The sequence below is a fragment of the Lytechinus pictus genome, chromosome 12, assembly GCF_037042905.1.
Source record: "Lytechinus pictus isolate F3 Inbred chromosome 12, Lp3.0, whole genome shotgun sequence".
In the NCBI taxonomy this organism is placed as follows: domain Eukaryota; kingdom Metazoa; phylum Echinodermata; class Echinoidea; order Temnopleuroida; family Toxopneustidae; genus Lytechinus; species Lytechinus pictus.
Genome location: NC_087256.1, coordinates 23,761,065 through 23,833,153, shown reverse-complemented (window position 1 = coordinate 23,833,153; position 72,089 = coordinate 23,761,065). Strand labels below are relative to the sequence as shown.

Sequence of the window (72,089 nt, the reverse complement as noted above, 5' to 3'; positions counted from 1 at the left end):
TGATGATGAAGATGAAAATATTTGAAGATGATGATGTTGATGATGATAATAATGACAATAAATCAAATAATTACAAAATTAATTTGTTACTTGCTTAATTCTCAAAACCGACGAGAATAATCTCAGCTTTAGAGTCATTTAAGTTAACTTCTCTCAGACCTTCAGTTAAATTATGTTGTATGTTCCTTATGTTTAAACAATTATCAATGATGTATTTCTTTTTATATGAAAAACAAAAATGTTTTGTTGATGTACTATATATGTTTTCTTTTATTTTGGAGAGAAATAAAACATTACTTAAAAAGAAATTGCTACTGGATGATTCAAACCCACTAGAAAGACAAAATGTTCATTACCATACAATGTTCACTACCGTACCACCATACCACACTACCATACAATGAATACAAACTTTTAGAAACTTAAGGGATTAAAGTTTGCCTGTCTGCTGCAGTGCTTTGACCCTCCATTGTGAAAAGCTGACAATTAGAAGATTAGGACTCTTATAGAACAATAAAACTTTCATGTAAGGGGTCACTAAATGAGTAACAATGATGTACCACTTTTAGCACATCCTGGTAATAGATACCAAGAAGTGTCAATGCAACAACCTGAATTGGGGAAGATTAAAGTGTGAGAAAAGTTGAGGTCCTCTAGAAGAAGTACTAATTACAATATAATCCCGCCAAAACTTACACGCACGCAAGTGTAAAAATAAAGAAAAAAGAAAACTTTACGATTGATCACATAGTGGGCTGACAAGTATATTCTTTCAGTAAATACAAAGATCCAGAAATTGACCATTGTGGACAGATCGAGCCACTGTTGTTAAACTGAAAGTTAGTCACTTCATATAAAGTCTCTGTAATTTGCGACGCATTTGGGCTCGGGGGGGGGGGGTGGGGGGGAGATGACGCCACAGATTTTAACCTGTTAACTCTTGAATCTCTCACCCAAGGCCATTTTGAGAGACAAAAGTTACCCATGAGATGGCCTGAAAAAATTTTATGATGCCCTTAAAAGCCCTAAATCAAAAAGTTGGGTCAGTCAGTATACAAATGATGCATGGGTTAGAGTGGGTCAGTAGGAACTGTGTGCACAAGGTAACTTTGGCATGGTTTAGACCATAATGCCAAAGTTACCGCGTGCAAACAGTTCCACTGACCCACGAAAAAAACCCATGCATCATCTGTTTTATAGAATGGAAAAAATTTATTGAATACACCACAAAAATTAATGATTTACCGGATGCATGATAATTTCATGCGTCCGGTAAATTCAATTTACCGGACGCATGAAAATATTTACCGGACGCATGATTTTTTTTACTGGACGCATGATATTTTACCGGATGCATGAAACTTCCAAAATGTAATGCAGACCCTTTGGCTTTGATAACCCTGGACAACATAAATATGTATGCCTAACTTGATAATATGCTGGCACAAAGGCATTATTATATAATGCCAGATACAGCTTTGCATTGACTAGATCTATGAGGCAGCCTCAGACCTCCAATAGCTGTGTGTGTATGCCCGGGCCGCACCGGGGGCCAGTGCCTACGGCTGCCTGGGCCTGCAGTGGAGATTTGGCTGTGCACAGCCAGCCCAGGCCCAGGGCAGTAGATCTATAAAAGTTACATGTAGATCGTATGTCTGGACTTCTCAACTAATGAGTATGCAGGCAGTTTTAATCCCTATTACAATTACGGTACCGTATTTGTACTTACAGATCATTTTGCATCCTTTATTTGATTCATTCGGCCTTGATCGAAAATTCAAAATTTTGACGTAAACAAGCGTAACAGTACATGCGCGATGACATCACAATGACCTTTTCGGACGATAGCTTGTTTAAAGTGGATATCGTTTTGATTATCGGGATATCGTTCATGCAGCCCAGTAAAAATTCTTGCATAGCTCTCAACCAATCAGATTGCAGGGATTTTCCCATCCATTCTATAATATGTTTATTTTTTTCAATATCCAGGAATATCCTGCATGGAATGATACCTGGGATTCATACAAAAGTATAACATGTTAAGGTCCTTTTTAAAGCCATTGAAAACAAATTTGAGCAAATTCTTAGCCAAAATCTGACACTTTCTCACAAGAATATTGCATTTCTATAGTTGGGTCTGCTAAAAAATATATCAATAGCAACCCTGTGGGGGGGGGGGAAGGGGGGGGTTACGGACGGTCGGTAGGATGAGGGAAATTAAACTATTTTTTGTTTAGAGGCAAGGGATTTCTTACAAACCTAGACATATTTTTAAGGTATCACTTGGAAAACAAATTTATCCAACAGAGAATTTTGCCTTAAAAGTGTTTCTCGTTAAATGTGGACAAATTATTAGAAATCACTAAGCTATCTATCCTATATGAAACAATGAAAGCACCCCCCCCCCCCTTCCTCCCTCCCTGCCAGAGGGCACCAGGTACCTTGCACTTGTCAGCAATCATGTAAACAATTTCATCTGTGATGAGACGAGGGCAATCGCTGAAGTCCAAGTGCTGAAGCAGACCACCATTGATGAGCAAATGAAGAGAGGATCGGGTGAGTTTCCGCCGGCGGATCAATTCATCGGCTAAATCTTGGATTAGCATAGAACCTCGGATCAAAAAAAAAAGAAAGAACTGTAATTAACAAAAATAGCATTGACTAAATGAGCTCAAGAGGTGGTTTTTTGCAAAAATGCACCACAGTATACAATTTGGCTATATTGTGTTTCTGCATGGTACTTTCTGTCAGCATTATATTGAATTCTTTGATTTTTACTCTGTGAATCAAAAGGTTTATTCAATTAACTGTCAGAAATTGTAAGGTGAAAAGGAGGGTTTTCAATCACTTCTTAACAATATTATAGCCTATTTCTCAATGATTAGATGACTGGTATTTATAGTTGTTATTACATCTTGTGTCATGTTGGATGATGTCTAAAACAGGCTGTATTAAGGGCTTTTCTGAAGAATGATAGTACAGTTTTGAGTCCTTGCTACAGGTATATACATGCCACATATTTTTGATCCCTCACATAAATTGCCTTTGTACACATAAATGTTGCCTGGCTTTATCAAACCATTTCTTAACAAGACTTATACGTGTAATTACACATGAGAGCTTTGTTGAGCATATTTTTCTTCACTAGTTTAAAACTACTTTACACCTCTCATTCAAACCCTTGATGACAGATCATAGGAATGAGAGACAGAACCATGGTGTATCATCATACGTGTAGTTGAAAAACAAATAAAAACCTTCAGTGCTTTATATAAGGAATGGATGTCAAAAAATGAGAAGACATGAAAATAACCAGCCTAATCCAAAGGCAGATCCAGGATTTTGAAACAAAGTGGGCACATATATTTTTTGGAATAGAGGGGGGCGCAGATGACAACTGTTTTAGATTTAGCTGAATTAATATTTAAGGACAAGTCCACCCCAACGAAAAGTTCTAATGCATAAAAAGAGAAAAATCCAACGAGCATAACACTGAAATTTCATCAAAATCGGATGTAAAATAAGAAAGTAATGACATTTTAAATTTTTGCTTAAAATCACAAAACAGTTATGCACATCCTGGTCAGTATGCAAATGAGCAGGCTGATGACGTCATCCACTATTTCTTTTGCATTTTGTTATATGAAATATAAAATATTCTCATTTTCTCCTCATTGTTGAGTGAAACAAAGATTAATTCCGCCCTGAACATGTGGACTTAGCATTACTATATGGTTCAGTCTAGTTGGTCCTTATTGTCAAATATGTAAAACTTTAATATTGTACAATTCAAACAATATAAAACAAAAGAAAAGTGAGTAATGGATATCATCGACTGTCTTATTTGCATGTCATTGAGTAACTGTTTGGTAAAACTTTAAAATGTCATAACTTTCTTATTTTACATCTGATTTTGATGAAATTGTCAGCATTATGCTAGTTTGATTTTTCTCTATTTATTCAAATCAACATTTTTCTGGCCACTGCAAACATTAAAGCAGGGGGTCCTAACATTGAGAGATTCTGAAAGAATTCCAACTCACTGGGTATTTCATCAAAGGGTCCTAGCAGATGACGGAACCTGCCCTTGTCGAGTAGCTTGTCTTCATAATCCTGAGTCCAGTAGCGCACGTTGGTTGTGATATTGCTGATACAGAGGTGCTGAAGGGTTACCGCAGCCTTGCACCGAGGCATGGTGATGAAGAATAGGCTGAAAAGCTGGTCACTGAATAAACAGAATGAAAAATTCAGGAATATTTATTATTTTTACTGTAAATATAACGGGATTCTACTACAAGTACATCTTGAATAAGTCAGAGGTCATTCTCAGAATATCTTTGTTCTCTTTGCCAGAAAATTTGTCTACCAGAGCAGAGGAGCTTTTTCCCAGATTCAATAAGACTTTAGAACTCCCTCCCCCGGCCAAAGCACTGTTAATTGTACCTCTCTCCACAACTTTAAATACAAGAGGTGTAAGACCGAGCTCTGGTGATAATGATGGTTCTTTTAACTTGCAATTGCACCCTGTAACAATCTTTTATTGGACAATGTACATATAGATCTACACTTGCACACTGCACTCCACAAGTACGACTATACAGTGCGTATAAAAAAAACGGGACATATTTGAAAAGTCTATAAAATTTTTGTTTCGAATTATGATCTCTATATTTTGGTGTCAATAGGTGCTCTAAAGTCTTATCCTTCAAATGCCATTAAAATAGTTTAGTTTTGTTCATGCTTGAGCGAACACGGAATGTTTTTGTATGAGGTTAAAAAGGAGGCTTGCGCCAAAATGGCATAAAATTATAAATATGATGGTCAGACTTCTTGCTAATCGGCAGACTTCTTCTAATTCCTTTTCATTATCTTTGCCATAATTTTCTAATTATGCGGTTAAAATTTATTTCCAAATCTACTTATTTGCTTGAATTGATCTGTTGTTGTTCCTTTTTAATATGTTCTCTTTTAGCTTTGAATATTCCCTCTTTAGGCAAGAACATTTGTTTTCAACCGAAGTACATGTACATGTTGTACATGTATGGGAGAGCCTGTTTTTTCTTCAAATCCTTTCATTGTGTGCTACAAAGGTTATGGTGCCTTTGAATATTGGCATACTGATGGGTGGGGGCTCGGTGTGCTCCTCCCCCCCCCCCCCCCCACCAATAAAAAAAAATAATGACCAAGAAAAAAAAGTGGAAAGGAAAATAACAGAAAACATAGAAAGTAAAACATGATATTATTTTAATAAAAAAAGTGTAAATATTTGCTTGCTCGCTTCACAATTTTTTAATACATTTTACCAGATCTGCCATATCTTGCTCCTTCAAAATTGACTCAATACACTATTGCCATTGAAAGACATGAATCCTTTCCTGTTTTTCCTGTCAAGCACATAATTTAACTAGGTGAAGGATTTGACAATAACCCCTTGAAAATAGGATTCATGTCTTATATAGGTATCATAACATAATTTGTTTCACATAATAAAAGGATTTGAATAATTACAAAATCTCCCAATTAATAATGCAAATCTTCGTACAGGTGTACTTGGGTTGACAAAAAGTCTCCTTTTATTACTTACGTATGAAGGAAATTCCAAGGTAAAATAAGTTAAAAAAACAAAATAATTCAGGTAAATAAATAAAGTTTTTTAAATGAAATTGACAGCATAACTTGAACATTATGGCAAAGATAATGAAAAGATTAAGAGGAAATCTGCTGATTAGCCAAAAGTCTAATCATCATATTTCTCATTTCTGCCATTTTGGCGCAATCCTCTTTTGGAACCCCCGACAAAAACGTCCTGTGTTCGCTCAAGCATGAACAGAATATATTATTTCAATGGCATTTCAAAGATAAGATCTCAGAGCATCTATTAACATCAAAATATAGATATGATTTGAAATAAATTTTTAATAGACTTTTCAAAACTGTCCCGTTTTTTTATACGCACTGTAGCCTATACAACAGAGTGACGGTGACCTGTACTGTAACCAGAAGAAGAAGTATTTAATAGCTCCACTAGTGACTAGTCGCTAGTTTATACACGATGTTAAACCATTAATGCGAGGTTAAATAAATGAACTTTTTGGCATTATCGTGAAATAGGGAACCACCGTACCGTGGCACGCACTTCCGTTACTAGTTCACTGGATAAAGTTAAAGCAGATACAAACCAATAAATAGCGTCATCTCGAGTCTCAACTACATGCACACATATCTTGCCAGTTTCTTCCTGACCCATAATTTATGGGTCAGGATAAATAAATGCTAGTGAATAGACCCACTTGAATGATAAAATGCTAATTCACTCAGTAGCAAAACAATTACTTTTCCTCGCAAAACATTTTAGTTTTACAAATACAATAATATATCACTTTATTCTCTGTAGTATAGATAGGTAACCCAGGGAGCTCCCGCCCGCACAGCGGGCGGGAGCCCAGGGGCTTACCGTGTATTTTACCATACTCACGGGACTAGGGTGAATTATGGTCTAAATATTTCTCCAAATGAATTGTAAAAACAGAAATTATGCACTTACCACGATTATATGGATGAAGGTCTAACGAGTGGCAGTTTCCTGACATCCGGGCACAGACTGGAACCTCAAAAAACGAAAAGTTCTCTCTTTCTACCCCCGTCTCGATTGGCCATTTTTGTTATGAATTGTAACAAAATGGCCGATCGAGACTGGGGTAGAAGGAGAGAACTTTTCGTTTTTTTGAGGTTCCAGTTTGTGCCCAGATGTCAGGATACTGCCAGTCGTTAGACCTTCATCCATATAATCGTGGTAAGTGTATAATTTCTGTTTTCACAATTCATTTGGAGAAATATTCAGACCACAATTCACCCTACTCCCTAGTCCCGTGAGTATGGTAAAATACACGGTAAGCCCCTGGGTTCCCGCCCGCGCAGCGGGCTATGGCTCCCTGGGTTATAGTATAGGTAGATATCTGAAAGACGTCTTTATAACACACAGACACAGTTCAGTCCCCCTTTAATAAACGTCTAGGCCCCTATCATGACTTTTTAATACATAAAAATAAAAATTTCTTTAAATCAAAATATTATATAGCTAGACCTATAAACATGCCTATATCATGTGAGTTCAATACACTATCAGCGTCAGAAACATCAATACATAACTTATTCTTTAATGTGCACTAATAACTAGTAAAAGTATAAAAAAAATCAGCGATAGCGCGGTGAGCTGAGGGAAATGCCAGCGCCTGCGCTAGCCGCTAAGCTAACGACGGGAAGCGGCCGGGGAGCGGACAAGCTGAGGCTGCACTGCATGCAGCGCAGAGGGCACAGAGTCAGAGCTGAAGCTGCGATGGCATTTGAGCCGAATACTTACAAATGTTTCAATATTTATGTCATTGACTCCAGAGCAACTAGCTTGATGTTTCAAGCGGAATCTGTACCCTTTTTTATCCCGATTTCTATCACAGTAACTAGATGTCGAGTATTGCGGGGATGTTACGCAATTCACCCAGTCCCAGGGCCACTGTTTACAATTTACGATCAGCTGTTCAGCGCCATGTTGTTTATATATTTATACATTTTCCTACAACTTTTGCACCGTATCCTTCCGCAACATCATTCAATCTTATATTATTACGTATAATGTATAAAATAAAATAAGAAAACGTTTTTTTACATATCAAATAAAGGATTTTATACCATTTGAATACTAACTTGAAGGAAATAAAATTAATCGGTATAACTATTTTCAAAGGATTGTATGAACATTCTCAAGTACATGAGTGACACGTATTGCTAGCGAAGAAGGACCAAAACGTGAAAGATAAAGTTCTGTGGAATTGGAAATAGTGAGTCTAACGTTAGATCTGGTTGGCTGCAGACTTATTCAGCTTTACCACCTTGTTCACGAGCACAATAAGGTAAAGAAACAAAATATTGTAAGTTCGGTCCTAGACCTTGCACTCATTCATAATAATAGTATTAAACAAGTGTACGGTACACTGAGACACACAGTGTTGACAAATGAAATGAAATGCAAAGACTATCTAGAGCACACTGTCAGTCACTGCAGCAATTGCACGAATTAGAGTCGGCCGTCGGACTATTCATGCACGGATGGGGGCTTTCCACGGATGGCATTGGGCATTTGGGGAAGTCCACACCATACCATCGATCCTTGGCTTTGAGAAAAGGAGAGAATTAAATGGAATAAGTTTGAAATTTTACAGAAACAAATGAAATCCCACTTAAATTTATAGGCATTGCCAAATATTGACATCATGAACTGAAATTGGATTTCTGTATTCATGCAGAATATGACAGAGAACAGATTCAAATTTCAACAAGGAATCAAGCTGAGTTTACTTTGAGGGGGGAGGGGGGGGAGACAGCTCTTTGTGTCTGTTATGATATTTTTATCATATTTCTTTGTCGTTTATCATGGAGCCAGCCAAGACACGGGCCCAAATATAGACCTGTGTGAGGCCCGTGTGTCAAATGTGGTAAACAATGATGGATTTCCCTTGAAAATGCACATTTTAGACATCTAACATTTATGCCATACACTGTACACATTTATTATTTTAAAACAGAATCTATCCTTTATTTCAACTCAAGCCTTTATAAACTTAATGCATTATACTACTATATTTAAAGGCTTTAAACAAGGCTCCACATTAACTTTTTTTGGTGGTGGCCCATTCGGGCCACCAAAACCTTCAAATATTTTTTCTTTGGTGGCCCGATAAGGCGATATTAAAGTTTGGTGGCCCGAAAAATATAAAGAAAAACATTAATTAAAAATTAATAAAACAAACTTCTGAAATATTAATTCTGCAGCCACTATGGTAGTGGATCGTATTACCGAACACTTTTCATAAATTCAATCATATAAAACACGTTATTCTCATAAAATTCACCAAACTTTTAACATAAATACACAATTACCTACAAAATATAAATGTGTGAAAATTTTGCCAAAATCGTTTTTCCTTTTTACGATATTAGCTTCTAATCGGACCCCTCTTCGCACGTGAAATATTTTGGTCACTTAAAAAGGTATCGTATTACCGAACGTGTGTTTTCTATGAGAAAAGTTGACAAAACAACAAAAACACTTATGAGCTATTTTGACCATATTTTATTATAGTTAGAATATTAAGACTTTGAAAATGTGTTTTTGACAATTTTTCATCAATATCTATTCAAGTTCTCTTTGGAAGGATGTTGCAAAATTTTGAGCGTATGAATTTATTTTCTGATGCGTACGATGTGCGCGTTCGGTAATACAAGGCCGGTCGGTAATACAATCACTCACTATACCACTAAGTTACTTTCACTTTGCACATCTTGTATGTAAATCTTGTTTGCTGTTATTTTACTTTGCTAATTGATTTGTGGTAATATATAAATTGTTCTATCATTGTAAATATGAATAGATTGAAAGAGAATAAAACTTAAAAGAATTGTATTGTTCCCAGGTTGTGTGGACTTTTTTTTTAATCTCCGTATAGACACATGCGCACTCATAATAGTAAAGTAAATAAATAGTGCATAGCAAACTCAGATAGATGTACAAAACTTCTTTTTTGAATCCTAAAACCTACATGTAGATTATGCAGGCCCAAAATCCAGTTTATTTTCTCTTTTCCAGCATATTATAGCAGGAGAAAATCACAGAAAAATATGCTGCAAAATTAGATCAATGCATAAAAGGGGGAAACAAACAAAAATAATTTTTAGAATATTAAAAAAAGAAAACAAAAATAATAAAATAGATAAGTGAAATAAAACAAAAGAAAGGAAATGGAGAAAGAAAGAACAGGGGGAAAAAAGAAAAGAAAACATTTAGAGAAAAACAAAAGAAAATGAAAGAAAAATTAATAAAACAAAATTAATAAAAATGGGGAAAATTATTATTAGTACTATTATTTTTATAGTACAAATATATTCTTTAATCAGGTATATTCAATGGGAAGGGGTATAAATGGTTGAACCACTATTAAAAAAAAGTGAAAGAAAAAAATAAGAAAACAGCAAAAGTTACCGGTATATCTGGAAAAAACAGTGTGAGAAAAGTCCTTCCCTATATTTGCCAAAATGCTGGAAAAATTCACATTTCATATCAATGAAATGCATTCCCAAAGTATTTACTTCCTCAAGAGTGGTTTAAGAAGTCATTTATAAACAAGAAAGAAAGAAACTGTCTGTTTATTTTTGGCTAGAAAAGACAGCTTCGAAAGAAACCACGTATCAACATACATACAAATGCACACGTGGGACTGTGATGTACTCACCTATGTGTTTTATGTGTATTATTTACTATTAATGCATTTGGAAATCGGTCTTTTTGAGTGAAAAGAGAGGTCATAATTCTTCTTTTGAGTCAAAAGAGAGGTCATAATTCTTTTTAATGCTTGCAAATAAACAAGTTACACCAGATTTTAGTAATATGGACTGTAGAAGGGCATTTCATTGGTGTAAAATGTGACTTTGACGTAGATTTTCAAAGTTCTGTGGATGATTTCTTAGCAGCAACATTTCGTATCGCAGCTCCCCAAGTCTGAATAGTCTGCTACTGCTAACGCACAGCTAGCTGCAGTGGTTTCTGCATGCATGCAAAGCTCACGCCAGACGGCCAGCAAGGCCGGCTGGATAATAGTTACTGTATGCTATAGCGGTAGGCGGCGTAGGCCTACATACTGTCATGACTATGCAATCTTTGTGTGTAGATTAACAAAAAGGGCGCGTGACGAATTGGCTTGCAATTTGAACTGTAGAAAGTTGATAAATGCGTGCAAAATCGGGAGAAAAATTGCGCTACTTTGAAAATTATTGGTTGCCCGATTCGGGCCACCAAAACTTAACATTTTTTCAATAATGGTTGCCCAAGGTGAATTTCTGGTGGCCCCGGGCCACTGGGCCACCGCTAATGTCGAGCCTTGCTTTAAAAAAAAGAAGAATACAGATCGCTTGCTTCAACAAAATGTTCCCATGCTGTATAACACAATGATGACCTTTGACTCGCGTCACGATGACGTTCTTCCAAAGAACTAGGCTATGAAGCACTGTTTGTAACAATTAAATGTACACAAATTATTTTAACAAGTGATAATCATTTGCATACAATTGACATTTTTGTTATATTTTTGTTATTTTGACATTTTTGTTATAACAGACATTTACCCCACCTTTGAATCTAACTACTCTAATTTTTTGTTTAACATTGTGTCCATTTTAGGAAGTAAAACAGTTATGTCTGTAGATTTAGCAGTAGCATCTGATCCTCAGAACAAAGCAAAGGATGATAACCCCTATGCAGATTACATGTGGATGGGAGAGGAGGAGCAAGAATTTGAACAGGATGTAAGTATGATTTCATCATATTGGCCCTATGATGATGATAATGATGATGATGATGATGATGGTGATGATGATGGTGGTGGTGGTGGTGGTGGTGGTGATTAATGGTGGTGATGATGATTACGATGATACTAATATACATACATGTAGGATTTATAGTGTCTTTTCCATATTTATTAAATGCTCAATGTGCTTAGAATATCAGCAAAAACAAAAAAAATGATCATTAGTACAAGAAAAAGCACATTAAAATAGTGGAAAATGTCTGTCTTCAAACCTAGTACATGTACCTGCTGGTGAACAAATGCAATTTTAGGTTGCCCTTTAAAGATGTTGCAGAGCTTGATTTCTTTATCTCTTGTGGTAGTGAACTCCATAGGGCTGGTCTGGCATGAGTAAAGGCTCAAACGCCTCAGGGTTTTCTGGATAGAGGAATGTGTACAGTGTAAAAGACCTGATATGGATGATCACAGGGTGCGCACTGATTGATAGCGTATTTGAGGCTTGTAATCAGGTGCATATTCCCCTGCTTTGATTGCTCCTACATCTGGTACATCTACGCAAGCCCTAACCTCAACCAATCTAAACTCTAGACCTACGTGTAGCATAGATCATTTCAGATGTTTGAGTGAGGTAATTGGTGAGAAGGGCACGAGGACACTTGAAATGCTCAAAACATTCAAAGTGGAAATTTTGAAAATTTGAAAGGTATTTTAACTACTCAGATGTGCATCATCATAGATCTACATGCATCTGAAAATTGAAATGCCATTTATTATGTGACATAGAGCTGTAATGTGAGAGTAATTAAACAGTCTTAAACCTCCAGATGTGGTGGATTGTGGGCAATTCCACCACTTTGCCATGGACTTTTGCATTACCATACAGGTTGTTACCGAGATACTTGCGTGCACTCAATTGGTCAACATATATGTTCGGAACTAGGCCATGTTTCACCTAGTAACTTGTCCACATATTTAATTGTGTCATACTACCTCGTGAAAGAATCCAGTTTACTTTTGCTTTTTGTTTTCTGATTTTTAGGTTTTAGCTCAGCTAGAGGAAGAGGAATATTTGGAGTACTGCTTCCAGGATATGATGGAAGAGGAAGCTTTAGGTCTGTTCATTCCCCCACCAATCATCCTACCCTCATCATTGACATCTACCGGTACAACGACCACTATGCCTCTCATTGAGAATCTCACAATCAGCAATGCCAGTAAGTTTTCCAATCATGAAGTGAACTTGTTGACAAGACAGAGCCCTTTTAAACGGACAAACTGCCAAAGTTTGGGGCTTATAAAATATAAATACCCATATTGTTACATGTAAAATTCTTTGTAAGAAATCTGGTCGCTGGAAAGAATATTCATGAATTAGTTTGCAGCTGCACGTGTAACCAATCTGAATAAAAATGGTAAAAATAAATATGGTTAATTTTGGTCTATATATGCTCTAATTGATACTTTACCTTGCCTTCGCACACACACAGTAGGCCACAGTACGTATTAATCACTTAAAAATTGTAGCTTTGCTGCAAATTTGTAAAACTAAAAACTACAGTTTTATGTACATTGTATTCTGTACATTGCTTCAGTACAAAGTTTTAATGTTCTAAGGTCTCCATTTCCTATTTCCTCCCAAACAGATGGTGGCGAGAATGGTCACCATGGCAACGGAGATGTGATCCTCCAACCTGCCAGTAACGTTGGTGCTGGAGGTGATGCTAACTATGAGTCGGCGTGGCAGAGCTCAGAAGATGAAGTGTCGGGAGACAAACATGATGTAAGCATGAAAGTTGGTGAAAACACTGTCTAATATGCATTCATATATAATGATCTTGAAAATTTTAGTCCATTACTTGTGGAGAAATGAGCCTCACTTTGGCAATATCCAAATTTTTAAAATGAAATATGAGAATGAACATTTTTTCCACATATATCTTTCCATACCAATTCACTGTTATAGCATACTCTGCCATTTTTTTTTTTTATTTAAAAAAATATTTTTTATCAGTGGAAACATGCATACGACCTGGATCTTTCAAGAGGTTCCATGACATTTGCTCAGATAAAGAATCTGCCCGTTAAGCCAAGCATAAATTCCAGTCTCAAAGACTACATAACCTATAATATTTATAGCCAAAAACTCTTTTTACAAATCTACATGTAACTCTAACCCTATACCCTCTGAGCTAATAAGACCGAATCAACAGTCACAGGAGCAAATGTCATGTCACCCTATCAAGATACCATCCAATTTTTTTTTATTTCCTTTTCCTGTTTAAAACAAACTAAAGAGAATGTATCCATGCTCTGGTGGAAAATGAGTCACCATTCGGCAATATTTGCATGCTTTTCAATCAGTAGACAGATATTTGTTAAAACAATAATAATGCACTTGCCACACCTGTGCTGGCATAACCATATTTGGTCTTTTTTCCATTATTTCTCAAGTTTGGTTTACTTATAACACGTCAGAACTTACAAGATCGAGAACTGTGAAGATGGTTTTTAATAAAATTTGATTTTAAAGAATTTCTATTAATATTATTGCCCACTGCAAATTCTGAACACTGGCTGTTACATGTATCTTCCATTTATATGTACACTTTCATATATTTATTACCTATAGACCTGTTAAAGGTAACCCTCTTAAATTTTTTCTTAACTCTATATTTCTTAACTCTATTTTTCTGTCACTTAGAATCTAACGGATTCCGATTCCTCAGAAGGCTGCCCCCAGAGATAAAGCAAGGTCTAAAGAAGTTCACCAACTCCCAACTGAGACTACGTGCATTCCTGTCATTCACAAAAAAAAAAATGTCGGTAACCAAATATATGTGTATAAAGTATGGATGTTTATCTTTCGTTCAAAACCTATGTTAAAGCAGTGGTATATTATCGTTATTCCATGTTGAAAATGAACTGACAACTGTTCTCACATATGCATTGCTTGGTATATCATTTCAGACCAAATTGTTGGCACTGGCATGGGCCAGATTTGTATTCACTGTAATAAAGATGAAACAAAACAGTATTTTTTTTGTTGGAAAGAGTACTGATTTTGTATTCAAGTATATTATATATATTTTAAAAATACTTTTAATACCAATGCATTTGTGATAAACATGGTTGTTTGAAGCAAAATTTTAGAGTTGACTTTGAACATGAATTTAATCGCCTGACCATGATACCATTTTAGGATTGTTCATTGTACAAAACTTCCAACCTCTAAAGAGGTACACTGAAGAAAACAAATTCTAAACGTGATTAGATCTAATAAATTTCACTGTTCATATGAAAATCTTGAAATGACATTACATTTCAAATGTTGGATAAAATCAAATTATATATAGAGGGTTAGAGCGCAGAATTTCTCAATATTCTTGCATAATTTATCTGCCTCTAACGTTACAATATCATCCAGCCATTAGGCCGCCATATTTTAAGTTACCACCTTACCCTGAGATGGTGCTATAGCTCACTGTCCGTGAGCTATAATGTCACAAAAGTGGTGGCCTACACCAAAAAGGACAATATGAAAATGAAAATATCTTAATATCTCATTCTGAGCAGGGCCTGACCAATCATTTAATTGAAATTTGATTTTATACATTTTTGCTCCTGTCACCTTGATCAAAAGTGAGATTAATTTCAGAATAACATTTTTTTTTTCAAATTAATTTGGATCTACAGTTGTTACATTGAACTCTCCTCTGAATAGAATCAAGAATGTGTGCTATGATACACTGAGGGTTTCATTTGCGTCAGTGCTTCTTCATTGCGATAGTTGACCGGAATATGTGCCATAGTATTTTTCATGAAATTGAAGTCAACTCCGCATGTAATGAATATGTTTTGACCAAAAAAGTTTCTTCATTTACCACGATGCTTTCAGTCAAAACATATTATTGGGGTACGTGTACAGTGTACAGTGCATATTGTAAATATTGGACTTTTCCAGTGTCAAAAGGCAGAAGAATAAGATATAATTTATTTTTACTGTATATTATTTTTATGTTTAGTAGGTTCATGTTTTGCTGAAATTTTGTGAACACTTCCGACTTGAGCAACTTCCGATAATCTGTAAAGCCTTTATTTGTGCTTGTGTAGATGACTGTCGGGTCATGGGATGGTCGAGAATTAAATGATTTTCTTGACTTTAAATGGCAGATATAGCTTTGTGTATTATACGTTGACCAAACTGCAATATATTGTTTGTGTGGCACACTGCACTATAAATCGATGGTGTATCCTGGTAGGACCATGAAAATTGCACCCCTTTCAATTATTCAATTCTTGGTTGGTTGGGGAAGGAGGGCGGCAAAGTCTGAAATTGTATCCCTTTCAATTCATGATTGGTGGGCATGAGGGGGGAGGCAAATCTGAAATAAGGTTCTTGCCATTCTCAACTTCTCATGAAGTTCGGCTAAAGATGTGCAAAACTAATTTTTTGCATTTGTGAGATGTTGAGTTGCCACGGTAACCATATTATAGCATAAAAGCCCGGAAAACTTGTAGATCAAACTCCTCCCCATTGAAAGTTTGCACGAATCTTTATCTTGGGTGAAGACATGCAAGGGCCATTTTCTAAATTTGTTGGAACCTGGATTACCATGGTAACAGCATGGGCCTGGGTATTAATCACCTGCGGTGATATTTTTATTTATTCCCTTGTAGTGTTGATAAATGGGAAAAAAAATCACTTAGATATGAAAAATGTAGAAAATCGGTGATACTGACAGAAAATGAAATCCATATTTTATTGCTCGAAATAGACATCAGAAATGAAATACTCCAAAAATTTGTTTTGCCCAATTAATCGTGGGCCTGGCAGCCGCTGTGCAGCGCCAGATCGATGAGGCTCTATCCCTTTAATTGTTGAACGCCAAAACAGGGTAGCAGCAACTCCCATCTTTTAACGTTTTGTTGGCTGATGCGGCCGGGGTTTGAACTCCCGACCTCCCGGTCGTGAGATGGACACTACCAACTGAGCCAACACACCGGTCTATCGCATAAAAGCGATTGCATGTGAGAAGTATACATGTATGACCAGGGTAATAATAACTACAATGTAGAACGCTTAGAAACATTGTAGTATAAAAATCGATGTATAAATGTAACTTTTACCTGTACATTTATGCCTTATAGTTCCAGTACTGTAAGAGAAGGGATCATAGTTGCCCGTTCATCTCAACAGTCGCCCATTTGCATTCCTGGGTTGCGGAAAGTGAGCTTAAAGCTATATTTATATCAATAATGCATTCCATGCAGTGTCGAATATGTTGGCCTAGTATAAAACAGTGTAGGGTGACCATGGTATTTCTGGGTGATATTTTGATATTATAAAAATTAGGCAATATTTTTAAAAAGGATGAATATTTGATAATGGTTTCATGATTATATTGATATTGCGTAACAAGATATGATGAAAATATTGATTATTCTAAATTAATCACTGTTTATCGACCAATAATGCTGCTCTGTGTTGCTTTAAACCAACTAAGAAAGTTGTAAATTAGTACGGTAATGCCTGCTTTTCGTGGACAAGCACTGATGAAATCTTTTTCCCCTTCCCTGCTCTCATTGACTTGCAGTCCGTAATGAACATAATTTATTTTATACATGTTATCAGCAACATTTTGCCGGTGATGATGGACTATTAGTGAAATCAAATACATGTATCAACCAGCACAAGACTATGGTTCTACCAATCAAGTAAATACACCCAGACATTATTAGAGATGAGTCTCTCTTTGTTGGAAAGAAAGTCCGCTTTCATTCTGTCAGAAGGAGAGCTCATCACCAATGCCATCACCACCACCATTAGACAAGACATCTACATTTGCCACTCCCCACCCAGGTGTAGTAGTAACCAGTGCATGGTTTAATTTTATTGACGGTACATATGTATGGCACGTCTGATTACTCAATTTTACTTTACTTAAATCCAACGATGCTTGTAGGACTATGCCTGTTCATCGATAATAATAATAATAATAATAGCCAATTTTTATATAGCGCTTTTCCCAGAATGGCTCAAAGCGCGTTACAGCATATTATTACCCCGGTCATTGGATTCATTTCAATCCCGCACGAAAAGTGCACAATTTCCACTCCCTGGGGAGCATTCCTTGCATTCATCGCAGCCTCATAATGGCGCTGGCAAATTCAAACGTACAATATCTTTCGCATCCTACCGGGTACCCATTTAGCACCTGGGTCGAGAGTGGCAAAGTGTGGATTAACGCCTTGCCAAAGGACGCTAGACCGCGGTGGGATTCGAACACACGACCCTCTGTTTACAAGGCGAGAGTCAGAACCACTACACCACGGCTCTTCCACAAGGGAATAAACTGAATGCTCCACATTATCATTTTCAATTAGTTGCGTGTGGCAAGACAGAAAATCCATGTCTCCATTATAACATGCCTCCTGCTAAAAAGGTGATGCGACGGCAGTCCCCAGGTAGAACTCTGGCAATACTGGTGAGGTTTCAGACATAAACATACGCTTGAATTGTTAACTTTTTGGTTATGCATGTGCATTATGAGAAAATTTCAGAAAAAACTTTGCTGTTTCCCGGGCCCATTGCATGAAAAGTAACTATAAAATGATAGCTTAGCTATCCAATAGTACATGCAGACATGCCAACCATTCCCCTTTTAGAGTATTTGTTCCTCTTTTTTGCAAAGAATACGCTAATAATTTTTTTGTATGATTTGTTACTTTTTAAAAAGATTTCCGTTCATGGAGTATGTATTATACACAGCGTGCGACACTAGAGGCGGTCCGACGGTCCCAGACTGGTAAAAATCAGTCGGGCCAGTAACTTGTTGCATGAAAAGAGCAAGTACATGTAAATTCTTGCCTACGAGCACATGTTTAAAATGGGGAATTATCAAGTTTTCAAGTAGAGTCATTTCACATATTTTTCACCGATCTCACTACAACCGGCTGGCGATCGCTACGTCGAGACAAATTTTTAAAAATACTCTTTTTGTCCAAAAATACTTTTTTTTTCCTTCTAAGAATACTTTTTTTTGTTGTAGAAAGTTTGTAGGTCCGCACATGCGACCTCCATGGAGTCCTTGATTCCAATTGCCTGTTAATCATTGTCACTATGGTGCATGAAGTTACCATTGGATGGCAAGGATATCTAAAAGCCCGGCGCACACTACACGATCTGTTGCAATCAAAGAAATTTCACAGAAATTATAGTAGTTTGCCGCAACGCAGAATTTGGATTTTAGTATTTCAGCATTGTGCCAGACTTCAAATAAAATAAATTTGCTTCTTGCGACTTTCATATCTACGTCAAATGGGATTTCTTTGCAAATCTTGTTTGTAGTTGAGTTTTGTAGTGTGCTGCGGGCTTAAAGCTAGACAGTTTTATAGAGGATATTATTATGTACATGTAGGTCTTGAATTTCAATCAAAAGTTAATTAGGTTGAGCAATTATGGTATCAACAATCTTGAGAAGTTTGTTGTAAGAGGTACTTTTGTATTGTCTCCTTTTTTGTCATACTTTGTTGAAATGATTATAATTTTGTGACCTTAATATTCCATTTTGAGGAACCAAAACAGATGCTTTATTATTATGTATCAGGTCTGACATTCTTCGAGAAATAGAAATATTTGTTTAAACTGTCATGCACATGGAGTAGTGTTATAATATAATTTGATGTTTTCATTATTTGTAATTTAAGACAAACGTAACTTGGCGGCTTGCTCTTTTCTTTGATTCAAGAAGTACATTAGATACATGGTAATAAAACAAATGAGAAAAAAAATCCTTAAAAGACAACATAGGAAAAATATAATATAATGATTAGACATATATCAGAAAAAATCTTTATAACATACATACATAACAGAAAAAAAATATATAAAGTATTATTGAATGACAGTAATGTTACATTGCATGTTTCTTGTACATTTGAATTTCCCACGGTCCCACCAGGTCTCTGCAATCAATGTGTATTTTCTTTTTCTACAGATACTGATTACAGAATGTACATATGCCCATGTGTTTATTTTCATGTATTGTTTAATCTTATGTTGGAAGACTTACAAGTACATGCACATGAAGTGAATATCATTCAAATATCATTTGCAAAAAATGTTTTCTTAAAAATGACATCCGCATTCCATATAATTGTTCAAGTTACACCTCTTTTTCCTTTACTATTTACTCAAAGATTCTAAGAATATTAATTTGTTGGTCAAACAAATTTATAACTGAGCATCTTCCTATCCTACTGTATGCGCAATGTGTAATAATACCGGTAGTCAAAAGAGGTCCCATCAATTAATAACATGTTATATCGAATCCTGCGACTCTTCGGGATTCACACATGTACAGGTATTACGTGAATGGATTGCTTCTTTGGCTAGTTAAAGAATGAATGTAACCATGAATTTTATTTAATTTTTTTATTTTGTAGACCCAGTATCTTTAAGATGCATCTTAATGTAGATAAAGAAATGTCTACAATGAATCAGTCTCATTCTCAAATAAAAAAGAAAATGCACAAATTTAATTCATGCAGTCAATAAGAGTTGTACTGCGATGTACATGTACATGTGTGTACAGTTTGAAACAAATATCTTTGTATGGCTTTCTAGCTCGAAGATGGAAGGTCTTATATACTGTTATGTAATCTATACATGTAACTCTAATCATTAAGTAACTGACTCCCCTCCCCCTACCTTGCAAAGAATGAGATTTGAATTCCATTTTTCATTTCTGTGTTTGACAATCGTATTTGAGTTCTGTCTTCATTTGCGTTTTAGTATCAAGCCCCTAAGGTGATAGTGCTTGTGTTTTTATTTTCATAATCATTCCCAAAACATACTAGCTTGTTTTCTTGACTTGTTAATTCGTTCTCTTACATGTACATCAAACTTGTACCCTCGACTTTTGAACTCAATCCATCTACAGTAAGTCGTCCCCTTGACTTACAACTCGTCCTTACGACTTAACTTACTTGTTCCCTTTACGCCGAGTTGCAAGTCGTGGGAACATGTTGATAAGATGAAAGTTGTGGGAACTTGATATATGTCTTGGGAACAAGTTATACATGTAACTCCTGGAATGACAAAGTACATGTAAATCATGGGAACACGTTTGAAAATAAAATTAGGCTAATTATGTATCAGTATTGTTTTCTGTTCTCATTCATATAATGAGATGGACAGCAAACTTTAACATATGCCATCGTATGTGTAGAGGTCAAAGCTCAGCGAAGCTGAACAATTTCCGATTTCATTCTGTCATCACTTTTAATCAACTTTTATTTCTTTTCTCCAACTTAAGCTACACTGTTTTTTATGTAGTTTTGTTTCTGATTTTGTTTTATGTTGAAGATACTCAAAAAACTTAGCACTTTGTATGGTGCCTAAGAGTGGACAAATTTACGTGGTATTTCATTTTTTTATGTTGCATTTCAAAGAGTGTAATAAAATCACTTATTTTGAAAGGACCAATGAGTGTGTGATGCTATTTTATTATTAAAAGTTGGTCTATTTCTCAGATAGTCTACTGCCACATGGGCTAAACCCACTGGCCTGTATTCTGAAGTCAGGTTTAACTTACGGTAGACCATGGTCTAACTCTGCTGAAATTATGGGGAGCCAAAAATTATGTTTGTATTGTATATTTCTTATGTTTACTATTTTGTTTCCTTTCGCTTTCATAATGAAGAAAAATCCTTAAAAATACTTCAGTTATCATTCCTATGGGGTGTTGCAAGAAACTTGTGATCAACTGAAAGTCTATTTTTGGTCCCTAAATCGATGTCTTGCAATTAATTGCAAATTAGTGATTGATTGCTTATCTGCTCATTGAAACAAGATGTGCTAGAGCTAACTTTGATCTATCAGTTGTAAAATTGCAACAGAATATTTGCAATTGATTGCAAATATTTTCTTGCAACACCCCACTAGACAATTATGAACAACTTGAGTGTCATATGAGTTAATAAATTGGATGTGTACTGTAAGGGATTTGTGCCCCAATTGGCTCTCCATAGTTAAACCACAACTTTAAACCAGGGTTTAATTTAAACTCGAGAAGTTCAGAATACGGGCCATTGGGTGGTATTCTGATAATTGAACCTAGGCTTAAAGAGAAATGCCAGTAGTTGCAGTAAACACTGATTTCATGAGAAAGTATGTAAAACCAGGCTTAATTGTCAGTATATCATCGAGGATCTAGATCTGGTACAGTTACATAAACTGAACTTTGTGAAATCTTGAAATCTACGCTGAAAAATGTTCACACTGAAGATCACCAACACAGATAGGCACACGTGGGACAGTGTATTATTATTGCTGGAATAAAGACCCGACAGAAGTTACCGAATCCGCGCTTATTTTGCTTATTTCTCAGCAATTACACAATTTCTTCCAGAATCCTTTGGCACATATTTGTTATTCATACAAACAGACACTTGGGTGGTCATGATATTAGATTCTGTAAAAAGTCATTTTGAGATCGTTACCAGAATTGGAATTTATCTTTGACCTGGTTATAAACCACACTTCTATGGAATGCTGGGCTTCATGATATTTCTTCCATACTCATTGTAATAATGTATCAATTAATTCATTAAAAAAAATAATAATTTTTGAATTTTCCTATTCTTTCCATTTCACAACTCAATTTTTTTACAATTTTTTTCTTTGCAGCAGCAGGGTAAGAATAATTTTGAATTGTTGAATGAGTTGACAAATGGCACTCCGTATAAGTGTGTTCTAAGTTAACCCAACCTAAACTAAACCATGGCTACCAGAATACCATTTACTGTCGTCTATCAAATTGGTCTAGAACAATCTTGATCTTTGGCACAGAACTGGAAGCCCGACTGCTGGGATCCACAGCACTCTTCCAGAATCTCGGTTAAAGGTAAAGGTTACCCACTAATTGGAGTGGAGTGGAGAAGGTGCATACATTGTATGCGGGCATGCAAGGATCCGATGACCGGGGTATTAATCACTATATAAATGCGGAACATTATTTTTATTAATTTTCATTTAGTCTAGATGATCCAATTTCCACTTTGTCTACTTGTGAGTTTGCACTTTGCACAAATGAAAATGTGGTTCACACTTCATCTAATCATATTGAAGTGGTGATTTATCAAGTGGATTTTATCCTAATGGGAAGTTAAATGAGCAATATTGCAATTGGGCCAAATGGTTAGTCGATTGACAAAACTTAGACTAGACCATTTAGAATGAAACCAAACAAATTTAGACTATATGGTTGTTGACTGTAGACTAAGTGGCAATGTATCTTTTAAACTACTGTGATAGGCCCGTATTCTGAAGTCAGGTTTAACTTAGACCATGGTCTTAACTCTGTGCTAAAATTATGGGAAGCCAAAAGTGTCACAATTTTTATTACATTGTATGTTTCTTATGTTTACTGTGCTCTTTCCCGATTCATCGATGGTGAACACAATCATCTATTTATACTTCCTAGACAATTATGAATGGTTTAAGAGCCAAATGAGCTGAAATATGATATCTCTTCCATTAGTGATTTATGTAACGATTGGCTATCCATACTTAAACCACATCTTTTAACCTGAGTTTAAGTTAAACCCGACTTCAGAATACGGGCCATACAGTGGAGCATCTACATCTAACAAACTAATACAATGGAGCATCTACATCTAACAAACTAATACAATGGAGCATCTGCATCTAACAATGTCCTCGGCTCCTTAAAGGGGTACTCCGGGCTGAAAATAATGTTATCCAAATGAAATAGAGTAAAATTCTCTGAGCAAAATGTGGAAAATGTCATGAAAATCTGATAACAGTTATTTTATTTTAAAGTTTATCAACATTTTGTGAAAAAACATGCACGCCCTCCTGAATATGCAATAGGTGGACTGATGTTTGGTCCACACTTTCCTTTTTCTTTAATATGAATTCATGGTTATTTATTATATCCCATGTATATATGTACATGTGTGTATGACATAACTACCTTGTAACAAAATAAGTTGCAGAAATGATTATCTTTCACCTTATTCAGTAGTCAAAACCTTTCTTTTTTTCAATTCTTGGAGGACAAAATTTGGATTAACATAATTTCATATTACTAAAAAATACAATTTTGATAAGTGGGAATATAGCATCAGCTTGCCCGTGAGGAAATGTATAGAACTGTTTCATTGAAATAATACTTTGTTATTCCTAGTCTAATTTTGATGACATTTTCAGTGTTTCGGTCGTCTGATTTTAATCATATTATTTTCAGCCTGGAGTACTTATTTAATGGGGCTGACATCTTGCAAGTCAAACTCCTGAATGATATATCAATCTTACAATTTTATTATGCAATTGTAAGTCTATGGCAAACTACTGTAACCCCTAAAAATTCAAATAAATAAAAAATTTATGTTTTTCAATGCAGGGTAAAACAATTACAGAATGCATTCATTATTACTCTTCAAACATACAGCTTAAGTTTTTGAAGGAAAAAAAATCTGTTCTAGACCAGAGCCAATTTTTTTTCTCCCCCTACATTTCCATTCTTTGCTCTTCATTTTCCTTTTCTTTCTTTTCCCTTTATTTCCTCTATCCCTTTTTGTTCCATTGCTTCCTTCACTCTCTTATTTCCCTTCTCTTCCTTTTTCTTTCTCTTCTTAATTCCATTCTTATCCTTCCTTTTCTCTCTCACCTTTTCTCCTTCCTTTCCTTTCCCTACTCTCTTTTACCCTACTTATCTTTCCCGCTCACTTCCCTTTACTTTTCTCCTCTTTCTATACTTTTCCCTTTATTTTCCTTCCGACCCTTCCTTTTCTTTCTCCCTTTCCCTTCTTTCATTTTCCCATTAATATTTGTTCTTTGCCGTCTCCAATTTCCTTTTTTTCATGGGAGGGGGGCACTTGATCCGTGCGTGCCTGGCCAAAACGATCTACATATCTGATCATGGTAAAGGGTCAAGACAGGCCCTAAAATCATCAGGGGCGCTGCGACTCCTATGGAAAGCTGATCATGCACAATGCGTTATGCATTATGGCAAATAGCCCATAGTAAGAAGAAAAAAAAGTGTCTATTGCAAAGAAAGGGACAAATTGCATCTCTGTAGCTATAACTAGATATGTGCTGGGCCTCGTCTTGCAAAGAGTTATGTTTGGTCATCAATCACAACTATGGACGGCCAGCAACGTCAACATCTAAATGTATGTTTGTTCAAAATATTTTCTTATTATGATGTAAATCATGCATTCAATGTTTTCTTGAAAATTCACTGCTTCTCCTTGTTTACAAAGGACATTGTGTAAATTACCTGTAGAACAAATTATGACACTGATGGATTTCCATATAGTTGAAATTGATTGGATCGATCGTAACTCTTCGTACGACGGGGCCCTGGATTTGAATGACTTTCTCTGAAAGACATAGAGATCTGAGAAGTCACAAGCCAGTTTCATTATAAAATAATATACCATTTTATGAGGCACCGATTATCTAGTTGCCAATTTAATGGCACACTATATTCAATAGCTAAGATTTTTTTTAAATAATAAAATGGATCTCAGAATAACACCCCACTGTGACCCCATGCAGTATTCAATCAAGCAAATCGTACAACGGCAATTCGCGAGTAATGCTCATTTAATGTCTTATAGATTTAAATATACACAAACATTTACATTTAATACATGTATATCTAATACAAATTAATGAAAATGCAGTATTGCTCTTTAAATATAAAATACTGGAGTTTAAAGAAATTTTAATGGTTTTTTGAACAGCAATATACATGGATATAGAAATGTAGATCATGGGTAAATAAAATGGCCTGCAAAGAGTTGTGAAGCCCATTCTATATTGTGTTTAAACCGTATACAACAGGCAAGTCAGATTCCAATCGATGACGAAGGAAACTACAACAATATAATCTAAATATCAATTGTGTGCTTGACATAAAGTCGCTGTGATATGGTACTGAAAGAAAAGAAAAAAAAACTCATGACTGCGAGACCCTGTCATAACTTTTATCATTATGTTTAGCATGAAATTAAGAGTGTTTATAAAACCACACATTTTTTGCACACTTAAGAGAAGTGACCTGTTTTCTCTTTATTGATGAATGTGATAGTTTTTCTTTAATGGAAACCCACACAGATTCCTGGTCGATAAAAACGCAACAAAAAGTAACGCAAGACCGCAGTGCATAGGCGGTGACTGCTCCATAACTCCATTACACATGCATATAGTCTTCCATATCAGACTCGTATAAAGGCAGAGACAAAAGCCGCAGCCTCCCTCCGCCTAGATTACAGGCGAGGAATATACAAGCTTTCAACTAAACATCATTATTAATATCATAAAGAAAACAATTCTGGGCTGACAAAATTGCACTTGGATATGTATTACTGGAAAACCATGTATTTTAATCTCTAGTGTAGGAGTCCTTTATAATGGCCATACTAGGGACTTTTCTCATTGCAATGCAGAATCAATCCTAGCAAGCAGCAAATGAATTGAAAATGCAACTCAAATCACAATGAAAACCTGGGAGATCTTGTCAAAATTTGGTGAATCAGGACAGCAGTTTCGTGCCACGCTTCGAAGCTGACAAAAAATTGCAAATATGTTGTTCGTCCATAGTCATGGATGAAACTGCTGTTTTGATTGACCATCTCTCAACAGAGACTTGAATGTCATGAAGGGCATTTTATAGATTCTCTATAAAGCGTATATATGAAATGAATATATGAAATGTGCACAATTAACAATATATATACTGCAACACATGTAGAGCTACAGGTATGCATTCTTTTGTGCATATAACAGTGCAGTGGTATCAGTAATGCTAGCCATAAGGTTGTTTAATATATATAAGGGGTAAACGTGAATGTTGCTAAAAACTGATACATTGAGACACTCTTAACACAAATAATCAGATAAAATTTTATGCGTAACAGTGGAGTGTGCTATGTTAAATAATGTTGTCTTGATAACTAGAAAGCAAAAATGAGACAAATCTATAAAGGATGAATATCAGATTCTGGGAGAAATTACACAGAAAGGGCTCAAGACTGATTTTCAACAAATAAAAAGTGAGTATAAGGGACTGGAGATCACATTTTTTTTTAGTTAGAACAACTCTGTTTGGAAGGGGCACCCACATTTTGTTCATAGTCTGAACTTAAAAATCTATGTTTACTCATAAAGAAAATTTTGGCAAGTACAATACATGAAATCATCAAATTTCTCATCTAGATGAAGATACAAGAAGAGGACATCCAGTGGTTCCATCTTGAAGGAAATTATCAAAATTCCAGGAAATCTAGATCTTTCTCAAGGAAATGAAGAAAGAAAAGAGGAAATTGCCTGCCTTGACAATGAATATTATACAGATATTGCCTACCTAGAGTTTGAATACAATTAACATTTCCTCTCCCCGACGGAGTTATATTTTTCCCAAGGGATTATATTTTGCCCGAAGCGCACAGCGCTGAGGGAAAATATTCTCCCGAGTTGAAATTTTATTTATTTAAACGATAGACCAGGCAATATCTGTTATATTATATAGTCTATCTGGATTCGCCATCAGATATTGCATTCATCATCTTGCTCCAACCCGAAATTCTTGCTACAGCTCTGATCCATCTACGTCATAATAGAAAATATTTTGAAAATACATCAAGCGCATTCTTCATGCAATCGACGCGTTAACACTAGCGCGTACATAAAACTACCTGATTACGCAACTTGTAAGCAGCGAGTGACGTCACCTTAGTGAATATAACGCCGCAATTGACAATACAACGCAGTTATATCTACTGAGGTGACGTCAAAACCCAGAATATAACAAATGCGATCCTCGCAGCTATGGTCACGTGATGGCGTATTGACCTATCACTTATTCGAATCTACATGTACATAACCTATGTAATATAACATTTCATTTCCCCGACAGAGTTATATTTTTCACACAAGATTATGTTTTGCCCACAGCATTGAGGAAATGCGTAGACCAAGCAGTATCTGCTATACGCTGCCTATGTAGACTCACAATTTAGAGTCTGCAAAATGGCTACATGACAAAACTCGCACTGCATGATGGGATGTGGCTACGACATGTCGTGAAACACATCAAGCGTGTACAAGTACAGAATAGCATGAGCATCAAACAAACTGTCTTATTATTCAGCTTATAAAGCCGAATATAACTGAGGTGACATCACAACCAAGAATATAACAATATTGTATTGTATGGTCTCAGATATGAATCTCAGATATATTTCTTGTCTCCCGATAGCATACAAATATACAAAGGTTTGAGGAAGCATAGCAGCAATTGTTTGTCCCGAGATTGGACTGGTAATTATTAGTTTTACTGGGGGGGGGGGGGGAAGCCCATGGGAAAATAGTATTATTACCAGTCCAACCAGGGATAGATAATTCCCTCTATACTTATGGAAGAAACGCCTGTTATATTTGCTTTAAATCCTCCATTTGATAAGTTAGAACTATGGATCTCAATCTAGTCCTTGTGGTTCATCCCCAATCTGAATCAAATCTAAAGCAAGCGCTGCACTGCAGTTACTTGCGTTGACTGGCCTATCGATTTCCGGTGCGTAAGAGAGAGCGCATAATCTGTGATGTCAATGATGAGTGCACTATTCTATAACTGACGTCACCGCATAGCAAATTCTCTTTATGGTCGGTTTGTTTTCTCAACATCATAGTTAGAATATCTTTGGTCACGTGATGTTATTCAAACCAATCACAATACAGAATTTAATTCATGTAGGATATAATAAATATTAGACTCCCTAATTTAAACCTTATTTTATATGAATTTTTGTATTCTTTAATGCTTATTCATGGGAAAATGTTTACTGGTGTGACACCTATATTTGCTTCACTCAAAGTGCAGATTTACCACTTAATATTTTTGAAGTCTCCCCAATTTTATGAAATCGTATAACATTATTTACCCGATATCTTAAACTGAAATCGATTTGAATACCTTTAATCCACATTATATACCATTAATACTCATCAGCGTGGTTTCTTTTATTTTTAAGAATTTTTAAATTACCGTATTCTATTTTGATTTGAATATCAACTTAAAATTTATTTGCATTCATATGATTTATATGTTTATTTTTCCTTTGTTACATTTCACTTTCCATTATATCCCTCATCCATCTACCTCTGGCTTTCAGGATACTCTCCCTCCCCCCCCTCCCTTTAGCTTCTTAATCTGCCTATACCCCCTGTTTCTTTCTAAGCCTAAGTTTTCTTGATTTCTTTCTTGATTTCCTTCCATTGATAGCAATCTTTGTTCATGATTTGAAGATGTTGTAATTTTTACATGCATATTTGTGTTGTAATTTATCATGTGATGTGAATTCCACCCAATTCAGCGTTGGGCTGCCATGTGGTTTCTAATAAACACCTTTTCAAATTCGAATACAAATTCAACTGTACAAAGTGTGGCTGAAAAAATCGTGGCTTTGAGTACAACTCAAAATAACCCATTATCCAATTAAAGTCAGACTACTCCTGACCGTACGCGATCTACATAGCTCCATTTCTCATTCGTGTTTCCACTACATTTTTCCTGTACTATTTATCCCATAAGACAGTATGCTGTATATACATTCTAGAAAATTATAAATAATTTACATTTATCATCAATTCTTTACAACCCGACAAGCAGGTACTGTACACAAACACAATTTTCAATGCATATCGAATGAATATTTCTGCAAGCTCAATCATCTCTTTGTACATATTTCAATAATCTTGATGCTCTGTTGGTAAAGAAATCATGGGACTTCATCCAGTATTGAAATAAAGTATGGTCCTCAATCTTATGATTACGAAAAATTTCAAGAATCGATTGCCTAAAACCAATTACGCTATGCATCGGCGGCATTGAAAATTTTTACACTCGAATAAGAGCAGAACAATCCTAAATAGCACTCTACGTGTGTATGGATGTGGAGCATTGTGGCCCAGTGGAATAGTCTCCGGACTTTGAAACAGAGGGTCACGGATTTGAATCCCAGCCATGGCGTAATTTCCTTCGGCAAGAAATTTATCCACATTGTGCTGCACTCGACCCAGGTGAGGTGAATGGGTACCCGGTAGGATTTATACCTCAAACACTTTAGCGCCTATTACTGGCGGCTCAGCTACGGCCGGGATAATCTGATACCAAGGATCAAATCGCAGTTATGCACATAGTAACTGCGCTATATAAATGGACATATTATTATTATTATTATTGATCAGACATACCCAGGGACCAAAGATAGAAAATAAAAACTTCACTTTATTTTTCTTTCTTCACACTGTGGCAATATCCTATGGGTTGTGTGGTCCAGTGGTTAGAGCATCGGACTCCTAATCGCAATGTTGCGAGTTCGAATCCCCACTCTGCCATTATCTCCACTTTGATAAAAAGACCAGAGTAATATCTGTCGTTTATATAAAGGTCAACCACTATGACTGATTAAACCAAGACGTAAAAATGTTTCCTAGGTAATTGTTTATACACCAGCTTGGCATATACCAGTAAAACGCTGTCCTGCCGAGTTCCCACGGGAGTCATTAGTACCATATCCTTCCCGTGCTCCACTATGCAGACCTTGCTACTATTTGGCAATTCTACAGAATGGGCAGGATTGGGAAAAAGAAAAGGAGCCTTTAAACATTCTCAGAGGGCAAAAGAAAGTTCCTTGGGATAAACTTTGTCTTGTTCACTTTAAATCCAGGTGCTGCGGTTAGTACGTCTGGAAAGACCGGATTGGATAAGTCCACACGTCATTGACACTCCATTTTCCCACAGTTCAAAATGGGCGGTATCTGATCGGGAAGATTGGCATGACATCTTGAAAGAATTCAAAATTTCATGCCAATCTTCTCGATCTAAAGTGAACATCTGGGGCCCGTTTCATAAAGGACTTGCAACTGTTGTAACTTTGCCATCACGGCAACTACCATGGAAACCTTGATTATGATTGGCTGCCGAGTCCTGTTACCATGGTAGTTGCCATAATGGCAAAGTTAAAAACAGTTGCAAGTCCTTCATGAAACGGGCCCTTGCTGTTGGCCTGTCCTCACAATGCTCTTACCACACTGCTCCTGATTTAAACCGATTCCTAAAACCAGCGCTCCGCCAATCTAATGATTGGGATGGATCAAGCTTTCAGATCTTTGGAACGGCCCTTTTACCAAGTTCATGCAAATCTTCTACAGAAAAACTACATATCAGTATAACTTCATTCTGGCATGCCAGAGCGAGAATTCATTTTGTTTCTGAAGATCACTCAGAAATTAGCTGGTTTGAACACAAGAAGCCGATTCAAAGCTCATGACCTGAAAATCAATTTTCCACCATGCCAAGGCCGGAATTCAGAAATTCGTCTGAGAATCGGCACTCGTCTCCATCAAAGCAGACCATGGATGTATCCTTCTGGCTGTACACATCATGCAATTTACAGGGTTGCTGTCAGAATTTCACATTTTTTAGATGTTACATAGCTTTAGCTCTTTGAACACTTCTCACTGCAGGGCTGTAGCTTCGCTGCATTCATCACATTCAAAATGACACTCTACTCTTGAATAATGGAGTCGGAATACTAACAGAAATGCAGTGGTATATCTGCACAGAAAATCACATGTAGGAGAGATTAACCATGACTCAAGTCTGTACCACCTTAACATGAAGAGTGAAGATCTGAAGATCACATTGAAAGGAGAGAAAGGGTAATAGGGCATTTGATGGCTGAAGGCTACCGGCTTTCCTCTGGGAAATCTTGGACCTTGCGATGAACCTGGCGCAGATACTGCTGCTGTTTGTAGAATACTTTGAGAGCACCCTTGATCGCGACAAATGCTATTCCGCCCTGTGTATGATAAAAGAGGAAATGCACACTGAATTACATAGTAGACAGTCTGAAGGAGAAATTCTTCAGAAGAAATAAAGTCCATTGTAATTTCTTTTCTACTCGATTTAAATTCTAACATTCATATTTATGGTATTAGAATGTGTATGACAGTCTTCCATTCAATTTGAAAATTGAGCATTCAACAGTTATTAAATTTTTGGCATGCGTAATAGGCAAATCTGTAAAAATAGAGACTTTATTCCAATGAGATAAGCGAGTTTTAGGCAGAACATCATTATATGTGATCGATCATACCGAAATGAGAGACAAGTCGCAAATCAAAATTCCTTGGAATTCGACACACAAATAAAAAAGTCAAAATTGTGAAGATTTTTTTTTTTTTAATTTTCTGATTCTTCCATGTTTCATAATTACTCTGTGAAAAAGATGAGTGAAATTGATGACGGGAATATGATAAAAAAGCAGTTTTTCTGCGAGTGTTTTTTTTTGGTCAATTCGAACATTTCTGATACTTGGCACGTTCGACTTGATCGAATTTCGCTTCATACTAAGCTCCGCCCCTAGCAACGTATGCCATTGTTGATTGGCTATTCATTTAAAGTCGTGTACAGCTGGCGGCGGCCGCTCGCTCGATCGATCGATCGGTTCAATGATTCAGCTTCAAAAGAAAGATCAAAAGCATCGATTTCAATACGTATTCTGAAATTCAAAAGGGGGGCTTCTTGACAATAGTTAACAAACGGGATACAACTTCTAAAGGGTTATTTTTTGGTGATAATAGTACCAGGCGGGGGTATTAGCGATAGATTGATACCGGATTTAGAGTATTAACCTGGCTATAATCGCGAAATAAAAGTCATGCAGAGACGCAAAGTATTCAGAACACGGTTTGTTTGCGAGGATTAATTTCATTAAACATAACATGGACATGTTGAAGATTATCTCCATCATTTGCAAGTGATCGGGATGTTTTCAAGAGAGAACATTTTCAAAAGAAAGGGTTTACAATCCTTAAAAATATTAATAATATTATTTGTTCGTGAATGTGAGTTAATTGATCTGCAGTATCTTTAACAAAAGAAACCAAATTTATGTAGAAAGCTTGGTGGGCTTCATTATTTCCAATTATTTATAATCAAGACATTGTTGCCCTCAATTTTTATCATGTTTGAATGAACGATAGAGAAAGCGAAAGAAATAACTGTACAAACAGAAAGTCTGAGACAGCTAACGTCAACCAATGAAAAATGGCCGAAACGACCATGGAGAAGGTTTAGTGCATTTTTTTGGATAAAGACATTGATTGAAAATATCAGTCATTTAAAATACACATATTGAAATAAACATTTCATAAAAGTCATTGTCATGTTGTTCCATTCGACTGTGTCCAGATCTATTCTCTCTTTCCCTCTCTCTTATTCTCTTACCTACTTCTTTCGTCTTTCTTGTGTTTTATTTCTTCCTTTCTTCCTCTCGTCCCCTTTTCGTTCGCTCTTCTTATTCAGGTCATTCGGTCTCCTCTCTCTAACCCCCTCCCCTATTCTATCTCATCCCCTTTCTCTTCTTTAATTCTTTCGTCCCTCTTAATCTGTTTTTCTTTCTTCCCTTTCGATCTTTTTTTTTTCTCTGCCGATTCTTCCCCCTCCTTTCCTTCTTCTCTCTTGCCTTTTTTTTCACCCTCCACTTTTTGTTTTCAATTTTTCCCCTTTTCTTCATGTTTTCGTTTCTATTTACATAATTCTGTTTTTCGTTCTTCTCACCCTTCGATCTTCTCTCTTTTTGCCGGTTTTCTTTCTTTTTTCCTTCTTTGTTTTCTCCCTCCCTCACCCACCGCCTTATTCCTCTTTTTTTCTTTCGTTCCTCTTTATATAATTATGTTTTCCTTCTTCCTCTCCCCTGCCCATTCCCACCATCTTATTCCTCTCCCCCCTCCATTTCTTTTTCTTCTCCCCCGTCGATCTGCTCTCAATATTTTTTAACCTCATTTCTTCCCCCTTTTTTCCTTCTTATTCCTCTCTCTTGCTCACCCCACCGTCTTATTCCTCATCCTTTTTCCTCTTATTTCTTTTGTTGTTCTGTATTATTCGTTCTTCTCCCCATTCGATCTTCTATTTTTTTTTCACAGCCGTTCTTTCTTCTTTCTCTTTCCTGCCCACGCCCACCGTATTTTTCCTCCATTCTTCGTCTTATTTTTTAAAATCCTCTTTATATGTTTGAGAGTGAACACATGCGAAAAAATATCGAACAGCTTTTATTGTTCTTTCTTTAATCATTCAATCTTACAAAGACATCATTGTTGCACAAGGCATTTGCAACAATCTTCTGATTCTTTATCTGTATTACTGCGTTAGAATATATATATATTTTTTTAACAAGTGCACACCAAGCTACCAATAATGCCTATAGAATTTCCATTTATTTGAAAGCAGGATAAAATAGCATTGCACATTAAATGCCTTGCTCACAGGCATAGGTGCTGCGGCCGGGGATCGAACCCCAGACTTTTTATGTATAGCCAGGCGCCTTAGACCACTCGGCCACGGCACAACCAAAATATTGTTTGTGCTTGATATCGATCCGAAAATCAGCATTCGTGGAGGTGTCGTGGCCGAGTGGTCCAAGGTGCCTGACTATACATAGGAAGCTCGGGGTTTATCCTGCATTCAAATAAGTGGAATGTTGTATGCATTCTTGGTAACTAGGTGTGCACTTGTTAGTTAAAAAAAATCTTAACTCCCCTAATCTATCCTTTGTTGGAAATAATTGTGGCGGGATTTTACTCAGGGTACCTCCTCGCTCTTTTTGTTGTAGAGTTAAGACGTTTATGCCAGGTTTTTTTTTTCCGGAATCAGTTTTAGAATCACTATAACTTTTTTTTCATTAATATATCTTTGTTTTTTTTTCATACTAATTTTGAATCATTTCAATGCTGTAAATAATTATACCCCCCCCCCCCAAAAAAAAGATCGATAATAGACGATATTGAGCAAATTATTCACGTTTTTTGTTCTCACTGCCTCAATCTAACATAAGCATTCATAAAACATGATCACACAAGCCTTTCGTATAAAGATAAGGTTCAAATTGAAATATTTTGAAGGCTTATCTTACCATTTTACAACGGATAGTTCTTTTTATTAGAACATGCGGTTAAAGTTTAGGTCATAATGACTCGCTTGATAGATTACATGTGAGAGTAAACGCGATCGACATTCAAACAACCGCATAGAGGCAATTTGCGGTATATGAAATTGTTATTATTATTTAATAAACAAGACGATGATACAATGAAAATCATTGGTATACTCCCTCCTCACTGGTTTTAGGTCCGACCTTTTCTCCCTGCCTTTTATTTCATTAAAAAGGGAGATCATGACAATTATTTCTTTCACGAATATAATTATAAAACCCCAGTATAACTATGGAGCTATTACACTGATCTGTATAGAAGATCAGTGGATTGACATATCGAACCAGAACATTAACTTTGTTTCGTCTTGCAGTCGCGCGTGACCTGCAAGTTCACTATTGTTCCAAATGCAGCCTCCTCATTGGTCAATCGTTTCGCCTTCTTTGGCAAGCGGTTGCTAGGACATTTCGGTTAGCTCGGCGGTGGCAAAATAGATTTTTTCATGGAGCGGATTCAAAACGGAAGTCAAACTTCGAAGGCGTTTTTCTCTTGATATTTATTTTCAAAAGCCCAATTCTTCTTGCATTCTAAGGCTAATATCTCCACTATTATTTACTCTTAAGGGTCGAGTGATATATCAAATTAAAGGTAAAGAAACGGAGAACAATAATCACTATAAAACTTGGATTTGAAAAATTCCGAGTTGTCTCTCATTTCGGTATGACGAGTCACATATTATAGAATGATCCTTTTAATCTCTTACCTTTGAGAGCTCAACAACAGTGAATTAAAGTTTATGATAACCCACTCGTCCCAAATATGTGATACATAAATAGTGAAACTTTGTTACTTCTCCAACCAATCCTCTAAATTATGGAACGAGCCTTATCAGCCTTTCTGAAGTAATTTTTTTAATGTAAAAATTCTTAAAATTGAAAAAAATACATCTTTTTTTCACATTCCAATTATTCTTAATTTCCTTTATATAAATTTTTGAAATGTGCCTTGAGCACTCGACAGAGTGGACTTGGCACGATGTAAATCCAATACATTATTATCAACCCACCGGTCATAGAAGCCAGAGAATGGATGAAAGAGAAGAAAAACACTCTGATTAAAGGATTTTCTGCGAACAATTTTTAAGGTGATAAAAAGTATCAATTTCAATTGTCATCTAAAAAAGTGGTAATCCTGATAGTTTTCAACACGAGAATAACATACTCACCAATATCGTTCTCTGCAGATTAGATGTTAATGAGCTGAACATAAGCTTCCCGCACATGGTAGCAATAGTTGGAAAGATGAGAGCACCGCAGAGGACTCTCGTCGCCGAGATGGGATCGGAGATCGGCTGAGGCTCCGTCGGGACTCTTGGAACAATCGGCGTCTTGATGCTTTCTTCCGGGAACAGGTAATTCCAGAAGGGCAGCTTGGGCGAGTGCTTCCGCCAAAGCCGCAGGACGTAGTCCTCCCATCGAACCATCTTACCAAGGATGAGCATAACGGGTATTGTGGGTAAGCCGATGAGTAGGAAGAGGGGGTCCGCTCGTTCCATCACATCCAGTCCCTCTTTGTGGCCCAGGACTTGCATGACGGTGACAGCGCCGTAGGTAACGGCCGTCCAGTAGACCGATCCTACAACGATGCCTCCCGCTGCAAACGGGCAAACCTTGTAAATGAACCTATCCACCAAGTCTAAGATGTATACAATGGGACCTGAGAAAAAAATCAAATTTGAAACATTTTCAACAAACCTGTATCCACAAATATTTCACATTGGTAAACAGTTCCTTCTTTTGTTACGAGTCTGTTCCTAATAATGTACATTTGCTGTGGCCCTAAACTGCTCATGTTTTCTACGCTCAGGGTAGAAGGAATAGATTTGCAAACTTAATAATTTCTTCTACCTAATATAATTACGTTAAGTATTTTCATCAGATCATCAGAAAGCTACAATGCGTCCATAAGCAACTGACATTTAACAGTTGGTCAAGTATTTGTAATAGCAACATGTGGATGCATTCAAAGTAGAAATTAAACAAAAACCTTCATATAGTGTTCATTGATGTGCTATTCTAGTCACCACTACTGACCGCACAAAAAAGCTGTTAGCACTAACAGTGCACTAACAGAGGCGCTGTTACAACCGGTAAGGTGGCATTGACGCCTCATGCTACAACAATGCATTACTTATGATTCGACGTTACAATCCGAAAGATGTGACTGGGCTTACTGTTAGCGCTGTTAGGCTAACAATGTTTCTGTGCAGCCAGCACTGGTCAATTCAATTCGTGCATCCTGCTATTTCAGGCTTTGAAATTTGCCTATCCTAATGGAAGAAAGGAAATGTCACTTGAGAAAATTGACCCATGATTTCACTCCCATCAGGGTCCCATAACACAAAGGTTAGCGATTGATCATACGCTTGATTAAACATTGTAGTCAATGAAATCAATCGTAGAAAAGTATTCTACAATGATTGAAAAGCTTTGCATTACAGGCCCCTGGTGTACTACCACAGATCATCCAACACACTTTTTTCACTTGATGGCAATAAAAAATCACCAAATTACCACCACTCACCAAGCTCAGGGTATGTGATGGAGTACTCTGCATTGCACTGGGGACACATGACCTTGGCCATGCTGTTACCGCGCTGTTTCTCATCGATCCAGCGTTGCAAACACATCTGATGTACCCACTTTGTTGTTCCTCGGCAGCGGCACGGCCTGACCCATTCCGCTGACCGGTCATCTTCTATCGTGGCAAAGCAAACCCAACAGGTCCTCCTGTAAAGATAAACAAAGGTTGTGAGGGAGCAAAGTTACATGTAGCTCAGTTGGTATTAAAAGCACCTGTCTTTCGAACCAATGGACATGGGTTCGAGTCCACCCCGGGCGGATGACTGAAGCCTGCATTGTTTTCCTTGTTTCATTGCTACAGGCTATGTTACAGTGGAAAACACTCTGTCTCTCGAACAGGGCATTAAGTGGAGGCCCTGTGCAGAGGAGAGTCATTACCTTTGCATTTTAAAACCCACTGCACTATTCATATACATGTACATGGAAGAGTAGGGGGAACCCAGGTGCAGTAGTCAACCTGCACTCCCCCAATCAGTTATATCGGGAGGAGAGACCTGTGGGTCAGAGTGATTCCATTCGCAATTTGACTCCCAGGCACAGGTGACACCAAAACTAATAGTAAATACACTGTACTAAATAAATAAACACGATACAGGCTAGGATAACTATGGCAAGGTCTACAGCAAGGTCTCTTTATACTGCTTCACTTCAAGAATTGACCTTTAAAGTAGAATGAAGCCCTTGAATCCAGATGAATTCCTAAGAGTAAACAAAACAAGCAAAGGTCATGAGACAACAAGATAAAGGCTAGGAAAAAATAGCAAAGTCTAAAGATACAACAAGGTCTCAATATAAAGCTTCTAAAGAGTCAAATGTCTGCTATTTTTCCAAGCAATAATAATACACTATCCCACATGTGCACAACTGTGTTGGAAGCTTTTAAGTGCGATCATTTTCTTTTTTTCAGCTGAGATTTTAGGATTTCAAAAATTTCGGTTCGAAAATATAACTGCACCATATCTATTTGGATCCACAATGATGTAGTGACAATTAATTTTGGTTTTACAGACTTTCTTGTGAAATCAACTTTACTGCCACCTCAAATCTTTATCAAGGCATGTATGCAGCCATTTTGATCAGCACCAGCTGTATACAAAGTTAACTACTACATAGAGTTCCTAGATCATTACCTATGTGCAACATTTTGATCATACAGTAATACACTCTCTCTCGAATCATGATAAATGAATTTCTGCTGTACTGTTACAAGCATTCAGACCACAATATTTGCAAAGAAACAAAAATTAAATTACAAAATGTTCACAGTACTTGTACATGTAGTTCAGAGCATTCCTGATTTTCATCTAATGACCACCATAATTTCCAAACAAAATTCACAATGAAAATATATTGGGCTATCCTAAACCAATTGGGCCAAGGGGGCATGATACAAGTTCTGTTCCCCTTTAACAATATCGCGTTCTATCCAACAAGTACATAACAAATGTAAATAACTAAACTGCAGCTTATAACAGTAGCTTGCAACTTGCCATTAATAATATAGCACTTATGAGGCGCTGATTATATAATTGCCTATTCAATGGCACACCATATATTACCCTGGCTGTAGCTCCAGCTGCGAAAGGCGCTTGGTGCATTCAAGGAATTAATCCTGCCAGGTACCCATTCACCTCACCTGGGTTGAGTGCAGCACGATGTGGGTAAATTTCTTGCTGAAGGAATGCACTCCTTAACTTGGATTCGAACCCACGTACCTCTGATCGAAAGACAAGAGTCATAACCACTGGACCGCAATGCCATCGGTAACAACTTTACAAAAGAGGGCTCATATTCCCAATAGTTTAAGACAATTTGTTGGTCTGGAGGGCTATTTGTTCAACAAAAACAAAGCATGGGATCAAGTCACCACACACAAGTTTGATAATGAATAATGTTGACACCAAATTTGTCAAATACTCCTTGTCACATTCCCATTACAGGAATATGAAGAGCATGAGTTTGCAGTGGACAGATTAGTATGAGCCTCTTCAAAACGAAAAAAATATAATATAAGATAATGTACAAGTGGAGCTCTTTTGGTGACGGGTATCTACTTGTGGGACAGTCTACAGACTTTCAAAGTTCAGCTCTTGGAAAGGCACATCATTTATTCTACATGTAGCTATCCGAGAACCAATATTTTTCTTTAATTATGGGATGTACTCCCATCTAAAAAAAAGAGGAAAATTAGGATTCTCTGATTCAGCACAGAGAATAAAAAATAGAAAAAGTCATCACTTATACACAGAGTTGTCTGTGAATTGTAAGCAGCTTTATTATTATATTAACAACCCCAGGAATATATAAAATGCATGAACAACAATGTACATGTAGTAGGGCTCAAATCTCTTGAAAAGTTATAGAACAAAGACTGACCTGTCATCGATACTGTTTGGTCTTGATAGAGGCTGTGGTGCACATTCCTCCATGGTTGTTGTATAACTAGTCATCACCTAAATTTCCTTCTTGAGGCTCTGAAATTACAAAGAAAAAAAATGCCTTTTGAAAAAAATATGAAAATCAACAAATAACATCATGCTTTCTGATCAATGGCATCACCTTCTTATTGACCTCGTATGATTATCATACAACATTAACCACTTTAGAATTGTGTTTATTCGGAATCAGATCATTTAATTTTGTGCTATAAATACCATTCTATCAATTTCTCGCTTTCATAAAATTAAAATGAATGATAATTTACCAAATTTTAATCTCCTTAAAAGTGAAATTCAGAGATACTGTTTGTGAAAAGAACATTTTTATGAAGATAATTACTGTGAGAAATTCCATCAGAAGTGGTTATCATTTTTAAATAATTTTATGACGTACATGTAGGCATCACTAGTAGGCTACTCTTTCATTCATAAAATATTGTATGTTATGTGGAAAACCTTTAAAAAGGGTTTATGTAAAAGAATGTATGTAAAAAAGTTATGTAAAATAATTTTATTCATTATTGTTTTTGTTCATAATATGAAATAAAGATTATTTTATTCTCTGGAATAAAAAGGAAAGAAAGCTATAAACCACTTTACTTCCAGAGGACAGGGGGAGAGGAGGTGTTTTTTCAAAGGGTTAAGCAAGACATGTCGGTAGTATCATGCCTAATTAACAATGCACACATGATGTTTATTTGAATAATACGCAATTTATTTGATTAATACCCAGTAGTGTGCTCCTCTTAGCATGATTCAACCAATGTGGTGAAACATGCCTTTTTATAAGTTCTGCATGCAATTGGAAATTGAAATGCAACTCTTCAGTCACACTTAAAGAGGAATCCAGCGTTGGCCATAAAGGGAAGGAGAAAAATAAATTAAACAGAATGGTGAAAGTTTGAAAGAAATCAGACAAGCGATAAGAAAATTATAGCCGCTTTAAAATTGAGATCATTAATAGTATGTAGATTTCAAATTGGCAACTGGGTAAATACCCATTCCCCTGGGGCAGTAATCTAAATACAACCCAGGTAGTATATTGTTTTATGTCCTCATGAAAGAAAAATATAATTTGAAATAAAACTTTTGGGAAAAATGATGTTAGCCATAATATGTATTGGAGTACATGGAAGGGTAGTCCTTGCCTTACACATAGAGATGTATACTAATAACGCTAGAGGGCGTACTTCGTCAAATCTCTGTGATTACGCGGAGACCGGCCGCCATTACTCGATAGGTCTTCGCAGCCTGCCATGCGCGTACATTACCTATGGGGCATGTACAGTGATAGCACAGAAACGGAACAAAATGATGACAAATGAGCTTGAAAGCAAATGGAAAAGCAAAATATTGTAAATCGCACTGGATTAAAGTTCAAATTAACAAAGAATCTATCAAAACTGAGGACAAAACTGCCTATATAGACCTATCTAAAGGGCATAATATATCCCACAAATAATACAGTCCAACGATAATATACATCCCCAATCGTTTTTGCTTTGGTCATAACATTTCGATGTATCATATATATGACTTATATTTTCTGATGATTGGGAAGGGATGAATATTAAAAATAACATGCAGCTAGTCCTAGGCATATCGTTCTAGGTCCGGAAAACTTAACATGATCTGGTGTTCAAGTTGACCTCAGAAATTTCATAGGCCCTTTCACAGTGTCTGATGCATCCGAGACACAAGCTATCGAAAAAACACGATTGCATTTTTTTTTCAAGTATAGTTTCCTAATTACAATGATGCTGATTGCTGATAATTTATTTCTTTACTTTTGATAATTTTTATAATTCATTTTCCATTTTATAGATCTACACATAGAAATCGTATAAAGAATATAGAGCCTAACTCCTTTCCCCATGGTTTTAAACGTCGATGTAACCAACATCACAATAACTCGTGAGTCATAAAATGACTTTTATTGATAATATTTGAAAATAATTTATGCATTGGTCCAATTAATTGATAAGTTTATGATTTAAATTTCCAATGCTTTCAACCATCCGGTCATATTGATTACTTATATACGTGCGAGCAATTAAGAAATGTTTGTTGACAGCAAAATTTGCATATCAAATGCGCGCATGCAGAAGTACAATTTTGCAATATGTACAGGAGGCCATGGGGTAAAGTGTAGGATGTTTACCGTGTATTATTGACTTGCAAACATTTCAATATTTCGGAGAGTAAACAAATTACAATGCATGTTTAACGCAACATAGAACAATTTCACTTTGATTTTCTGGAAAGTCTAAACTTGATTCACTCCGGCTGAAATACTATGCAGATCGGCAAACCGGCTGAAATATTCTGTTGATATAATTATGGCCGGCGTTTGTGATCCTATATAATGATTGGACCAATATTATGTGAACAAATCAAGGATAGAATAATAAGAAGGAGAGGAATAAGAAGGAGAAGAGAAGAAAAGGGCGGGAAGACTGAGGATATTTGTATTATACTACAAAGATTATTATTACTAAAACTGAGTGTATAAAACCAGTTGATAACAATATCATGAAAGAGATTCATAAATGCAAACTTAATAAACTTATATAAAAACGGTTGCAAAATTGTGAGTACTAAAACCAAACATAATATTATTGAATATTGCAAAACTGAAAATACTTGGAATAAGATGTTATACAAATTGTCAGCTGTTGAGTGATCATCATAATTTCCTGTCTTGAAATTGTGTTAATATTTATTAACTGTGTCTGTGTTAAATTTATGGCAAAGATTTCCAAACACTGGCACCGGCCTACATGTATGTCATAAACCGGTAAACATGCGTTTTGCATATTCAGTTTTGTTTGTCACTTTAAAAGTATAACTAATTTTATTCTTTTAATTTCATTGGCTAGCCTATGAACCTGAGTTTGATTATTCAGGTTTGTTTTATAATAAGGTTTTCACGGATGAACAAAATTATAATATCATTGACATACGGGGCCGCAGAATGATTTTGAAACAGGGGGTGCATAAAATCACAATCATTTATTATGTCATGTTCATTTTCACTTTAGGGAGGGATCCATGCAGTTGCGCCCCTATTTTATTTTGATCACAGTGTGTCAAAGTAATTTTGATTGGGTGCGTATGACACTAGTCTTTAATTACACCCACCCCTTAAAAAGCGAATAAAAAAATCGATTCTAGAATGTACACTGCTGTAACGCCAAGAAAAGTAATGAGATACCCTTTATAATTACTACTTGCTATTATAATAGCGCATAATCAAAGATCAAAACACTAACTTATACAAATTATTGTTAATGATATATTTCTTACAAATTAAAGCAAGTTACATATAGTAGGCCTATATAGAAATTAAAATATTATATCCAACATAAACAAATTGGTCATGAGAACATCAAGTGACGTGAATGAAGGAAATGTGGAAAAGGACGATGCAGTTAAAGGTCAAGGGATATCCAGCGGAGAAGATGGGCTAATTCACTGTCTTTGAATTAATTGTCAATTTTTCCATTAATGTACGTTGTATATTTTTACTTTATCTGATATAATAGATATTATTATCTAAAATAGGCCTATAAACAGAGAGGTAAATGCAAAAATTATATAAGAGAATTTCATCCCGAGAAGTCAGGTATAAATGCCAAATTCACAGCATAATCCCCATGTAATCACACTAATAATCAATCGAAATGCAATTTGTCATTAATATTTTCGATTGTAATGAGGTTGGATTCTTTTCTTCAAGAAAAAAGGCCGGAGACGGCATCCCTTTTTCACAGCGTTACAACGCACGAGCTATGTATACATCCGGGTACTTTTACAAACCAAGACCTATCGAGCAATGGCCGACCACGCTCCGCGCAATCACAGACGTTAAGTACGCGCGCCTATGGCGACTTCGCACTATAGCGTAATTAGTATACATCTCTATGGCCTTACATCACTATGACATCCCATATGCGGCCAATTTGAAGTCTCCATGAGTATAGTGATTACCAATATTTACAACTTTTAAAAAACTTTCTTGTTGTTTGTCCAATATTGTTCAAACTTTCACCTATCAACTTGTCTGATTTGTCTTTTTCTTATAACAAGTGGAATGCCTCTGGCCGTCTCACCTGCATCACGCGATTCAATATAGCAGCAGTGCTGATTTTGAAAACTACTATAACTCGCACAAGATGTTCTGTGATACTTGGTTACTCTTATTTCCACGTTTTATGAACTAGACCAATACACTTATAGAGATATGATGGCAATTCAAAAAATACCCCCAACGTGGCCAAAGTTCTTTGACCTTACATGACCTTTGACCTTGATCATGTGACCTGAAACTCGCACAGGATGTTTAGTGATACTTGATTACTATTATGTCCAAGTTTTATGAACTAGACCAACACACTTTCAAATTTATGGCTGTAATTCAACAAATACCCCAATTTGGCCAAAGTTCATTGACCCTAAATGACCTTTGACCTTGATCATGTGACCTGAAACTTGCACAGGATGTTCAGTAATACTTGATTACTATTATGTCCAAGTTTCATGAATCAGATCCATAAACTTTCAAAGTTATGATGGTAATTCAACAGATACCCCCAATTCGGCCAAAGTTCATTGACCCTAAATGACCTTTGACCTTGGTCATGTGACGTGAAACTCATGCAGGATGTTCAGTGATACTTGATTAACCTTATGTATAAGTTTCATGAACTAGGTCCATATATTTTCTAAGTTATGATGACATTTCAAAAACTTAACCTTAGGTTAAGATTTTGATGTTGATTCCCCCAACATGGTCTAAGTTCATTGACCTTAGTCATGTGACATGAAACTCAGGCAGGATGTTCAGTAATACTTGATTAACCTTATGGCCAAGTTTCATGAACTAGGTCCATATACTTTCTAAGTTATGCTGTCATTTCAAAAACTTAACCTCAGGTTAAGATTTGGTGTTGACGCCGCCGCCGCCGTCGGAAAAGCGGCGCTTATAGTCTCACTCTGCTATGCAGGTGAGACAAAAACAAGTTTTTATTTGGGTTGGATTCCCCTTTAAATCTTTGTGAAACACATCCCTGAAAGAAATACAGAATGGAGACCCATGAAAGAGCACTGAAAGACCAAAAATTGATGTAAGTCTTTGAGCAGTCTACAAGATCACTAAAAATTTGTGGTCGAAGTGGAATGGCTCTGAAAACCCCATGAATTACATCTTAAAGACTATTAAAAACAAAAATCCTAATAAGCCACAAAGAAGGTATTAAAGACAACCCAGGTAGTATATTGTTTTATGTCCTCATGAAAGAAAAATATAATTTGAAATAAAACTTTTGGGAAAAATGACATGTTAGCCATAATAAGTATTGGAGTACATGGAAGAGTAGTCCTTGCCTTACATCACTATGACATCCCATATGCGGCCAATTTGAAGTCTCCATGGGTATAGTGATTACCAATATTTACAACTTTTAAAAATCCATATATACTTTCTTGTTTTTTGTCCATTATTGTTTAAACTTTCACCTATCAACTTGTCTGATTTGTCTTTTTCGTATAAAAACAAGTTTTTATTTGGGTTGGATTCCCCTATAAATCTTTGTGAAACACATCCCTGAAAGAGATACAGAATGGAGACCCATGAAAGAGCACTGAAAGACCAAAAATTGATGTAAGTCTTTGAGCAGTCTACAAGATCACAAAAAAATTTGTGGTCGAAGTGGAATGGCTCTGAAAACCCCATGAATTACGTTTTAAAGACTATTAAAAACTAAATTCCTAAGAAGCAAAAGAAGTTGTTTGAAAGTTTGCATGGTGGCATGTACAATCGCTGATGTGGTTTACGGTACACCATGTGGAGTGTCATAGAAACAGTGGATAGAAGAAAAATAAATGGATAGGCGAGAAAGTGGAAATTTGAGAGTAGAGTAATCTTTCTTGAATGGAGTCCTGAAAAGGACTGTAAACCAGAAGAGATTGATGAGTTGAAACAGCTTGAGTAGTAGGATGGATGAGGAGATGCTGGCTTGAGTCGGCGAGTAGAGTAGAGATGATGAGCAGAATCAGTAGAGAGACTCGACGTTTCAGGCAGGTTGACTGTCCGACCGTCTTCTGGTTTACAGTCCTTTTCAGGACTACATTCAAGAAAGATAACTCTACTCTCAAATTTCCACTTTCTCGCCTATCCATTTATTCTTCTTCTTCTATCCACTGTTTCTATAACACTCCACATGGTGTACCGTAAACCACATCAGCGAAAGCAAAAGAAGGTATTAAAGACAGCTGAGAGTTTCATGAGAGATCAATATTGAGGGATCACTAAGATCATCAATGGATCCTTCATTCTTGTTAATTGTACTGGACAATCTTCTTAACTGGCCAGTCACTTCTAGTCTTAATCCAACAAAATATTTCACCATGGATGTTCATTTCCAGTATCTCAAAACTCCCAACCAAAATTACGTTGAAAAAAGTGAAATTTTAATAGGAAATGATGATTTAAGTTTTGTTCATGAAGCCAAAAATCAAAAATACTAGGTGTACTTTACAATCTAACCTGAAGTAGGATAGTCAGGTATCAGATCTCATAAAAAGATGTAAAAGAAAATTGTACATGCTTCGTCGCCTTTAATAAAAAGTATAGACACCTCTTTTATGACCTTATTTTAATATACATGTATTATGAAGGATACATTTGCCTAATTTTCGATTACGGAGTACCGGTTTACAATGGTATCCTATAAAAAAAAGCAATGTGCTTGCCTTAGAAAATATTCAGAAACGTGCTTGTAAGATTATGCTTGGATGCCAGTACAAAGACTACATGTAGGCCTATGCAGGCTATGCTACAGCATTAGAAACATGCAATATTTCTTTGTTAAGGCCACCGCACACCTTACGACTGTTCGCGATCCGATTTTGGAACAAATCGCATTTTGCTCATTTTCTGAAAATGTGAATGGAACATATCATTTTATTTGAGGTTAAAATTAATTGAAAGAATACTAATATAACCATTTTGAAAGATCGCAAGCCTTTATTTTCGAGTAAAGGCCAAATTAGTTTCAAATCGTAGCCAATCTTACGACTGCTATGACGTCATTATGACTAGATATTAAATTTGATTTTATTCTACGAAGAATGATAGCATAGTCACAGATTTGAACATAGGTATTTGTACAATGATTTGGAACATAACACAGTAAGATATTCCAAGTCTCAATATTAGCATCAAATTCTACTACGTTTTATTCCAAAATTGAGTCGCAGACCAATCGTAAGGTGTGCGGTCGCCTTTAGAGGCAAGACGAAAACAGAAATGTATTGACTTTGCCAGTTCTCTTGCCAAGCATCCACAATTTACAAATAGTTTACCTCTCAGACAGCAATGTAATTATGTTTTACGATCACAATGGAAATATCAACAATATAATGCAAAACTAAACATTTCCAATGTAGCTCTCTTCCATATTTGTTGATCTTTTAACAGGTAATCAATCTTATTTTGTTTTACTTTGTATGTTGACGGCTCCACAGACCAATTACATCATTGCATATTTTACTATGTAAATATTTAATGTTTTTGTTTTTAAATCTCATTGAATTTTACCTGCTACCAGCTCTAAGTGAGAGGATATAGTGTGTGCATGTCAAGATTTGATGATCATGATCTCTTCTTTTCTCTTCCTTTTCTTCTTCCTATTTTTTCCTCCTTTTCTCTTCTCCTTTTTCTATCCTCTCCATTTACTTCCTTACACCTTCATGACTTTATTTTCACTCACCTAATACTACATTCTTCTTTTTCTCCACCGACACTATATTTTCTAAGATCATACAATTACAATTTCTACAATAGGTTTGTGTATCATTTAGAAACTGTTACCATACTTTGTATGAAAACTTTATATGTAACTTGCATGTTTGTAAAATTGATCACTATTCAGCTTTTGGCGGAGATTTCAATAAGCCATTTTATATCTATCTCTGTATCTACCCTTCTACACATCTTCTTTTTTTTTCTTTTATGAATGATTCGGTTCATAAGAATGTCCAGCCAATGAAGGTCCTTGGTGTCTATGTACAATCAAGTCTTTGATGGGATTTGCATATCATCATTTTCAAAAGTTTTAGACCATCTGAAAAATTGTGTATATAGCGCATGTATGCAATTGTAATACTGTTAATAGTTTAATTAATAACTTGGCTATATATTATAAGTACATACTACATATATGGTAAGGTGCCCCAAGTCTTTGCAGTCCCCATTGTCTGTGCACATATCTGCGTGATTCTAATAAAAGAAGATACACAACAACCACAAACTTTACACCTGCAAGACCAAAAATCTGACACAAAGTGGTGGAGAAATTTTGAATTTCAGGCATTTCATGTGACAGCCTCAAAATGCAGCCTTTATCATCAAAATGCCTGAATCGTGTGTAAAGTGAATGGGTGCGTGAAACATTTTTTGGAAAGTCAAAAAGGGGCCTAAGCTTTCGATCCTAGCAGAATCTTCGTCGGAGGCAACCAACATTTTTTGGTTCAATCTGAAAATGACTGGCCAAGGTTTTTTTCCAAGAAAATCATACATTTCTTTCCAATTTTTAATAGCTTTTTGGCACACTTACTCATGAAAATATAAAAAACATTATCAACTGAATTTTTTTATGAAATAAAAAGAAATTCATGTTAAATCTTAAATTAAATAGTTAGGTGCACAGACATGCCCCCTGCCCAATTTATAAGTATTCATTCTGTGTTTCAATTGAATGGTTAAAGAGAAATTAGTTTAAAGAAATTGTCCAATAGCCTGAATCACCTGGTCTGAATAATACTTTTGTTTTTAAAAAAAATTGAAAATAGGTGACCAAGTGCTATTTTTATGGTAACTTGTAAGTTGAGTGAGGGGGGGGGGGTTCAAGTGTGCCAAATATAAGGATATTTTATGCACTGACAAAGTATCTGGCTCATTGCATTAACTCATTGAGTGTGCTTCTGGGACCCGTTTCATAAAAGACTTGCAATTGTTGTAACAGGGATCAGCAGCCAATCAGAATCAAGGTTTCCATGGTAGTTGCCATAATGGCAAAGTTACAACAGTTGCATTAACTCATTGAGTGTTCTTATACCCTTTTTACACACGCTAAAATTTCCTTAACCCCGTACTATAGGTGGGGCTAAATTGCCATTTAGCCCCACCTATAGTACGGGGTTAAGCTTAGCCCACTTTCTTTTTACACAGCATTTTTGCAAAGTGGGCTAACCCCACCTTTAGTACGGGATTATTTGGCCCTGCAAAAAAGCAGGGTTATCCCAGCAATTGCGGTGCTAAGAGCGATAGTACGGGGTTAAGATCGCTAGTGTAAAACGAAAGTGGGCTAAGCTTAACCCCGTACTATAGGTGGGGCTAAATGGCAATTTAGCCCCACCTATATTACGGGGTTAAGGAAATTTTAGCGTGTGTAAAAAGGTACGAGTGAAGTACTTGTACTACGAATGATCGACAAAAACCACTAGTCCGGGGTTAGCGAGTTTCGTGTGTGAAAAGCAAGCATTCCTTATCCGGGGTTAGCGATAACAATTTGGCATGTGTGAAAAGGAAAAAAAAATAGTACGGGGTTAAGGATAGTACGGGGTTAGCGATAGTCCGGGGTTAAGAAAATCCTGTGTAAAAAGGGTATTATTGATCTTCCTCAAAAGCACCATAGAAAGACACCCCCCTTCTTCTCTCTTCCTCTTCTTCTTTCTCTTCTTCCTTGTTTTCCTTCATGTCCTTTTTTTCTTCTTCTCCCTTTTTCTTTTTCACCCTTCTTCCTCTTCTCCCTTCTTCTTCTTCACCCTTCTTCTCCTCCTCCTCCTCCTCGTTTTGTTCTTCATTTATTCTTCCCTCCTACTTCCTTTTGCTTGCATTGTAGATGTAGATCTACATCTACTAAATGATGTGGCATTCTTATCTTTAAAATTGTTTGGCATCCCTTTCTTTATTTTGCACGAGTACTCTTTGAACCACAACAAGCAGTACAGGCGCACAGCCAATATGGGAGACTGTCTCCCATGAGAGAGATTATCTCCAATATCAGAGACTTTTGTGAAGAATTTGGGTATCCAATTTCAGAGACAGTCTCCAGTTTAGGAGACCAATTTCCTTTGTTCACATTTGCTGCAAAAGGATTACCTTGGCGGCAAATAAAAATGTGATAAGCAGATTCCTCATGAAAAATTACCCCTTTTCACCGTCTATTTTAAAAATTCACCGTCTACTTTTGTTTTGATAAGGATTTTTGTTGTCATCCACACACAAAACAAATGGGTTTCTGACCTCAGCGAGACAAAATTTTGGGTGGAAAAAATTATGCTTTTGTTGGTGTTTCTTTTGTTCTTTTGCAAAGCAAGTCTCTAATATGGGAGATTGTCTCCCATATTGGAGAGTCTCCCATATTGGCCGTGCGCCTCTACTGAACAAGTTAGCAAATTATTTTTAGACTTGTCTCAATCATTGACAATGTCATGAATGTCAATGCATCTCCAGAGTCCAGAATGGTTACTGACACCGGACCATCCAAGACCAACTTATTTCTAACTAGTTAAAGCCAAGGCATTATCCTGGTTTAAGTCACCACTCCATTCATTGCCGTTCATTTCGTCAATGGCAGTGACTTCTTTCATCTCCCATTGACTTTGTACACAACGAGCGCACACACACTGACACACACAAGAAGAGAGGTGACTTATTTCAGGAAAAGGCCGTTCTAATTAGGGCCTACTAAGTTAGAAAATCTATTTCGTCACACAACAATTTCAACAAACCATGCAATAAATTAAATGAAAACTCACTTTAAAACTGCCACAATTTTTTTTTTAATGGGGTAAAAATTTGGTCAGTTGGTGTGGACCCTTGCACAATCGCTAAATAAGTAGAACATTTATAAATAAGAGAGAAACTGAAAGAGATGACCGGCGATTTCGCTCCGTGCAGTATCTAACGTTAGATCTAAACCGAATCACGAAATTGTGATCCGCCTAATGCGACATGTGTGCATGAGAATCGCACGCGCCGATTAAGGAAATGTGCCTACACTCAATGCCGTCTAATTCGATTGCTAATAATTGCCTTGGCTTGGGCTTGGCTTTAAAGCCTAACAAAAATGACGCACACCACAACGAGACAACGACTCGAAAATGTTTATAGAGAACTTACAACTTTTCGTGTTACAGGGCAGGGCTACAATCAACCATTTAGAATATTAATAATCGGAAGGCAAGGTGGAGGTCGGCGGCGGTGCTCCTGCACTTGTAGTTGTGGAGTGTACCTTTATACACTGCTCGAGCTCTGGCGACCAATAACGCGCGACCTAGTACCTATGAGGTGAAAGTAGCGAGCTTTTGTCTTCTTCTTATGTTGGTTTGGGTGGCGATTAGTCATATTTGACTATTGTCGCCATTGACTCTATCTATAAAATCTCACTTCTCACATAATGATATTATTACCAATATGATGTATACATATATGAAATATTTTTATTGTGCATCTTTCTAATATGAAAAAGATAATTATAGTATATACAAAAGTTTGTCGTAACTCTTGTCAAAATGGCATATAAACAAATCTTCACCAAATACGCTTGCCCTGCCCTTTCAAAGATGCAATCACTGACCGGTCAGCACGGAGCGGAAACGTAGTAAAAAATCTATAAATCTCTCTAACTCATAATAAAACATCAAATTGATCAAGTGTCACACTGGAATATGCTCCTGAACTGAAAACTGTTTTTAATTGCGTTATAAGCATTGAATCTGAGAAGAGCAAATCCAAGTAGATTAGAAAATAACTAGAAAATAAATAGAAATACATTCTTGGTAGAACAATATTGTATGCCGCAATAAGCTTTAACTTCAGCAAAATATTTCATTCGGGAATTTGCATAAAGGTTGTTAATTTCCTACCTCAAATCTTAAAATGTGACATTTTGCGAAATGCCGCGTATATGACTACTTAGTTGAAAAACAAGCCATTTCACAGGAGGTTTTTCATGTAGGAATCTGAAATGGCACCCACATAATCCTGATATATTCTTTTTTCGTGTGAAAGGGTTTAAATTAGATAAATGACACATTTCAGAAGGTTTATAGGATAATTATTCCTTGTAAAAGGCTGATAATCCATGTTTTTTTTATTTACATTAGAAAAGTTTAGATTTCCGTGGATTTCCGTTTAAATTCTATCATCATCATTTTGCTAGATGTCTAAGCTTTAAGATGATACCAAATTTAGCTGCCCGTTTTTGCCCGTTTTCATGTTACAGCCGATTTTACTTGACACAACACCCCCAAAACCTGTTCAAAAACGGTCATTTTCATACCGCGCAGTCATCGCTGCGCACCGTGTGGGGTGTATACATTTCCTTTCATTTTTGCACGGCGAGGACGATTCCCCTTCCATTCCTTGAAAATGACATGAATTCCAGGCTTAATGCAAACAAAATAAAGGTTGATAACGCAAATTAGGGCTACCCGCCCCTCTTCCAGAGATAAAAGTTACTTGTAGAATAATTTCAGCCCAAAACCCTCCTCATAGTTATTCATTCGTGGTGTTATATACTCTGCGTTTTACCCAAGTCTACGCCGCTTGATAAAGCACGGTTAATATTTTTCAGATTTTTAAGTATTTTTTTATCTAATGATCATTTTGATGCCATCAAATTATTTTCAGAATCTCTTACGCACTTTTTAGGCATATGAGAAGCATAAACCACCGCTCACTCTGGTCAATCTTAAAGTAACACATAACACAAAGATTATATACTGCACATTGTTTAGCGTAATTTGTCTTTTCGCAGATAGATTTTAAGTAGCCAATCAAAATTTGGTATCAAAGTGACGTCATATCGGCTTTAAATTATGTTCAGTCGATTCTACGCCCAAAATTACCCTCAATCAACATGTTAAAGTAAAAATATAACACGGAATATAATTTTGGCGCACTTTCAACTCATTCTGGCCCACTGTGCGACGCCTCTAAATCTAGTCGGAATTTAAATAAGCCTATTATAAGTTGTAGTTTTTCTGAAATAGGCCTATAAGGGGAGGAGGTGTTAAAATGTAAATTAATTGATTAATAGAGGACAAGTCCACCCCTACAAAAAGTTGATTTAAATAATAAGAGAAAAATCCAACCAAGCATAACACTAAACATTTCAGCAAAAACGGATGTAAAATAAGAAAGTTACGACATTTTCAAGTTTTGCTTAATTTCACAAAACAGTTATTCATGCTTTGAAAGTTGAGAATAGGCCTACATTTGGTTGATCTTGTTCTCCAAATATTGATACTTCAATCACATTTGGCTGCAGGGTCCTGGGAAGGATTTTTTTTTACAGGGGTGGTGAAATTTGACAAGCAAAAAAAAAAGGGGGGGATCCATTACAAAATGCAGGGCAGTGATGATTGGGTTGTATTTTTTTGCAGCCTATATATGTTGAGTATCCCATTCAGTAATTTAACGATGTAGAAGATGTACTTTTATTTGCAAGTTCATAAAGTGCTCCATATGCTAGGTTTAAAGGACAAGTTCACCCTATCAAAAAGTTGATTTGAATAATAAGAGAAAAAAACACATTAAGCATAACACTGAAAATTTCATCAAAATCGGATGTAAAATAAGAAAGTTATGACATTTTAAAGTTTTGCTGTTTTCACAAAACAGTTATACGCCGCACATCCTGGTCGGTATGCAAATGAGGAGACTGATGACGTCATCCACTCACTATTTCTTTTGTATTTTATTATATTACTTTGTGAATTTTACTCTATTTTATTGAGGCTTCCAGCCTGGACCATCCCTTAAAGCATGCACGCGCGTGTTTAAGATTCTGGGCATTCTTAACGCATTTTTATCATGAAATCGTTGATAAAAATTTACTGTCATGAAACATGGATTTTAAGTATAGTTTGTTATAGAATTACTACAGGGGTATACATTATACTCACCAATGAAAATGCGAACGCGCAGCGCTAGCTGCATAGGTTTTGACAATCAAACCTGAAAAAGGATATTTTGAGAACTTTATGGAATACACGAAGAGAATATAGGTACTTGACAAATCAACTAATGCGAGCGCGCAGCGCGAGCTGAAAATGTTGATGCCCAGACAATAAAACAGACATTTTGCAGAGCACTAATTTTGAAAAACAATTTGTAAATCAACCGAAATAATGAATGATCGACGTCCAAACTGATTTATGTTTTGTATATTGACTTCAAAACTTGATATTTTCAGCTCAATATTGAGCAAGATATGTATTTCATCGATCATGCAATGCGAGCGCGAAGCGCGAGCGAAAATTTGATATAGTGACATACATTTTTTCCCCCAAGTCTTCTCCTTATTTCATTCACTCGTCTTCCTCCTTTTTTTTTCCTCTACTTTTTTTCTCCTCTCTTTTGCCTTTTTTCCTCTTATTTTTGCTACGCCAATATGGGGGGGGGGGGGGCCTCGACCCCGGCCCCCTGGATCCGCCTATGCCCCGGGGGGGGGGGGGGCACTCGACCAAAAAAGAGGTAGGGGTGTGCCGCGGGCGAGACAAAAAACGGGGGCCTTGGAGCGGGCTTGTTGTAAAAAGGAGGGTCCTCGGAACAGGCTTCGGAACTACAAATGTTTGTCAAAAGGGGGATCCTTGGAACGGATCGCCAGCGTGTACGTGAGTGCGTATGCATCCCTATGGAACGGGCATGATATGCGTGCATGATGCAGCTAGCGCGGCCTCCGACGGGTGCGCTCGCGCAGAGGCGATGGTCGGACAGAGCTCTGCGGCCGCTTTTCACCAAAATTGCAGCTCATTGTAGCAGATCAATACGACCGGAACGGCGTAACAAAAATATGCGAAGCTTTGGAGCGCTTTGGAGCGCTTTGGAGCGGATTTCTTTCTTCTTTTTTCTCTATAAGGAGAAAATGCTATGCTTTGGAGCGGCTTTCTGTGTTCTTTTCCTCAATAAGACTAAAATGCTATGCCTTGGAACGGAAATTTGAGTGTAAAAATGGGGGTCCCCTCCGAGGCACATACCCACTATGCATTATATACTGAGTGCCCCCCCCCCGGGCCTATGCCTCTAGCTGTCGTATACTGTTATACTAGTACGTTCAAAGTCTCTAAACAAATCCATTTCCTGATAACCAGTCCTAAGTACCCCCCCCCCCTTATCGTTAAATGCCCTCATTTACATATATAACACCCATCAGGCCCTGATGTATGTTATATATAAACAATTCTCAAGCATTTTGAGACTGTGATTTTTTTCGCTCTGTCACTACGCTCCCTTGCATAATATTAATAATGTATTTTTTAAAGGGGGAGAGGGACTAGCTGCTGGGACAGTATAAGGCTACCCCACAATGGGCCATTTTCATTGTATTGAATAAACCAATGTACAAAAAATTCTCAAGCCCCCTGAAGCCACCCCTCCCCCCCCCCCCAATCTTTTAATAGTCTAGAACCGCGCCTGCCCCCCTTCTTTATTTCTTTCTTTTCTCCTCTCCTTCCTTTTTCCTTTTTTCAATTATTTTTTTAAGAGGATGAATAGCGGGATATCGATCCCATCCTTAGGTATACGTGCTGTGATACCTTACAAATAGTCTTATAATTTCATGATTTTGGTTTGTCCTTTTGTAGACAGGGTACATAATTTTCCCTTCATGTTTGGTCTGATTACTTTACTCTTTTTCTTAATGGTCGCGCTGTATGGCCCGGCCCACCATGAAAAGTTTGTGTTTATAAGCGCAATATGGCGACTGTTCGCGACAGCGACACCAGCCTTTGGCTTCACAATAAACTCGGTGATAATGATGATCTTTGGTCTGGAATTACAAGTATTAGCACTCAACTTCACCAAGATGTTCTTAGAAACACACATGATTGCTTTCAGACTCTACACCCGACTGTAAAACTCAAACTCTTGATGGCAATTCTCCATATGCCTCTTCGAAAAGTGGAAGAGGTGAGTATTGTGGTCCCATCTATTCACAAGTTTGTATGCAGGATGAGTGAGTTAGCTGATACAGAGAGCTGTCAGAATAAAGCCTTTAAAGGAATATGTCTTAAATATGAATACCAAAGTCATTGCATTTTTTTTCAATAATAAGTTTAACACTGGTAGGGAGACGATAACACATCATTTTTCCAGCATGTTTGTGCTGACTGTAATCTGTATGAACGCGACGATGACCCCAAATTTAACTTTTTAATTACTAATACTACTAACACTAGAGGCGCACGGCCAATATGGGAGACTCTCTCCAATAGGGGAGACAATCTCCCACATTGGAGACTTGCTTTGCAAAAGGACAAAAGAAACAACACCAACAAAAGCATGATTTTTTCCACCCAAAATTTTGTCTCACTGAGGTCAGAAGCCCATTTGTTTAGTGTGTGATTGACAACAAAAATCCTTATCAAAACAAAAGTAGACGGTGAATTTTTAGTGTAGACGGTGAAAAGGGGTAATTTTTCATGAGGAATCTGCTTATCACATTTTTATTTGCCGCCAAGGTAATCCTTTTGCAGCAATTGTAAACAAAGGAAATTGGTCTCCAAAACTGGAGACTGTCTCTGAAATTGGATACCCAAATTCTTCACAAAAGTCTCTGATATTGGAGATAATCTCCCACATTGGAGACAGTCTCCAATATTGGCCGTGCGCCTCTACTGACAGTAACATTTATTTCTAAATTTAAGTCGGACACTTTTTGTCTTTTTTTTCAATGCAGTTTTTACAGTTGATCCTGAGCAGTTTTTATTTAATGGTTAGCATCATGTAAATTCTGGTCTTTTTACAAATCTGCACGAAGCTTTAGTAATGAGAAAAACTAAAAATATTGGTAAAATCACTTGTTCACTGCAACCACCCTGCCTGTTGGGAATCTACAGGTTGGACTATGGCATGCCAATGCTATACAGAGCACACACTTTAAAAAATGATTAAAATATCACTTTTGTGACCAAAATTACTAATTTCCATACAGTTGCAATTTATTTTTCATTAGTAACTTAAGAATAATTTTTGTATTCACTAGAGCGTTCAAAAACTTGAATTTTGGGCATATTTTTGTGTACGCCCTCTATTTGTGGAAAATAATATGGCAAGAAAATTTTCATTTTTTTATCTCTATTTTTAATTAAGAAAAAATAATTTAAAGAATCAAATGTACTTAAGGGCCAAGTTGTATGACGAATAGGTGTAATGGAAACTGTCAGTGTAAAAAAATCAAGTATTTGTCCCAAAGAAAAAGAGAAAATAAGCCAAACATTGCCATCCTTATTTTGCCACACATGGATATATAACTGAGAACAAGGTTATACCATAACCTTGTTCATTGAATGAGTGGGTAAAATAGGAAGTTAGTAATACTAATACTAACCTCGCAATACGTGTGAGTGAGGAAGTTCATGATTTTCCAATTTATTTTATGGGAATCTAATATCTTTGATGTTTTGCTTACATCAAAACATCGACAGTTGATTCTGGTTTTGATTTCCTAAGAAGTTGATATCATTTAAGAGAACACCATTTTTATGCTAACTTGTATTTTATTTTAAGCCCAAAAGTCAAAATTAACAATTTTATAGCCTAATATAAACAATATTTGTAATGTTACCAATACCACTAACCATTATCTTCACAAAACATGGGGTGAAATGGCAGAAAAATTTGTTGAGCTCTATCTCATGCAAGGATTGTCCAAATATTCTTTTGAGTGATTTAATATCATTCTTGTCAAATTAGAGTTCAAGGTTCTAAGTTATATTAAGGAAATGCAAAATATATATTCATGCTTAAAATGAAGAAACACTATCAGTAATTATGGTGAGAGTAAATTTAATTCATTGAGAATACTTAATCAAACTGTTCACACATGGCGGATAAACAAGCAATGAATAAGTGAGCCATGTCATGTCATAGTATTGCACCCTAAATTCTTCACATGCCGAGATCTGACAGATCAAACTACTTTCACAAGCCACCACTTTCAATCACAACAACACACACCAAACAAATTATGTACACAAGCACTATCACTCACCACAGGAAAATCCAGATTTCAACTCCAAACTCCAAATGATAAACCCTGTATTATATATATATCATTTCCACCAAATATCAAACCTAAAGTTCAGGTTTTGAGTGAAGGTTTTGTTCATTAATAATAATAGACCCTATATCAAAATATGGGAATCAACATGAATATGAATCAGAGTTCATAATCATTGAGCATTCATTTTTGCCTCTAACATTTTTCTCTTTTTTTTTAATATAGTTTCCTTTCTTCTTCTTTTTCTTCTTCTTCTTCTTCTTTGTCTTCTTCTTCTTCTCCTCCTCCTCCTCCTCTCTTATTTTACCAGCCTTCGTCATATCTTGTTTGATTAATTCTCTCCCAAACTAGTGCAAAGAAGAGCTGAGCGGTATTCTCCATCAAGCCCTCACCGATACGGATGAATGGGTTGCCACAGTAGCAGACATTCTAAGATCGTATCCCGTCTCTGGTCAGCTTAACCTGGAACTAGAAGATAGTCATCCATTCTTGGCAGAAGCTCTTCATGAACTGCGGAAAACCTGTGAGTTTCAGGGCGGAACATATCTCAATGCTTTAAAGTTTTGAGTTTATGTAACCTGGGGGGTGTTTCACAAAGACTTAAGCATGACTTAGGTCGCACTTAATGGCGACGCGTATCTGATATGCAACGCGCAATCTTATTGATCAATACGCAGTAGTGCGCGTCCTCTTGGCATGATCTGACCAATACTGTCATGCCTTTTATACAGCGCGCAACTAGACATTTAAATGCGACTCTAAGTCATACTTAAATCTTTGTGAAACACCCCTTTGCAATGGTATTCTTTTGCTATGTGTGGACATTCATATAAATGATAGTGGGCTTGGCAGACCATTTATTTTATTCTGGCTGTTGAGTGTAAATATCAAGTATTAGTTATTTTCCAAGAAAAATTACTGGGTCTGTATGTTAATATCAAACAGTTACAAGCTCGGCTTGGTAATGCAAAACCTAATTACTGATTGTGTCATAATTGATAGCCATGATTGATTGTTTATATTGTGATTAATGAATGACTTGTAAATGATAATCTACAACACAACTTCAATATTTGGTAAGTAAGAAGTCTGAAGATACATGAACAACTAAAACAAGGGAAATACTTGGAGAAAGTAGGTAGCCGAATCAAACGTTAACCTGGTAAATGAATTGGCAACCAATAAGTGTTTTATTTTGTAAAGTTATGATCATCATTGTATGATAGTGATAGGAATGTTTGTATCGTGCTGAATTGGTTCTAAAGATGAAGTTGGTCCTTTTTTTTTCAGTGGCTACAACAGATACAAACTCTCTTCTACCCATGGAATGTATCTATCTCAACAAGAATGCTCTCAATCAGCTGGTTGGAATGCAGGCTCCTCCCGTCAAGCACTTCACACTCAAGAGAAAGCCAAAGTCAGCTGCTCTTAGAGCAGAGCTGTTACAGAAATGTAAGATGGATTGATTTTGGAAATAAGAGAAGTGCTCATTTCAATTGTTTTCTGAACAGAGAAATACCTTCAGAATATTATGTTGGCTTAATTTAAGTATGCACAAGTCAAGGAATTTCCCATGTCAAAACATTTGTTTAGACCAGAATATACGGAATATGTGTTATTCATCCTATAACTTAAGTCTAATTTCTTCTAAGACATATAGATATCTCTGGTCTCGAGAAATTGAGACAAACCTAGAGATAAGTGTATTCATAATTTCCCTGAAATATGCTACAATATACTTGCATGGAGTATCAATTCATTAGTAAAAATTGTAGAAATGGGATGATAATGAAATAAGCAGATTGTAATTTCTGAAACATGACAAACAATAGAATTTGTTGTAAACATTTATTTTGTTATTAAATAGAACAGCATCTACATATTATGCGAACTGTAATTGACAACTGAGGCCTCAATAAAGGGGTGTACAAGAGAGAAAGAGCAGGGGGGTGCTAAAGGAGAAAAACATATGGAAAGACTCCCTAAATAGCTAAATTAAAACTACAACACTGAGAGAGAGATGAATGAATGAAAAATTTGTTTAGATGTTAGCTATATCCCCTTGTTTCGAACAATGTCTTGAATTTGAATTATCATAAACACAATGTTGCAGTCTAACTTACTTGTGAACAAAATTTGTCTCCTGAGCTAGGCTTTCCCCAAAAGTCCAAAATAAATCAGTGTGCCAATATGGTTCTGCATGTAGACTACATCAGCCAAACCAATATTCCAGTGATATGGAAATATGGATGTAAATTTTTACACATTTTCTCTATTAGTACTGGGTGATATTTCAATATTAACAAAATTATGCTATATTGCAAAAATATTGAGTACCGTATACGATGATGGTTTTATGTTGATATATCATTGTAATGATATCACCAAAATGATGTTGATCATGAAAAGTTGATTACTATTTATTGACCCAAATACTGTTCTGTATTGCTTTAAAACCCACCTATAAATAATCATAAGTTCAGCTATCGAAGTATCCGCTTTTCATGGACAAGCACTGATGAAAGTTTTACTTTCAATTCCCCTTCTCTGCTCTCATGGTATTGCAGCTCATAATGAATGTATACAATGAATGTTTAGACTTGGCGATATATTGTGTGATCAGAGGTTCTTTGCTGGTGATAATCAACTATTTATTGAAATCAAACTTTGACCAGCACCTGTACCGTATGGGCACTAGTATTCAACCCGGCATAATTCAAAGATTTGGACAAATTCCCCCAAAAATTTAGAAATAGGGAATTTATCTTAATTTCATAACTTTTGTTATTTCCAGGGTAATCTGTTGTCAGTATTTTCTTTATCAATCTGTCGACTGTATGCGCGGACGATCGAATTATGCGGCAATGACCTTTTGCACTGAATTGCACTAGTATTCAACCTAGTGATGATAGATAGCGAATCTCAAAATGGTTTAGATTGCTAAATTAGATCTAGATCTATGTAAGTCTCTGGCTTTGATTAATTCCCTGTTTGGTCTCATCTCAAATGGTCTAGTTCTTAGTCGGATGGGACAAGGGCAGATTGAGAGACAGGGCCATCTTTCAGTCGCTAGGTTGAATACTAGTGCCAAAAACCATCGCCGTATAATTCGATTGCCTGCGCACACAGTCGACGGGTTGAAGAAAAAAATAATGGAAAAGGAATAACCAGCATTTGCTCTTGGAAATAAGACGGGTCTGAAATTCAGGTAAATTCTATATTTCTATATATTTGAGGAAACTCTCCAACGGGTTGAATACTAGTGCCCTTACGGTATGTGTTAACATTTTTGTTTGTTCTACCTCAGCGAATGAAGCTCAGCAGCAGCAAAAGAAACCCATGACACCTACCCATCCAAGCAAGATTAGAGGAGGATTCAGGGGCTTTGATGATAGTAAGTATTATATTCTACTTAAATTAAATCCTGTATGCTGATTGGTTTAAATAGCATCATGTGACCAAACATATTCTCACTATTTTGCGATGATGTCGAAAATGAAACGCCCACCGAAGAAAATGTGCTATTTCGTGACGTCAGTGATGGAATAGTCGATTATTCCATTATTGACGTCACAGATCATGATGGCGCAAGCACTAATATGTGTTCCGCGCGCTGAGAGCGTGGCTTCAGGAAAAGTAGGTCAGTCAGCACAGCTTGTTTGGTTCAGATTAAAAAAGGATGAACTAAGAGTACAAGAAATAGATTATCAAGATCTATTGCTCTAACTTTAAAGTAGGATATAAAACAAATATACCAGGCCTTTATTTCGAAAGTATAGAGGGAATTATTCATCCTCAGTTGTACTGGCATAATCACTATTAATAATGATAAATAGTAATGCCAGTCCAGCCTCGGATGAATAATTCCCACTATACTTACTCAAAGCCTGGTATATTTGTATATTATAACATGGTGATATGGATATGGCCTAGGATAACTACCCTCTTGCCATTTGATTGTTTGCCAGGGTAAACAATTGAATGGCTCGAACAATCAAAATTTCTGGATTATCATAAATCACAAAAAAGTTGACCTACTTACATGACCTACTGGTTGTCACACATAAGGAGCAAGCTGAGCTGCCTCATTCGAGTGTCCCAGTAAAGCACCTTTTGCTATGACTTGCACATCGACACAGCTGAATGATGCACGGTCGCTGGCGCGGACGTCACTGTCATGTCTTGAAATAGCTAAAATGTTTGAAATTCACGAAATTTGAGCTTAAATTTCATTTGTTATCTTGCGCTTTGTTTTTGTATCTAGGCATATTCCGAATAATTTATCAAAACCCGCTAAAGTGGTATGAATTAGAAGCCTATTAAGAGATGAATGTAGTCGCTAGTCTTGTCTGGAGACCCACTTATCAAATAAAGATCCAATCAGGGTCTGTGCCTGTAGACTAGTGAAAGGGTGCATGTAGGAGCTCACTGATCATTTTAAAAATTTGGGTTCAGAATGCAAATTTGAATTTTGTTGATCTATTCAATATTGCAGTATAGTTTATCTATTTTGAGGTTATCTTTGAATAGAAATTTACACAGATTTTTTTTTTAATTTTTTTTCTCTTCATTCTTCATTATCACTCTAGTTCCTTTGAAGGGTATTCCAGGAAAGTCTAGTCCGAGTTTCCGAGCGTCCCAGTCCCCAGCCTTCAATCGAAGCCTTCCGCTCAACAGAGCGCACGGTAGAATGTCACTGAACAGAGAAGGAGGTACCAAGGTATGATCTAGGGAGTGGTTCACAAAGATTTTTGTCAGTGATTCTCACTGACAAATCCTATAAACTGCTGGTAATCCTTGCATCTGATTGGCTGAGCGAAATTTAGTCATTCAAAATCACTTACTAAGCGCCTCTATGAAATGCTCCCATGACCTTTGAACTGTCATCCAAAGGTGGATCTTGGCCTGTTCCTACACACTCACAGGCCCAGACTGGGCTTGTTTCAGAGAAGTACTTTCATAGCTAAAGGGGAAAGTTGCAAATAATTGGTAATCTGGTATTAATAATAACAGGTAATCTGATATTAATGACTTGTTCTTTTGACCAGCCTTTGTTTTAGGAGGAGGATGGTTTATCAAATAACAAAGATCCACACTATAATGTTATAATACGGATAAAGCCTTCCACTAATAGATCAAAGAGTAGAATGTCATTGAACAGAGAAGGAGGTACCAAGGTAGGATGTAGAGAATGTTCCATGAAGATTTTTGTCAGTAATTTTCACTGACAAATGGTATATGCTACTAGAAACCCTTGCATCCTATGAACAATGATAAGCATATTCAAATGCATTTGTGTTCGTGCAGTACATCCGAGCCTGCATAAGTGAACCGTCTGGATGTAAAAAAAAAAAATGGCCCGAGTTGGAACATCTTTTTATACCAGGGGCCTGTAACACAAAGCTTAGCAATCACCGTAGAATATCTTTACGATAGATTGCATAATGTACAATCCATTGTTAGCAGGGGTGTGAGTGATCACAAATAAAAAGATCTGAAAAAAGCTGAAGAGTGTTGAAAAAGTCTGAAACAGAAAGAGCTCCCATACTTTTTGTACATAGGAAAGCCAAAAATAAGCTGAAATTAAGCTGAAAAAAAAAAAAAAAAAAAATCTGAAATCAGATAAAAATCTGAACTCTCACACCCCTGTATTAGACATCAAGCACACGATCAGTCGTTAGCCTTTGTGTTACCGGACCCAGGGAAATGTAACAATAAGCTTAGCATTTGATTGTGAAGCTAATTTTTACGATTGATTTCATTGATAATCGTGTAAGATCAATCGTGAAAATCAGCTCCACGATCAATCGCTAAGCTTTGTGTTACAGGTCCCAGATTGTACAAAACATCTCTTCTCAGTCAAATTTTGCTACCGTCATACAGATTTCTGCAGTATCAAAGAGATGTGACTCAAGCAGACTCACCTATACTATACTCTAATACACAATAAGATGCTGGACTTGATTGAACTGGACTTGATTTAGTACTGCACTTCAGAATCTTGCACACTTTTAATAATAATAATGATAATAGTTACAATTGTATGCGCTTAATACCTGGTGTTTTTAAGCGCTTTACATCGTAATTGTTTAGTACCCCAGTCCTCGGAACCTGGCTTGCCCGCACACAATATATGAATTTTCTCCACTCCTTGGGGAGCATTCCAACAAGAGCTCAAGACTCGATTGTTAGGCATATTACGTAGGTTTTTGCATCCTACCGCGTACCCATTTAACACGTGGGTGAAGGGGGGCACATTGTGGATTGACCCCTGGCGAAAGGATGGTAGTTAGCGGTGGGATTCGAACGCACGACAAGAGTTAGAACTGCTACACCACAACGCTTTCCTCAATAATCTGTGGTATTCTAAAAGCAAATAAATTGTATCTTGATCCTGTCAGTGTTTTGATAAAAATGATGTCTTTTCATCGTTTCCTGTTCTAGCTTCTGGACATCAAGGAGCAACCCATCGGCGGAAGCTCCCGAGAAGCAAAGAGGAGGAAGAAGCAAGCAGGTTTGTTACATCAAATACTTGTTATTCTGTCAAAATTAGATCATGATGCTGAGGATGAGGACGATGATGATGATGATGATGATGATGGTGGTGGTGGTAGTGGTGGTTATGACGGTGGTGTTGATGCTGCTGCTGATTCTGATGATGATATATGATGATGATGATGATATTAGTGATGATGTTCATGATGGTGCTAGTTGTAATGACAATCACCCTGATGTTTCATTTTCTTTTGTAATCTTTGTACAGAACAAGAAGCAGCTGAGCAAGCTAAGAAGGAGAAGGAAGCTACAATGCAACAGACTCCAGACTATGCCGCAGCTCTTATGTCCCCTGCTGTGAACGTAAGATCAACACTTGTACTTTCTTAATCATTTTTCAAATGATTGATAGGAAAAAATAAAACCTTGAATCTCATATTTCAGTGAAAATCCTAGTGTGTAGTCATCTCAAGTTTAATACATTAGTTAATTCTTATTTCATTTTCCTTAAATCCCAGTCATATTTATATCAGCTATGTATTTTTATCTCTTATAATTGAACTATTCTTTGTATACAAAACTGAATTGTTCTCACCATCTGTTACGTTATGTTATAAACAATTTTGTATCAATACTGGTATTCCATATTCCTCCAATTCATCTTTACCTTTCATTTTTCTACTCCCAAAGTTCGGAATAATTGTTATAAAGTCATTGGATTGCTACTCTAACAAAGCCTAACCATTGTAGTATTTCATTTGCTTTGGCTTCTAAGGTTAAAAAAAAAACACTTTTTTGTTGTGTACTCCGAATAGAAGCCGGCAAATGTGCCCACGACTCAAGCACCGGCGACCCCACAACCTGCTACTCCATCCTATGTACCGACGGTGACACTCACTAAACCTCCAACACCTTCTCTCCTCGGCTCTTTAGGTAAGATAGATTGCTGTTGAGTGATGTTCTCCCAAGTTATTAGTTATTGAAGAATGTCAATAAAGATTATTATGGTACAGTTTACATGTCTTACTTTTTAGGATTCATGTCTGGCTATTTTCAGTGTTTATGTGATAACGAAATAAAGAAGACATTTTAATACTTCTTGTTCAATTGAGATAAAATCATTCATTTGTTTACCCAGTCTTATTCCGGTGTGTTTGAAATTGTGTAATTTCCGTAAAATGTGTTATTTCTGTAAAATTCTTTAAGATAGGTTATGGGAAACAGGATTTTTGTGATTAAATGGTGAATGCTTTTGAATGTAAGAATAGACAACATTTTGATTTACCCACATATAATTAATTTTGTGATCTATAGGTCAACCTTCGGGCACCACAGCTGCCAGAGAGAACCTACAACAACAGCTCCAACAGTCCCTTCAACAACAGAACCAGTTCCGTCCACCTGGCGTCACCACCATCACAAGCCCGGCGCCCAGCACCGCAACTGCATCGAGCACCAACCCGACACCGCCTGCACCTGCTACCACAGCCGATGTCACTCAGAACCCATATGGAGCACCAAGCACCCTTGCAGCACCCAGTACCAGCCTTGGTACCACACCACAAGCTCCGACACCATTCCAAGCACCTTCTGCACCCAAGCCAGCGCCAGCTGCTGCAGGTGGGGCGCCCCCTGCACCGACAATGCAACCACCACAGCCCGCTCAACCTCCTGCTGGCCAGAAGAAGAATCTCTCTCTCACGGTAAGTACTGTACAATGCATGCCAAATAGGAATATTGATGTCAAGAGGTATACACTTAACTGCTGGAAATCAAGTTGGGTTTCTTTATCACAACCAAACATTTATAGGGTATACTATCTGGGCAATTCCATAAAATTTGTACATCCAATACCCTATATGTCGGACCTTGCTGAATTGATTTGTCCTGATAGTAATTCAATGCAAAAAACAGTTGTTTTGCTCTCAGTCTATCATGCCTTGAGCAGTTGATAACAACCATTTTAAAAATTGCTAGTCGGACTTACATGAATGTTGATTATTTTGTGAAATTTCCCAACCATATAATTGTCTTTCATTGCTTTGCCAGAAAAAAAAAACACCATACCATTCTAGTGTCTTTGAAGTACTAGGAAGTTTCCTTATGATAATAATAATGATAAAATTCATAACGTGCTGGTTTATACAAATATCTCAACGTATTGCATGTTATTACCCCAGCTATAGCATAGTTGCCAATAAGGCGCTTCACTTTGTAGCATTTCAAGGAATAAACTCCTACCAGGCATCTGTTTACATCACCTGGGGTGAGTGTGGCAGATGTAGATCACCAACATCACTTTATTCAATTGCCTTCCTTTTACAGAAAGAGCAAATGCGAGCTGCCCAGGAGATGTTCAGACAGTCCAACAAAGTCACCAGGCCAGAGAAAGCTCTTATACTTGGGTTCATGGCCGGTGCAAGAGGTCAGTATGATACCATCAAGTTCACCTTCACTAACTGCCTGTTTCCCTGTAACAACAGATCAGCGATTCATCGCTAAATAAAATGGCCTATCAAGATCATCGCTGCATGCGCATTTTGCTCAGTGGACAGACTAGGAACCAATCAGAATTGTTCTTTCAAATAAACGATTAATTGCTATTCTTCGTGTCACAGGGCCCTGGCTTTCCATTTATATCTAGCCAGAATAATAGTACCCTATCCTATGTACTAATTATTATAAGACTAAATAAGTGGTGCGATTTTGCCTTCCCATGGCTAATACTTTAAAACATATAGAACATAAAAAACCTCGATATTGCTTTATTATTATAATTTCTTGAATTGTGAGTTCTTGTCTGAAAGCGCGAACGGACCAGCTTTAACCCTAAAAAGACTGTGCTATTTTGTCGCCTTACGAGATCTCGGCTGTTGACCTTTGCGTTCGAATATTCGGCTGTAAAGCTTTAAGTATAAGTAAAGCTCCAAAACTGATTATTATTGATCAAGATGTTTATTTTAAGGATCCTTATTGAATGTGCATTTTTTTAAACGGCACTGCCAAAAAATTGCACAAGATAGGAAACACTGCAGCACAAGCTTTTCATGTTAATAAAAATAATTATCTGGTTATTTATAATGCCCTTAAGACATACATTGTAGGTATCTAAGCACTAACAGATTTATTATTACCCCGGTCATCGGAATCAATCAGTCATTCCGGCACACACTGGCCCGTATTCTGAAGTCGGGTTTGATTCGAACTCTGGTTTTAAGTTGTGGTTTAACTATGGAAAGCCAGTTGTTACATAAATCTCTAACAGTATGTATCAGCTCATTTGACTCCCAAAACATTATTAACTGCCTAGGAAGGATAAGTATGACAGTTGTCTTCACCATTAAAGAATTAGTAAAGAGCACAGTAAACATGAGAACAAAATTTTGAAACGTTAGGCTTCCCATAATTTTAGCACAGAGTTGGACCATGGTCTAAGTTAAGCCCGACTTCAGAATACGGGCCACAGTATGCACATCCTCCACTCCCTGGTGGAGTATTTCCAACCAGTCACCATTGAGGTGCACAAAATACTGGAAAGCTAAAACGAGTTTCACACCCTTCCGGGTACCCATTTAGCACCTGGGTGTAAAGTGGCAAAGGGTGGATTGGCACCTTGCCAAAGGATGCTAGGCCGCAGCGGGACTCAAACACACGACCCTCTGATTACAAGGCAAGGGTCAGGACCACTATACTACACCACATATCTGTCAGATATTTATCAAGAAAGGGTTAATACTAACTTGTTTTTTCAAGAAAGGATAAATACTAACTCATTTTTTTTTAAAGAAAAGGTTAACACTATGTCTCATTCCTTGTTTTCACCCTGACAGAGAATCCATGTCCACAGCAGGGTAACATCGTCACGATCAGACTGAGTGAGGACGTCGAGGTCGTCCGAAGCAACGAGACCAAGGAGGAGCAGACCATGTCCGTTGATACCTTCTTCGAGATGAACTATACCACTGGAGAATGGTGGCGCTACAAGAAATACAAGCCCATCGCGTCGTGAGGAGAATGGTAGAAACCTGCGACCAGTATGAGACTAAGTGGAAGCGCTTTCGGTCCAATTACTCCTGTGGTTACAATTTCTATGTGGACAAGTTCCTTTATCTACAAGAAATGCAAGTCCATTGCTTTGTGAGAAGAATAATAATTAAATTGAATAATAATTCTTACTTACCCAAGGTAGCCAAGGTTCTGCTCTCTTGAACTGTTCTCCAAACAGGGCCTGCGTAGCATAATGTTATTTATAATTACCCTTCTCCATTCTAAAATGTTGAGCACCTGAGAAGAAGGCAGAAGGTCTCATTTTTAAAGTCTCTGGTATGACTCGGCCAGGATCAAAGCTATGACCTCCTGTTCATGAGGCGGGAACTCTACCACTGACTCACCAAGAAGGGTTGCAAGTAAAGCGCGACCAATGTCAAACTATACCAAGTGAAAGATCTTTTGGTCTTATTACTCCATTGACTATCAAATCATATGATACTAGTAGGCTTTGAATAGGGCCAACCGGCGTCAGTAGTCAACAGATTAACTGCAGTGACTCTTCTAAACGGCTAGTCTCTGTTCCGTAAATTGCAAGAAATGAAAGCTCATCAAGTTGTAAGGAGAAGGGTAGGGTTAGGGTTAGGGTTAGGGTTAGGGAGATATTAAAGGGGAATCCAACCCAAATAAAAACTTGTTTCTAGAGGAAAAAGAAAAATCAGACAAGTTAATAGGTGAAAGTTTGAACGATATCAGACAAACAATAAGAAAGTTATGAATTTTTTTAAGTTGTAAATATTGGTAATCACTATACACATGGAGACTTCAAATTGGCTGCATATGTGATGTCATAGTGATGTAAGGCAAGGACTATTACATGGAATGGCTAAAATGTCATTTTATTCAAAAGTTTTATTTCAAATCATATTTTTCTTTCATGAGGACATGAAACAGTATACTACTTGGGTTATATTTAGATTACTGCCCCAGGAGAATGGGTACAAATTCCTGATAATTAAGTACATGGCCTATGGGAAAGTTGTCCTTGCCCCTTGTCATAATTTACTTACCCAGTTGCCAATTTCAAATCTACATAGTCTTAGGGATCTAAATTTTAAAACAGCCATAACTTTCTTATTGCTTGTATGATTTCTGTCAAACTTTCACCATTCTGTCTTATCTATTTTTCTCCATTCCAACACAACATTTTATGACCAAGGCTGGATTCCCCTTTAACTGTTTCAATAGGAATCAAGAGCTATTTAATTCTTGCTTTCGACCATAACCAATGGTTCTCAGATGTAGCCCTCCGTTTAAATTTGCCGTTCACTTTGTGCACTGAACTAGAAATTGTATTTCTTGTTCATCGATGTGTGACCCAACAACTTCTGGGGCCCATCTTACAAAGAGTTGCAATTGATCCGATTAATTGTAACTATGGAAAGCCAGCAACGTCAACATCTAAAATGTGCTTTGTGCCGAGACCGTTTAGATCTAACGACTCGTCTCGAACGACCTGTGGTATCCTCCTGAGGCACTCCAGATTTTGGGCAGATCTAAACGGTGTATTACTAACAATTGTCTGATGTGTGACATACGTCACTAGGGGAATATGGAATACGAGCTCTCTTATTTCACTGGGTGGAGCTTAGCAAGTTAAAAAATATTCTGTTTAGAGTTTTCTAAAAAAATCAATGAAACATATTTCATTACTGAAATAGCGATATAAGTAGGAGTTTGTACTTAGGACTGTACTTCAATAAGGATCAACATTAATTTGGATGGCTTGGACCCTTTTACATTGATGTACATGTACCTGCTAAATTTTCGCATTAATCTATAGTAATATTCCTATTAGTGGGTATAGAAATTTACGATTTGTAGTGAATGGGAAATTTGAGAATGTTCCCATTTCTGGAAATATGTTAGTAATTTGTTCCTATTTCTTGGCTGTCAGGTAACTTTGATATCAATGAGAACATCAATCTAAGCCTTTGATATTGTTTGATAAGATGTAGATATGTTCAATCCATACTGATGACTCAAGCTATGTGTATGCTGTCGTAGTGCATGTCTGTAAAATATTATTTGTACAAAATATTGTAAATAAAATTCAAACAGGAAATCACATGTAGCCACGAGCATCAAGATCTTTCATAGAATACGAAGAATTACTGGTAAGCTTGGGCGTGGTGTTGAAGAGAGAATTCGGAGAGACAGAGAGAGGGAGAGGTGGGGGAAATGAAGAGGGAGGGGGCAGAGAGGGGGAGAGAGAGGCCAGTCAGAGAATATTTTAATAGACAAACAAACCGGAATTTATAAGAGTGGGGGGGAAAGAATGTTGGTAGAAATTCTAACGTCTTACAAAGAGTTATGACTGATCCGATCCATCTCAAGTATATGGAAATCCATCAATGTCATAATTTTTCTTAAGATTATTTGCTCAATGTTATTTGAAAACAAAGAGAAGCACACTGAATTGTCAAGAAAACAGTGAATGTATGAATATACTTCATTTTTAGAAAAAAAGTTTGAACAAACATGGATTTTAGATGTAGACGTTGCTGGCTTTCCATAGATACGATTGATCGGATCAATCGTAACTCTTTGTAAGATGGGGCCCTGGAATCCTCAAAATCTAAAAAGCCAAAACTGTGCCTTAATCCAACTTTCAAAATTATTCTGCTACCCCTGTATATTGATTAAATAATGCCATGAAAATGAAGGATTATTCAATTTTCACGTTTTCTGACCCGATATCAGGCAGACGACAGTCCAAATGTCATCGTTTTTTAAAATTCGGCCAGCAGTATTGAATCTAATAGCGCCCTCTACCCAAAATTTTGTCCATCCATAATTTTGTATGTCATCGCAGAGTATGCATAATGCATCAACAGATCAACGCCTCCAGACTATAGAGGTTTAAAGACTAAAGATGGGATGTGATCAATGATATATAAATGCGCAGGAGTCCCTTAATTGATGAAAATATAAAATGAAGGATATACTGTCAAATATTGGTGATTTTTGTTTGGGAAGTGGGTATTGAGGAAGTCGTGGGATCGTAGATGCGATTTTTGACAAGCGTACCTTCTTTCACGATACATAGTACAGCGAAATGGGTAATACTATGAAAATTATAACAGATAAGGATAATGGAAGGGGGAAAAGAAAATAAGTTTGAAATATGGTGCAGGTAAATGTGAATGAGGGAAGGGGGGAGATGGAGAGGGGAAGGGGGTTGAGGATTAGAATGGGAGGTCATGCCGGTAGTGGGAATGAAAGGGAGAGAGAGAGAGACGAGCTCAAGGAGTTATAATTATGGAGAGAAGAGTGATGAGTTATAAGAATGAGAATAGCAGCAAAAGACAGTGAGTGAGAGTGGAAGAGAGAGAGGGAAAGAAGGAAGAAAGAAAGAAAGAAAGAAAGAAAGAAAGAAAGAAAGAAAAAACTGGGAAGAAAGAAAGATGCAAGAGAGATTTCGGATTAAAAAAAAATCTGCATAGTATGATAAACTGTAAACAAAGATGCCTTGAAACTAAATCTTAATTGGCTCCGGAACTTTTTGTTCGGTGCTTTTTATAATATTGTCAATGTATTGATATAATATATTGAATGCCCTTTGACTGGATTGACCACGATAATGGTATTTATGCTTGCAGTACACAAATGTAAGTTAGAGAAAATGAAACATCAGAAAGTTAAACTACAACATCTCCAATACCGAATTCAGTAATAATCAATGTGATTTTGATTGATTGATTTATTGATTGATAACGAATTTATTTCATTCCACAGTGAGCCAGACTGGTTTGTGCGATTCGCCGTTTTTTCGCCGTTTTTTCTCCCTTTTTTCTCCCTTTTTCCCCACAGGAAACGGCTAGAAAAGGGCTAGAAAACGGCTAAAAAACGGCGACAAAAAAAGTGTACCAACTATGGAAAGCTAACTGTATGCAACAATGATTTTCATCAGAATAAAATAGCGAATACCTCCATTCGGGAAAACGGCGAATAAAGGGCGAGTACTTCCCTCGTGGAAAACGGCTACAAAACGGCTAATAAATGGCGAA

The 72,089-nt window shown here is 36.7% G+C and overlaps 4 protein-coding genes across 8 annotated transcripts in view; 2 read left to right on the top strand and 2 right to left on the bottom strand.

Annotated features, from left to right (window-relative positions):
- The window catches only part of LOC129272287 (protein NLRC5-like), a 15,720-nt gene extending 8,158 nt beyond the window's left edge, over positions 1 to 7,562 (bottom strand). The window contains exons 1-3 of one of the 3 annotated variants that reach the window (XR_010295354.1): positions 7,361 to 7,554; positions 4,044 to 4,225; positions 2,442 to 2,611 (exon numbers count right to left, since the gene is read on the bottom strand). Coding sequence is in view for 1 of the 3 variants with exons in the window: in XM_064107957.1 (XP_063964027.1) it covers positions 2,442 to 2,611; positions 4,044 to 4,194 (321 nt within the window). In the remaining 2 variants the exon portion in view is untranslated. Of the gene's footprint in view, positions 1 to 2,441; positions 2,612 to 4,043; positions 4,380 to 7,356 lie in introns of all 3 variants that reach the window. The other 2 variants (XR_010295355.1, XM_064107957.1) reach the window with 2 other exon arrangements.
- Positions 7,305 to 14,579, top strand: LOC129272286 (uncharacterized). The gene is made up of 5 exons (XM_064107958.1): positions 7,305 to 7,907; positions 11,228 to 11,352; positions 12,394 to 12,568; positions 12,998 to 13,134; positions 14,056 to 14,579. Exons 2-5 carry the CDS (start codon positions 11,242 to 11,244, stop codon positions 14,098 to 14,100), a joined length of 468 nt encoding a protein of 155 aa, XP_063964028.1. The 5' UTR covers positions 7,305 to 7,907; positions 11,228 to 11,241; the 3' UTR covers positions 14,101 to 14,579.
- A 10,393-nt stretch (positions 14,580 to 24,972) lies between these two features.
- Positions 24,973 to 50,866, bottom strand: LOC129272285 (E3 ubiquitin-protein ligase MARCHF5-like). 2 transcript variants are annotated; one of them, XR_010295210.1, is made up of 6 exons: positions 50,652 to 50,759; positions 39,402 to 39,499; positions 36,967 to 37,172; positions 35,609 to 36,099; positions 30,405 to 31,250; positions 28,446 to 30,338 (listed from the first exon to the last, which is right to left on the bottom strand). XR_010295210.1 is itself a non-coding variant. In XM_064107296.1 (5 exons), the coding sequence occupies exons 2-5, from the start codon at positions 39,473 to 39,475 to the stop codon at positions 31,137 to 31,139; spliced, it is 885 nt and encodes a 294-aa protein (XP_063963366.1). In that variant the 5' UTR covers positions 39,476 to 39,499; positions 50,652 to 50,866; the 3' UTR covers positions 24,973 to 31,136. The 2 variants fall into 2 exon arrangements, 1 of the variants encoding a protein (XP_063963366.1); XM_064107296.1 differs by having other exon boundaries at positions 24,973 to 31,250; positions 50,652 to 50,866.
- A 4,292-nt stretch (positions 50,867 to 55,158) lies between these two features.
- Positions 55,159 to 70,153, top strand: LOC129272284 (negative elongation factor A-like). 2 transcript variants are annotated; one of them, XM_064107475.1, is made up of 11 exons: positions 55,159 to 55,445; positions 57,889 to 58,060; positions 58,828 to 58,989; positions 60,845 to 60,931; positions 62,127 to 62,257; positions 63,982 to 64,051; positions 64,301 to 64,395; positions 64,848 to 64,965; positions 65,347 to 65,735; positions 66,358 to 66,457; positions 67,863 to 70,153. In XM_064107475.1, the coding sequence occupies exons 1-11, from the start codon at positions 55,233 to 55,235 to the stop codon at positions 68,039 to 68,041; spliced, it is 1,716 nt and encodes a 571-aa protein (XP_063963545.1). In that variant the 5' UTR covers positions 55,159 to 55,232; the 3' UTR covers positions 68,042 to 70,153. The 2 variants fall into 2 exon arrangements, with proteins under 2 accessions (XP_063963545.1, XP_063963546.1); XM_064107476.1 differs by lacking the exon at positions 66,358 to 66,457 and having other exon boundaries at positions 55,202 to 55,445; positions 65,347 to 65,401; positions 69,239 to 70,153.
- Positions 70,154 to 72,089: the final 1,936 nt, after the last annotated feature.

What these genes read in the sequence shown, in the direction of transcription:
- LOC129272284 (XM_064107475.1), top strand. Translation starts at nt 55,233, where the DNA reads ATGGCGACTGTTCGCGACAGCGACACCAGCCTTTGGCTTCACAATAAA. An exon ending in ATTCAGGGGCTTTGATGATA is followed by an intron (nt 60,932 to 62,126) that starts GTAAGTATTATA and finishes TTATCACTCTAG; the next exon opens with TTCCTTTGAAGGGTATTCCA. An exon ending in AGAAGAATCTCTCTCTCACG is followed by an intron (nt 65,736 to 66,357) that starts GTAAGTACTGTA and finishes TTCCTTTTACAG; the next exon opens with AAAGAGCAAATGCGAGCTGC.
- LOC129272286 (XM_064107958.1), top strand. Translation starts at nt 11,242, where the DNA reads ATGTCTGTAGATTTAGCAGTAGCATCTGATCCTCAGAACAAAGCAAAG. An exon ending in AGCAAGAATTTGAACAGGAT is followed by an intron (nt 11,353 to 12,393) that starts GTAAGTATGATT and finishes TCTGATTTTTAG; the next exon opens with GTTTTAGCTCAGCTAGAGGA. An exon ending in TGTCGGGAGACAAACATGAT is followed by an intron (nt 13,135 to 14,055) that starts GTAAGCATGAAA and finishes TCTGTCACTTAG; the next exon opens with AATCTAACGGATTCCGATTC.
- LOC129272285 (XM_064107296.1), bottom strand. Translation starts at nt 39,475, where the DNA reads ATGACTAGTTATACAACAACCATGGAGGAATGTGCACCACAGCCTCTA. An exon ending in CATCACATACCCTGAGCTTG is followed by an intron (nt 36,100 to 36,966) that starts GTGAGTGGTGGT and finishes TTTTTTTCTCAG; the next exon opens with GTCCCATTGTATACATCTTA. An exon ending in ATCTGCAGAGAACGATATTG is followed by an intron (nt 31,251 to 35,608) that starts GTGAGTATGTTA and finishes TATCATACACAG; the next exon opens with GGCGGAATAGCATTTGTCGC.